The following is a 72,089-nucleotide window of genomic DNA, read 5'->3' as shown; positions in this document are numbered from 1 at the left end:
TATTTTTATCCCTACAGTTGGTCATGATTTGCAAACGTAATTTTGTTCCTTCCTTTGCATTATGAGGTTACCTGGGGAGTAGCTGTCTTCAGGATACTTGGTCTAGTGTGGCTTCACCGCCCAAACAGCAGAATGCCAGTGACTTGATGCCTCAAAGTGCTAAAGCAATTAACTGTTGTGTTGCCTTTTGCATCATGTTAAGGAAGTCTTTTGCTTCCTTTTATACTGCGGTATAAAAGTGTATGGAAAATTAAACACGGACAATTTCCGTATTCACTGGAATGCCCTCCCAGTACTGTTCTGTGGTTTCTGTTTTATTATTTTCACACACGTCTTCATATTCTATACTACTATTTCCAAATCCTCATGCTCCTACCCTGATAAGAGGTGTTTTTGTTGAGACTGGTCCCTGACAGGTAGGAAGATAGGTTTAATCCTTGCTGCACAGCAGGCTGAAGGCTACTGTGCTTTCTCAGTAGAATTCTACTATAGTTTTATTTTCATGTTTTAAATTTATTTCTCCTTGTGTTGAGGATAGTACATGTTTTGTGTCACTATGCCACAATCATCTTCTACCCTCAGAATGGAGTTAAAAGGCTGCTTATGAAATGGAGTCTCTCGGGGAAATGCACAGCCTAAACTACTCCACTAAAGCTTAATATAATATGGAGTAACTGAGTAGAATGAAGCCTCATCTGAACACTGTCCTATGAAGATTATTGTAAGATGATAACTATTTCTTGTTGTTAGATCTCAGCCTTTCCACAAATGCCTAGCTAACTCCTTATAGGTAACTTCTGCAATCTTCTGGGATGTAGGTTACACAATCAACCAATTAAATATGATTGCTGGAAATAATCTTCTACTTACATACATCAGTGCCCTATTATTATGTATCCCAGAAGTCATTATGCATTTCCACATTTTGTCAAATATTTTTGAAGTAATGTGTTGCAAACATAGTATAAGTGATGTTAATTTTTTTCATGGAGAAACATTGGCAATATCCCTGTGAGAAATATTGGAATGATCTGAATAATTTTATAGCAATAAAACTCCCATCTGGAGACGTGTTGCTAACATATTGTAAGGAATATGTCAGTATCCCATATGTTGGATGATATTAGAAAACACATGAAAAAGATGTTTCCCTACTTATTTTGAGAATTAAACATCAGGCATTCTGTGATGAGACAGCTTTGTGGGAGGAGAACCATAAACAGTGATTTCTCTTTGTGCTACAGGACCAGCTACAGATTTTGGTTTAAGGGAACTAAGCACATTACTCTGTGTTTGCTATTTCACCTTAACTATTGATTCTTTACATTGATATTTTCAAGTATTTCTGTATAATGTTTCAGCTTTATTTACTGTCTTCTCATGCAATTGTATTTATAGCTGTTTCGTACGTATACATAACTAATATATACATATTAGTTAACTTTAAATTTTTACAACTTAAATATATTTTAAATAAAACACTTTAGCCATTAAGTGTGGAGAATGTAGCACATTCCTTCCTAGGTCAATTGGATTTTTAATACCTTGACTTGAGGGTCTTTTGAGCATTGAATAATTATTTAGACTGAACAAGTCAAGTTCTTGTCACTGATATAGTTGCTTTAGATAATTTTAAACAGCATATTAAAATGTCTGCATATTTCAATGTCTTATATATGAATTATTAGTACATGACATAAAAATATACTCTGTTCTTGCTGTTTGATGCTTAAGAAAATTGCAAAAAATATTTTTAGCAATTCAACTGAAACTGCTACATTAATTGAATTTAATGAGAAGAGTCTCAATATTTCTAAGATCAGGAATGAAGATTGAAAATTTAAGGCCTCCAATAATACAAAGAGACAAAATTTGTGGTATGGATTTTTTTAAAAGATGAATATTATTTAATTGTTCAAAATACAGAAATATAATGACATTTGTTGATTTTTTATTTTGTTGAGGAAATAGGTTAAAAATAGTAATAGAAGTTACATTATTTACTTTTTTGGTTTGATGTCTATACTATTTCTGTAGGTAATTGAGTAAGCTGATCACTGATTTCCACAATGGTCAATAAGCATATGATGCAATAATAAAATTAGTATATTGTATAAAATAGTAAAAGTAATGGATGGTGGCAGAGTAAAAACATAGAATAGACTGGCTTTCAACATAGAAAATGGGTCTTCAAAGATATGATCAAAATTTAGACACTGTTACACACAGAGAAAGAGAGAACGAGAACACTAACTTGTCTCGTGGCTCATGTTCTTATTTCCTTGTTTTCTGTGTTGATTTGAGCAGATTTATTGTAGATAAACGGTCAGGGATGAGGAACAGAACATCAGTGACGTACTTCATCCTCCTGGGTCTGACAGACGATCCTGACCTTCAGGTTGTGATTTTCTTTTTTCTGTTTCTCACGTATGCGCTCAGCATTATTGGAAATTTAACCATCATCACACTCACGCTGCTGGATTCCCACCTGAAGACCCCCATGTATTTCTTCCTCAGGAATTTCTCCTTCTTGGAAATTTCGTTTACTTCTGCCTGTAACCCTAGGTTTTTGGTCAGCATCCTAACTGGAGACAAATCGATCTCCTATAATGCTTGTGCTGCCCAACTATTTTTCTTTATTTTCCTTGGTTCAACAGAGTTTTTCCTTCTGGCATCCATGTCCTATGATCGCTATGTGGCTATCTGCAAGCCCCTCCACTATACAACCATCATGAGTAACAAGATCTGTCATCAGCTCATCATCGGCTCCTGGCTGGCTGGTTTCTTGGTAATTTTTCCACCACTGGCCATGGGCTTGGAGCTAGATTTCTGTGACTCCAACATTATTGACCACTTCACATGTGACTCCGCCCCTTTGCTCCAAATCTCCTGCACAGACACAAGTACCCTAGAACTCATGAGCTTTATATTGGCTTTGATCACGCTTATGACTACGCTTATGCTGATAATTCTCTCTTACATCTATATCCTCAGAACTATTCTGAAGTTTCCCTCAACCCAACAAAGGAGAAAGGCCTTCTCAACCTGCTCCTCACACATAACTGTTGTCTCCATTTCTTATGGAAGCTTCATCTTCATGTATGTGAAAACATCTGCCAAGGCTGGAGTTACCTTGACAAAGGGGGTGGCGATGCTCAACACCTCTGTTGCCCCCATGCTGAATCCTTTTATCTACACTTTAAGGAACCAGCAGGTGAAACAAGCATTTAAGGATCTTGTGAGAAAGGTACTTGCCTCAAAAACACTTATCTGATATAGATGACAAATGAAACATGGGACAATTTCAACCATAAAACTAATGAACATATCTTCGTTTTAGTTCATCTCAGAAATGCTACCCTTAATGCATTTTCTATATTTAGCTTGCAGTTCACTTAATCAATTTATGAGCAAGAACATTATGGGATGGTTTCTAATGTTATATGATAATTATAAACGAAGTAATTTTGAATTATAGCTTATGTATTTCAAGTAATACATATATCAATACATCGTACATAATTTTGGAAAGATTAAGACAGGGAAACTTTGTTAATTCATGTATGTGTTAAGCAAATATATGCACAAATATTCTTGCATGTATGTTTATGTGACTATGTTTGTGTGTGTGTATATATATATGTATATATATGTATATATATTTTTACTTTGGTGGTGTTAGATAATATAATAAATATATTGTATTTTTTATAGTTGTTGTTATCATTTCTTAAATGAGACATAGAGGAAATTTAATGATATGATATGGGAATTATCTATTTATAAGCCGTTTATTGAAAGTATGAAGTTCTCAAAATAGAAAAAAAAGTGAAAATAAAAACAAAATAAAATGCTAAAAGGAAAATGGAGATATTTATTTTTGTACCAAACATAAAACTTAATTTGCAACTTAATGTTTCAAAATGGAGTTCTGTTTATGGTAATGATAGTGAATCATCAGAAAAATATGTATTTTTTCAGGTAATTGTACATTATTTTTATATTTGTTGTGTTTCTAATTATTATTTATAGTGCTTTAAAAACAAAAAATGAAGTACAGCTTTAAGAATAATTAAACTGATTATTATTCTCATAGGGAGGAAAGAGAGAAGTGAAGGTGACATGATTCTACTTCATTTAAATATATTTTAAAAACTTCCTGTTTTTCAAATTTTTACAATTACAGTTGTTACCCTAATAAATGGGCAATAAAATACTTTTATAAAATATATTTCTTAAAAGAGGGACCATCCTGTGTCTCTGGACTAATCCTCTCTAGAACTGATACATAAGAAAATCCACGTAAGTAGGACATATTCATACTTTTATATGATTTGTGGCATGGACATATCCTTGCAAGCAATTGCACAGTCAAGGCACTAAACTTCTGATACAAAGTTTCTTTCTCCATTTAGTTTTGTTATTAGTTTTTTAAAAAACTGGCTTATATGCTCAGAAATAAATCTACTCTCCTCACAAAATTAAATGTACAACATAATGAGGTCAACTATACGGGAAGTGTTCTACAATATATCTGTCTAAAAGTTATTCATCTGTCATGATTCAATATTTAAATAGCAGATTCACAACCCACCAACTCTCCATCCATACGCAGAGACCACCATTCTCTCTGGATTTGAATACTTTCATTATAACATATTTGGAGAAGTGCAGTGTCATTTCAGAGCTGGCCTACTTGATTTTGTATGGTGTCTTCCAAGTCCATCTATGCTGTGCCATATAATTTTAGGCGGAATAATATCCAATAATATCTAATATATGTGATACATTTTATTTATCCACAACCTCTCAAAGGACATTAATGTTTTTACACATCTTGAATCTTGTGAAGGATGATGTAATGTACACACAGTGTGTCTTGAGGGTTCTGGTATGAATTTTGAACACACATCCAACGATGTTATAATTACATCATTAATATCTCTATTTTTAAAATGGCTTTTGTGCACATTTATTACTACTTTATTCATGTGTATGTTTGAGTTGTGTGTGTGTGTGTGTGTGTGTGTGTATGTGTGTGTGTGTGTATGTGTGTTTGTGTGTGTCTTAGTGTTGGCACAGAATAGGTTTAGAAGTCTGAAGACAACTTGTAAGATTCAGTTCTCCCACCACGTGGGACAAGATTGTCAGGCTTGGTGTCAAATTCATTTACTTGCTCGGTTCACCTTCTCAACCTTAGTCAGCTTGATTTTAGGTTGTCTGGGGAACACTCAGGACATTCTTTGCAAAATCTGCAACATTTTAGTATTTCCAATGGCACATACACTTCACTTTCTCTTCTGATACTTGACAACTTTAGCTGTTTTGGGTGGGAAATGACAGTCACTCAAATCTCAGTGCTTTTTGCTTTTTCTTGATAAAGTCTTTTCTAGCTATGTGTCACAAACATTTGCTGCCTGTCTCAGACCTAAACGCTAGGATTACAGGTGTACTCCACTACCCTGAGTTCCACATTACTTGGGGAAAATAGGCATTCAAACCCTTGGTCAGGTTTTACAAATGTTGAGTTGAAAGGTACTCCTTATATATTTTTATGTTCACATCTCACTAAGAATATGATTTATAAAACTTTGTTTACATGCCACAAGCTGCCTTTATTTCTCCTGCTCACTTCTCTTTGCAGAAGCTTTTCTGATGTCTTCCTATTTATCTGCATTGCTTGATTGTTGATTCATTCTCTGTGAGCCCTTTTGAACTCAGGTTAGTTGATTCTGTGGGTTTTCTTGTGGTGTGGTGCCCTTGACCCCTATGTCTCCTACAATATTTCCTCTTCATCTTCTGCAGGATTCCTGGAGGTTCGCTTAAAGCTTGTCTGTGGGTCTTTCTTAACAGTAAATCGAAACATCTCGTACAGTGTGTGGCAACATCGTCTCATACAGAGTGTGGCAACATCTTATGGGGCAAAAAGTCATTTTTCTAGCTGCTTCTGGCTTTCTACTATTTTCTCACTTCTTTGATGAGCACGGATGAGACCATGTAGCTACAGTGTTCTTATCCAAGCACTTGGAGATTAGAGCACTTACTTTCCTGATCCGTGTTTCCTTGGTTATTCTAGTTTTCATTTGACTCAGCTGTTTGTGTCAGATCCTTAACTACTATAAGTAGCATGAAAATTATTTTATTTTGTTTGTTTTCTTCAAAGAGTTTCCATTCAATACAAAGATATTTGGCAACAAGGACATTGATGAATCCAATAATAACATTTAAACAATGCAAATCAGAAGAGTTAGATAATAAAAATTAGAAAAATAGTATGCTTGGAGGAATAATTAGAATGAGAGTTAAAGATCTGAATAAATAATTTACACAAAAGAAGAAGGCAGGTCCCAGTCCTCGGGGCGCCCGGGCGGGCTGCAGTTCCTTTGTTTCTGTGGCCTGCCTGCACCAAGGAGGGTAGGCGCTTTGTTTGCAAGCTGCCCAACCAGCACGGAGGCCTGATCTCTCGGCCCCAGGAGAACTTGCGTTGGGGAGAACCAGCATTGGGGAGAACCAGCGTTGGGACGAGCCAGGGTTGGGCACGGAGACCTGATCCCTTGGTGCCAGGAGAGCCAACATTGGGGAGGCCGCGTTGGGTAGGCAAGGAGACCTGATCTGGTAAAAGAAGATCCATAAGGGAGTATTTGGAAGAAGAGATGGGCAGACGCCAAGGCAAGAATTCGCCCAACAAACTGAAAAGCAACATGAAGCCACCAGAAACCAGCGACCTCACAACGGAAGGACATGAACACCTTAATCAAGAAGGAGAAAAGATTGACTTCATGAAAGTGATTGACGCCCTTAAACAGCATGTAAAAAACGCCCTTATAGAAATGGATGAGAAATATAACAGAAAGTTTGAAGAATTGAATAAATCAGTGAATGATACCCTAGAAAACCAAGGAAAAACAATCAAACAGATAATGGAAACAGTTCAAGACCTGAAAACTGAAATAGAGGCAAAGAAGAAAACACAAACAGAGGGCCGGCTGGACATGGAAAATCTAGGTAAACGAATAGAGACTACAGAAACAAGCATAACCAGCAGAATACAAGAGATAGAAGAAAGACTCTCAGATTCTGAAGATACCATAGAGAAAATAAACACTATGATCAAAGAAAACAGCAAGTCCAACAAACTCTCATCACAAAACATTCAGGAAATATGGGACACAATAAAAAGACCAAACCTAAGAATAATAGGAGTAGAAGAAGGAGAAGAAGTGCAGCTCAATGGTCCAGAAAATATATTTAATAAAATTATAGAAGAAAACTTTCCCAACCTAAAGAAAGATATACCTATGAAGGTGCAAGAAGCATACAGAACACCGAATAGGCTGGATCAAAAAAAAAACATCCCCTCGCCATATAATTATCAAAACACAAAGCATTCAGAATAAGGAAAAAGTATTAAGAGCGGCAAAGGAAAAAGGCCAAATTACTTACAAAGGTAAACCTATCAGACTTACACCTGACTTTTCCATGGAAACCATGAAAGCCAGAAGGTCCTGGATAGATGTACTGCAGAAACTGAGAGACCATGGATGCAAGCCCAGATTACTATACCCAGCCAAGCTTTCATTCACTATAAATGGAGAAAATAAAATTTTCCAGGATAAAAACAAATTCAAACAATATGCAGCCACAAATCCAGCCTTACAGAAAGTAATAGAAGGAAAATCACTAACCAAGGAGTCCAATAATGACCACAATAACTCAGGCATCTAGAGACCCTTCATCAACACAAACCAAAGAAGGGATACACACAAACTCTACGACTAAAAAAAAATGACCGGAGTTAACAACCACTGGTCATTAATATCACTTAATGTCAATGGTCTCAACTCACCTATAAAAAGGCACAGGCTAAGAGATTGGATAAGAAAACAGGATCCAACATTCTGCTGTTTACAAGAAACACACCTCAACCACAAAGACAGGCACCTACTCAGAGTAAAGGGTTGGGAAAAGGCCTATCAAGCAAATGGACCTAAGAAACAAGCAGGTGTGGCCATACTAATCTCTAACAAAGTTGACTTCAAACTTAAATCAATCAGAAGAGATGGAGAGGGGCATTTTATATTCATAACAGGAACAGTTCATCAGGATGAAGTCTCAATCCTGAACATCTATGCCCCTAATATAAAAGCGCCCACGTACATAAAAGAAACATTGCTAAAATTCAAGGCAGCCATGAAACCGCACACACTAATAGTAGGAGACTTCAACACTCCTCTCTCACCAATGGACAGGTCAATCAGACAGAAACCTAACAGAGAAATAAGACAATTAATGGAGGTAATGAAACAAATGGACTTAACAGACATCTATAGAACATTCCACCCAAATAGGAAAGAATACACCTTCTTCTCTGCAGCTCATGGAACCTTCTCGAAAATCGACCACATAGTAGGTAACAAAGCAAACATCCACAGTTACAAAAAGGTATTACTAACCACCTGTGTCTTATCAGATCACCATGGATTAAAGTTAGAATTCAACAACAAGGCTACCCCCGGAAAGCCCACAAAGTCATGGAAACTGAACAGCCAACTACTGAACCATACCTGGATTAAGGAAGAAATAAAGAAAGAAATTAAAGTCTTCCTGGAATTCAATGAAAATAAAGAAACAACATACTCAAACTTATGGGACACTATGAAATCAGTCCTAAGAGGAAAATTCATAGCACTAAGTGCCCACTTAAAGAAAACAGAGAAAGCTCACATTGGAGACTTAACAGCCCACCTGAAAACTCTAGAAAAAAAAGAAGCAGACTCACCTAGGAGGAGTAGGAGACTGGAAATAATCAAACTGAGGGCTGAAATCAATAAAATAGAAACACAGAGAACAATCCAAACAATCAATGAAACAAAAAGCTGGTTCCTGGAGAAAATCAACAAGATAGACAAACCCCTATCCAAACTAATCAAACGGCAGAGAGAGAATTTGCAAATTAATAAGATCAGAAATGAAAAGGGGGACATAACCACAGACACAGAGGAAATTCAGAGAATCATTAGATCTTACTACAAAAGCCTATATGCCACAAAACTGGAAAATGTAAAGGAAATGGATACTTTCTTAGATAAATATCATTTACCAAAGTTAAATCAGGACCAGGTGAACAATCTAAATAGACCTGTTAGTCGCGAAGAATTAGAAGAGGTTATCAAAAACCTCCCTACCAAAAAAAGCCCAGGGCCAGATGGTTTCAATGCGGAATTCTACCAGAACTTCCAAGAAGAACTAATACCTATACTCCTTAATGTATTTCACAATATAGAAACAGAAGGGTCATTACCAAATTCCTTTTATGAAGCTACAGTTACTCTGATACCAAAACCACACAAAGACTCAACCAGGAAAGAGAATTACAGGCCGATCTCACTCATGAATATCGATGCAAAAATCCTCAACAAAATACTGGCAAACCGAATCCAAGAACACATCCGAAAAATTATCCACTATGATCAAGTAGGCTTCATTCCTGAGATGCAGGGCTGGTTCAACATACGAAAATCTATCAATGTAATCCAGCATATAAATAAACTGAAAGAAAAAAACCATATGATCATTTCATTAGATGCTGAAAAAGCATTCGACAAAATTCAACATCCATTTATGTTAAAAGTCTTGGAGAGATTAGGGATACAAGGGTCATACCTAAATATAATAAAAGCTATATACAGCAAGCCGACAGCTAACATCAAATTAAACGGAGAGAAACTCAAAGCCATCCCGCTTAACTCAGGAACACGACAAGGCTGTCCACTTTCGCCATACCTCTTCAATATAGTGCTGGAAGTTCTAGCAATAGCAATAAGACAACATAATGGGATCAAGGGGATTCGAATTGGAAAGGAAGAAGTTAAACTTTCGTTATTCGCAGATGATATGATAGTGTACATAAGCGACCCCCAAAACTCCACCAAAGAACTTTTACAGCTGATAAACAGCTTTAGTAATGTGGCAGGATACAAGATCAACTCCAAAAAATCAGTCGCCCTCTTATACACAAAGGATATGGAAGCAGAGAGGGAAATCAGAGAAGCTTCTCCATTCACGATAGCCACAAACAGCATAAAATATCTTGGGGTAAATCTAACCAAGGAAGTGAAAGATCTATTTGACAAGAACTTTAAGGCATTGAAGAAAGAAATTGATGAGGATACCAAAAAATGGATGGACATCCCTTGCTCTTGGATTGGGAGGATCAACATAGTAAAAATGGCAATTCTACCAAAGGCAATTTATAGATTCAATGCAATCCCCATCAAGATCCCATCAAAATTCTTCACAGATCTGGAGAGGACAATAATCAACTTTATATGGAAAAACAAAAAACCCAGGATAGCCAAAACAATCCTATACAATAAAGGAACTTCTGGAGGCATTACCATCCCTGACTTCAAACTCTATTACAGAGCTACAGTAATGAAAACAGGGTGGTACTGGCATAAAAACAGAGAAGTCGACCAATGGAATAGTATAGAAGACCCGGATTTTACCCCACAAACCTATGAACACTTCATTTTCAATAAAGGAGCTAAAAGTATACAATGGAAGAAAGAAAGCATCTTCAACAAATGGTGCTGGCACAACTGGATGTCAACCTGTAGAAGAATGAAAATAGACCCATATCTATAACCGTGCACAAAACTCAAGTCCAAATGGATTAAAGACCTCATTATCAGCCAGAAAACACTGAACCTGATAGAAGAGAAAGTGGGAAATACCCTACAACAGATGGGCACAGGTGATCGCTTCTTAGGTATAACCCCAGAAGCACAGGCATTAAGGGCAACATTGAATAAATGGGACCTACTAAAACTGAGAAGCTTCTGTAAAGCAAAGGACACTGTCACTAAGACACAAAGGCAACCTACTGACTGGGAGAAGATCTTCACCAACCCCGCAACAGACAAAGGTCTGATCTCCAAAATATATAGAGAACTCAAGAAACTAGACTTTAAAATGCTAATTAACCCAATTAAAAAATGGGGCACTGAACTGAACAGAGAATTCTCAACAGAAGAACTTCAAATGGCCAAAAGATACTTAAGGTCGTGCTCAATTTCCTTAGCAATCAGGGAAATGCAAATCAAAACAACTTTGAGATACCATCTTACACCTGTCAGAATGGCTAAAGTCAAAAACACCAAGGATAGCCTTTGCTGGAGAGGCTGTGGAGGAAGGGGTACCCTCAACCATTGCTGGTGGGAATGAAATCTTGTGCAACCACTGTGGAAGTCAGTGTTTCGGTTTCTCAGGAAATTCGGAATCAACCTACCCCTGGACCCAGCAATACCACTCTTGGGAATTTACCCAAGAGATGCTCTATCACATGTCAAAAGCATTTGTTCAACTATGTTCATAGCAGTATTATTTGTAATAGCCAGAACCTGGAAACAACCTAGATGCCCTTCAATGGAAGAATGGATGAAGAAAGTATGGAATATATACACACTAGAGTACTACGCTGCGGTAAAAAACAATGACTTCTCGAATTTTCCATGCAAATGGATGGAAATAGAAAACACTATCCTGAGTGAGGTATCCCAGACCCAAAAAGAAGAACATGGGATGTACTCACTCATAATTGGTTTCTAGCCATAAATAGGGGTCACAGAATCTACAATTGGCGAACCTAAAGAAGCTAAGTAAGAAGGTGAACCCAAGGAAAAACATATCGTTATCCTCTTGGATAAGGGAAGTAGACAAAATTGCCGGGGAGAAAAGTGGGATCTTGGGGGTGGGGTGGGAAGGGGGTAAGGGGAGATGGGGAAAGAAAAGGTAGAAGGGAAGGAGGGGGGACTTGGGGAAATAGGAGGATCGGGATAAAGGAAGGTTGGATAGGGGAGCACGGAACCACAATTCTTAGTTAAGGGACCCACTTTAGGGTGGGCAGGAGAATTGACCCTAGAGGGGCTCCCAGGTGCCCAAGCTGAGGTCCCCAGTTAGTTCCTTGGGCAGCTGAGGATAGGGAACCTGAAATGACCCCATCCTAGTGCAATACTGACGAATATCTTGCATATCATCTTAGAACTTTCATCTGGCGATGGATGGAGATAGAGACAGAGACCCACACTGGAGCACTGGACTGAGCTCCCAAGGTCCCAATGAGGAGCAGAAGGAGGGAGAACATGAGCAAAGAAGTCGGGACCACGAGGGGTGCACCCACCCACTGAGACAGTGGAGCTGATCTACTGGGAGCTCACCAAGGCCAGCTGGACTGTGACTGAAAAAGCATGGGATAAAACTGAACTCTCTGATCATGACGAACAATGAGGGCTGATGAGAAGCCAAGGACAATGGCACGCAGTTTTGATCCTACGCAATCTGCTGGCTTGGTGGGAGCCTAGCCAGTTTGGATGTTCACCTTCCTAGATATGGACGGAGGGGGGAGGACCTAGGACTTACCACAGGGCAGGGAACCCTGACTGTTCTTTGGACTGGAGAGAAAGGGGGAGAGGAGTGGGGGGAAGGGGAGAGGGGTGGGAGGAGGGGGAGAAGAGTGGGAGGAGGGGGCGGGAAAGGGGAGTCTGAGAGGAGGTGGAAATTTGTTTTTTTTTCTTTATTCTTCTTTTATCAATAAAAAAAAAAAGGCAATAAAGACTACTGACTTTTGACCACCACTCCCAGCTACTGGGAAATGTGTTGATTTCCGTGCATGTCCCCAATTCTAAGAACATTTTCCTTAGATTGAAAGTTATTGGTAGCAATGATGGTAAACCTGAGTCTGCAAAAATGTTTCCAGAATGAACAAACAAGTAAGCAAGTTTTACGGCCAAACGGTCCATCTTCAAAAACAAGTTTCTTTATAACAGCAATTAATACTTGGATCCAAAATAAATAAAGACATAAATCACTAAGGTGAGTAAGATCCTCCAGGAATGTCTCCCACAGGCACACCAATTTGTACCTATCATCACACACCCAACTTCCTTCAGAAGAGATATGGAAGCCACACTGAGAATAAGTGTCTTGACTTACAACAACAATGAGATGCACTGAAAGCATCATTGAGCCAACTTGCTTTATCTAACTTACTGTTCCAGGTCTAAGCATCATGGGAAGAAATGTTCTTTATGGAAGAGAAGGGAGTAAGTCTAGGTCTCATATTTGAGACCCAGTAACAGTACTGACATGATGAAACCCAGCATCAGGGTGAATACAGGAATGCCACCAGGCCTGAATCCACAGACTCAGTCACCATTGCTGAATTCTTCCATTGTCCTTCCACCAACCTCAGACAGCAGAGAGAAAAGTAAGACACCACTTGCCAGGGAGCAAGAAATGAAAGTTCCTGAAGACTGTGCTTTGCCATTCAGAACCAGACTCTCTCATTGTCCTTCTCCAAAGAAAACCCAAAGGCTTTCATTCCTAGGTCAGAGTTCTCTAACTGGTTGAACCCTGAAGCTCACAGGGACAGATTTATTTGGACTTAGACCATCACGATCGCCATCCCTCATTGAACTAGAGCACTATTTCTCTTCTAGTGATTGCACAGGCTGTTGTGGTACAGTCCAGCATAGCATTAGCCTTGGCGGCCAGGAGACGATGCAGCATCTCCTCTAGTCTTGGACAGCACAGCAATTTTTATGTCGGTGAGGAAAACCTTACACTCTAGAGCTGCCCACACCACACTGAGACAAGGTGTGGCAAGCATCTATACCAGTCTGAATCGTGACCAGCTGTATCAGGAGCCTGAACATACACTGAGATTGTGGATCTTCGTGATTGTGAGATTCATTTGTAAACCAGGTTTGCATCAGTCTTCACTGCCAAAGGATTGCTTTCAGCAATGATACCAAACCTAAAAAAGACCCTGTGAGTCAATTATCTATTTATTAAATAACATTTTATTTTCTATGCAACTTTATCTAATACAAATAATAAAATACCAAATAATTGAACTACATGATTCAGTTAACAGGAAATACTACTTTTTGTTTAAAAGCGTCACTTCATAAACTAACCCATAAAATTATTTTTAAGGAATAGGCTTTCTTAGATCACTTTTAGCATGTAGAATACTTACAAAATTACAATCATCAAAGGCTTTTAAAGGATAAAATTGTTAAGTGAGATAAAGTCTATTTCTTCAAGTAACAGTCATTTAATTATTTGTGTTTACTGAATTAATATATGCTTATAAATCAAAACAATTTTGGATTTTACATTATTGGCATACAAAGACTTCCATAATGAATAAAAGAGAATGTAAAAAGGCACACGACAGATTAATTTCTAACCTTGGACAAGTTAAAATTGTACAAATAATTACTTTCTAGGTATTCATTGTTAAAATAAAAACTGAAATTTGTTTCTGCTTCAAGTTCCTTTTATGCTTTAGGTTAATCATTTAATTAAACGCTATTACCTTTGTGAAGCAGAAAATATTCTTCTAAGTACTGCTGCAAAGGCTTGTTTAACTTGCTTTTTCCTCAGAGTATAGATGAATGGGTTTAACAAAGGGGAAACTGAAGTGTTGAGTACAGCTATTCCTTTGCTCAAAGCAACTCTTTCATTTGCTGATGGCTTTATGTAGACAAATATGCAACTTCCATAAGTGAGGGAAACAACAAGCATGTGAGAAGAACAAGTAGAAAAAGCCTTTTTCTTTTGCTGAGCTGAAGGGAATTTGATAATCGTCTTGAAAATGTGAGCATAAGAAAGGATTACTACTGCTAACGTGACAAGGAGTGTCATGAGAGCTAAGACAAAGGAAGTTACTTCTAGAACATGTGTGTCTGAGCAAGAAAGTCGTAGGACAGGAGAAACATGGCAAAGGAAATGGTCAATGACATTTGATGCACAAAAATCCAAGTCAAGGCCAATAATCAATGGTGGGAAAATCACTAAGAATCCAGTTATCCAAGAACCCAGGACAAACTGATGGCAAACTTTGCTGCTCATGATGGATGTATAGTGCAAAGGCTTGCAGATGGCAATATAGCGGTCGTAGGACATGGTAGCCAAGAGGAAAAACTCTGTGGCCCCCAGGAATATGTAAAAGAACAATTGACATATACAATCATTGTAGGATATTGTCTTTTCCTTGGTTACAATGGTGATTAAGAATCTGGGAATGCAGGTAGTTGTGAACAAAACTTCCAATAAAGAAAAATTACGGAGGAAAAAATACATTGGTGTCTTGAGGTGGGGATCTAACAGTGTGAGGGCAATGATAGTTAAATTTCCTAGCATACTCAGCAAGTAATTTAGCAAAAGACACAAAAAAATTACAATCTGAAGCTGAGAATTATTTGTTAGTCCAAGAAGGGTAAACTCTATCTGTCTTGTATGGTTCTTCGTTTTTCTTTGTGATCTCACTCAAGTTCTAGAAAAAAAATATAAAATCCATGTGAGAAGGTATGTATCCAATAAACAATAAATTACAGGATCCATATTTCTAAACACAGCCCTTTCAAATGTAATATTCCTGTATATTGGAGATATGACAGTAACTACATGCCAACAATTCTCCTGTAAGTGTTTAAGGTAATAGAGACTTCAACTCACTATGGAAATTAATCTGAGCAACTTGTAAAAGCTTAATTTTTCTACTCTTTCAATATAAACTTTGAGTTAATTGTAACTAATTATGGATGATCTTTTAAATTAGTAAAAAGCTTTGTACTGGAAATCAATGACAATTTATATTAAGTATAAGATTACTTATCTTACCTATGTGTAATTATGACAATGTGACTAATCTAAATTTCTAGTTTAATTAGTAAGTTTTAAATTTCATGCTAAAGTGTAAGTCTTGTTACCTCTCACAGTGTTTCTATGAATTACAGATAAAATCCTAGAGGAATATAATCAAGATATTTAAGTTTAAATGACAAAGTATATAATAGTTCAATATAAATTGAAAGAGCTGATTAAATAATTATAACCCAATTTATCCAAAATTCAAGACATAAAATAATTGTTTTAAACATCAGAATTTTGTAATTTGCAATCAAAATCATAAAAATAAAACAGGACACAAAAATGCATTGCCTCTTCTTGTGAAGAGGTCCTTGGTTTGACAACTATTTTCACCATGTAACATTGTAAGACTGAAAAACAGATTGGTAATATCTCATTATGCTCTTTATATCCTGGTATCCTCAGCAACTACTTATCATCCAATAAGTGACTATTAACCAGAGAAGAGTTGCTATAAAAGGTATGTATTACTTGAATGAGATTACAACATTCAGTAGTATTTTGCATTTGCAACTCTATGTTCTTATTGTGTCCTACCGCCAATGGTGAAAAAGCAACAGCAAATGAATTTAGTCTGAATACTACCAAAGAAAAAAATAGAACACAAGAAGCATTATACTGTTAATATAACATGCTTATTAGAATTTTACAATTGAGGTCAGAGATCTCTTGGAATCTTTATTCTATCATTAATTGTTCTATAGTCTGGGAAAATTAACTTATCTCAGTTTTCATCTTATAAAGTATGTAAAGCAGTTTTAACTTCATCTACAAAGGTCAAATGAAATGAGCACAGAGAATTATAGCGTCTAGTTGCAATTAAAAAAAACACAGAACACTGATAGACACAGGTGTGGTGGCGGTTTTTAACAGCTGTAATTTAAAAGGGGACAGAAATGCCACATTTTTATTATTAAGTAAATGTCACACTTAACAGACAGGTAGCATTCAGAATGTAGAATGTTCTGAAAACATGCGGGTTTCAGGGAGTATGCTGAGAGCATTTTAAGATCCAATAAAAAGAAACTGAAATTATGTCTGTAGCATCTTTGTTTAAAAACACACTATCTTTTACAGATGCTCACCTTCCTAGATCAGGATGGAGGGGGGAAGACCTAGGACTTTCCACAGGGCAGGGAACCCTGACTGCTCTTCAGTCTGGAGAGGGAGGGGGAGAGGAGTGGTAGGAGAGGGAGGGAAATGGGAGGCTGGGAGGAGGCGGAATTTTTTTTTTCAAAAAAAAATAAAGAATTAAAAAAAAAATACAAGAGCCTTAGTCTCCTTTAACTGGTGACAGAAAGCAGAAGTAAAAGAACTCAGGTAGATTAGAGGGGAAAAAATGATATAGGTAACCCACTCCTGTGAAAAATGAATCAGTTCACTTCAATGATCCAACTAAGTCTCACCTTCCAACACTGATGCACTGAGGAACTAAGGTTTTGACACAGGCATATCAGAGGAGAAGCTCAAGCACTGCCAGATCCTTTGTGTTCGGGTTTCTGCCTGAGGGGAATGTTGAGCAGATTGATCTCATTTTTCATTTAGGTCAAGGAATGCATCATTCTCTGGAAGATCATGATAGAATCTTACATTTTAAAAGATTTTATTGTTGACCTCCCACTTGGTTTTCTCTCGACTACTATCTAGGAAGATGACTTGAGGAACACCTTACAGCTGTGTTCATTGACCCCTCTTGTATCCAAACAGGTGAGTGACAGGGAGGTTTTTGTATAATAAAAATTGTCAATCTGCAGATATTATGGAGAGCTGGATACATCATTCAAATAAATTTCCTGTTACACAACTGTGTAAAATCATTCGCCAAAGTATTGATAGTGACAGATGTTATTTATTTATTTATTTATTAAAAATTTCCACCTCCTTCCTTTTCCCTCCTACTCCTCCTAATCCCTCTCCCCCTCCCTCTCCAGTCCTAAGAACAGCCAGGGTTTCCTGCCCCGTGGGAAGTCCAAGGTCCTTGTGTGTATTTATTTTCCTTTTCTGAAACTTCAAGGGATGGAACCATAAAGCCTGTCTCATTTTAAGCCTTCCATTTTTTTTTGTTGATAGGATGATAATGCCATCTTTTTCTTTTTTTTTCTTCTTTTTTACTTAATTGTTTTTTATTGAGTTATATTATTGTAAGGACAGGAAAAAAATAAAACTTCAAAACATCAAGAGTTAGTTGAAAACGGGATCTCTAACTAGGACACTGAATTCAAGCATAAACCACAAAATGTTCCTGAAGCTGGGTCACCTGTTAACACCTAGCTCTGTGGTCTATCAGGGAACAGCAGAAGCAACCGCTTTGGGGAGGGGGGCATGCTAGAGATAATTCACACCTGCTGCTCTATGAGACCAACACCGTTGACCAAAAATAAACCCAGCCTGTGTGTTTTGCCTATATATGTCAGCCCCAGTTGGGAACACGGGCTCTCCCTACTGCGCTGCATCATGTGTGGTGGCTGAGTTCCCAGCCTGTCTTGGACTTTAAATGCTGAGTAAACCTTGCTTTCGCATTCTGGACTTGACTGGATTCCAGTGGTCCCTCTGAGGGTCTCATCTTTGGCACATTATGTTTTTCTGCTCCACTCTTTTCCTCCCTGTCCCTTTCTCTCTTCTCTCATAATCCCCATGCTTCCAATTTACTCAGGAGATCTTGTCTTTTTCTACTTCCCATGTAGATTATATCCATGTATGTCTCTCTTAGGGTCCTCATTGTTGTCTAGGTTCTCTGGGATTGTGAGTTGTAGGCTGATTTTTCTTTGTTTTATGTCTAAAACCCACTTATGAGTAAGTACATAGTATATTATATTTGTCTTTCTGAGTCTGGGTTACCTCCCTTAATAAGATGTTTTCTGGATCCATCCATTTGCCTGCAAATTTCAAGATGTCATTATTTTTTTCTGCTGTGTAGTGTTCCATTGTGTAAATGTACCACATTTTTCTTATCCATTCTTTGGTCAAAGTGCATTTAGGTTGTTTTCAAGTTCTGATTATGACAAATAATGCTGCTATGAAAAAAGTTGGGCACATGTCCTTGTGGTATGATTGAGCATCCTTTGGGTATATTCTGAAAAGTGGTATTGCTGGGTATTGAGGTAGGTTGTTTCCTGGTTTTCTGAGAAATCACCATACTGATTTCCAAAAGGGCTGTGCAAGTTTGCACTCTCACCAATGGAGGGATGATCCTTTTATCCCTTATCTTCTTCAGTATAAGTTGTCAGTGTTTTTGATCTTGGCCATTCTTGTAGGCATAAGATGGAGTCTCAGAGAAAACCTCCCATTTTTAAGTAAACATCTATTTAATACTCATCTATGCTTTTGTATCTTTTTTTATTTTGTTAGTAAACAGAAAAATTTAATTATTAGTATTTTAATCTTAAAGTAGTGTATTTGATTTGTTACATGAACAAAACATAACCATTACAGTTACAAGTTATCAGTACATAAAAGGAGAGAAACATTAGGAGATAGGTTTACAGTTTTATTTAGAGACATCATATGTTTTCATGTTAACCATTACATCAATAAAAACATCTCTTCTATGTAAACAAGTATCCACGATTCACTAATAATCACATTAAAATCAAAGTAAGATTAAAGATTGTATGTATGCTTTGTGTTATTCTTGAGTTAAGCTTTGACTTTGCCAATCAATAATCTGTATGAGCTAATTCAAATTACATACCTAAAATGAATTTTTAATCTTGTGTCTGAAAAGGCAACAGATATATAATTTCTCTTAAATGTTATTAAAATATATAATTCACCTCAAAAAAGCACTTTACATTAGCTATCACTATGTAGGGCTCATCTTTCAAGAATTTCATAAGGATCGTGTGTGTGTGTGTGTGTGTGTGTTGTTTGTGGGTGCAATTACAGAATTATTGTCAAGTATATGTGCATTAATGCCAGAGTTGCTAATCTTTGTGTTCTATCCCTCTCCACCTTATTTTACTGATGATTCTTATATATGGATCCATCACACGTGTTTACCATTCCACTTCTTGACGAACACATTTATTGAGTACATATTTAGACACTTAATGAACCAAATGTCTTCTAATTTGTGTACAGATGTTCATGTGTATATATACTTTCAAACATTTGCTAAATAATGAAGAGTGTGATGTTTATGTTATACAGAAAGACTCCATTTTGTCTGTAAGAAATTGCTAACCTACAGTCAATGACTACATTATTTTCATTTTCACAAATGTTATAGTTTGAATATAAATTATTTCTCATAGGCTTATGTATTAAAGCTGAGGGTACCCAAATGGTGATCCTTTGAGGGAGGTTTTGTAAGGTTCCTGATGCATGTAGTAGGGCACTGGATGAATGCCATTAGATCTTGAGTTTGTGTGTATGTGTGTGTGTGTGAACATGTGTGTCTAGGCACAGACTGGGTGAGACTGCGGACTCTTAATGACTTTCAAAGGTTGTTAGGAGACATTTTCAGTCTACAACCAGCTGTTGGAATAACACCTGATCTAATTGTTTATTTAGACAAAACCTTAGATGATGACGAAGACTTAAATAGTCCTAGAAAATTAACAGCAGATGCTAAAAAGAAATTGATTGTCGTTGAAGAAAAATTACAGGAGGCAAATATGGATAGGGTGAATCCAAATCTTAATTGCATTCTAGTCATATTGCCTTCCAGAATTTTCCCCACAGGAATTTTAATGAAATGGAAAGATATTATCTTAGAATAGATCCCCCTCCCTCTCCAGACTGAAGAGCAGTCAGGGTTCCCTGCCCTGTGGAAAGTCCTAGGTCCTCCCGCCTCCATCCTGATCTAGGAAGGTGAGCATCCAAACCGGCTAGGCTCCCACAAAGCCAGAACATGAAGTAGGATAAAGACCCAGTGCCATTGTCCTTGGCTTCTCAGCAGCCCTCCATTGTCCGCCATATTCAGAGAGTCCGGTTTTATCCCATGCTTTTTCAGTCACAGTACAGCTGGCCTTGGTGAGCTCCCAATAGATCAGCCCCACTGTCCCGTGGGTGGGTGCACCCCTCTTGGTCCTGACTTCCTTGCTTATCTTCTCCCTCCTTCTGCTCCTCATTGGGACATTGGGAGCTCAGTCCAGTGCTCCAGTGTGGGTCTCTGTCTCTATCTCCATCCATCGCCAGATGAAGGTTCTATGGTGATATGCAAGATATTCAACAGTATGGCTATAGGATAGGGTCATTTCAGGTTCCCTATCTTCAGCTGCCCCAGGAACTAACTGGGGACATCGCCCTGGGCACCTGGGAGGCCCTCTAGGTCCAAGTCTCTTGCCAACCCTAAGATGGCTCCCTTAATTAAGATATGTGCTTCCCTGCTCCCCTATCCAACCTTCCTTTATCCCTATCATCCCGTTTCCCCAAGTTCCCCCCATCCTCCCCTTCTCACTTTCTCTCCCCGTCTCCCCTTACCCCCCTCCCACTCCACCCCCAAGATCCCAAATTTTGCCCGGCAATCGTGTCTACTTCCCATAACCAGGAGGATAGCTATATGTTTTTTGGGAGGTTCACCTTCTTATTTAGCTTCTTTAGGATATCACATTATAGACTCACTGACCTTTATTTATGGCTAGAACCCAATGAGTGAGTACATCCCATGTTCATCTTTTTGGGTCTGGGTTACCTCACTCAGGAGAGTGTTTTCTATTTCCATCCATTTGCATGCAAAATTCAAGAAGTCATTGTTTTTTACCGCTGAGTAGTACTCTAATATGTATATATTCTACACTTTCTTCATCCATTCTTCCATTGAAGGGCATCTAGGTTGTTTCCAGGTTCTGGCTATTACAAATAATGCTGCTATGAACAGAGTTGAACAAATGCCCTTGTCATATGATCAGGCATCTCTTGGGTATATTCCCAAGAGTGGCATTGCTGGATCCAGGGGTAGGTTGATCCCAAATTTCCTGAGAAACCGCCAAACTGATTTCCAAAGTGGTTGCACAAGATTGCATTCCCACCAGCAATGGATGAGGGTACCCCTTCCTCCACAGCCTCTCCAGTAAAGGCTATCATTGGTGTTTTTGATTTTAGCCATTCTGACAGGTGTAAGATGATGTCTCAAAGTTGTTTTGATTTGCATTTTCCTGATCGCTAAGGAGGTTGAGCATGACCTTAAGTGTCTTTTGGCCATTTGAACTTCTTCTGTTGAGAATTCTCTGTTCCACATTTTTTAATTGGGTTAATTAGCATTTTAAAGTCTAGTTTCTTGAGTTCTCTATATATTTTGGAGATCAGACCTTTGTCTGTTGCGGGGTTGGTGAAGATCTTCTCCCAGTCAGTAGGTTGCCTTTTTGTCTTGGTGACAGTGTCCTTTGCTTTACAGAAGCTTCTCAGTTTCAGGAGGTCCCATTTATTCAATGTTGCCCTTAATGTCTGTGCTGCTGGGGTTATACCTAGGAAGTGATCTCCTGTGCCCATATGTTGTAGGGTACTTCCCACTTTCTCTTCTATCAGGTTCAGTGTTTTCAGATTGATATTGAGGTCTTTGATCCATTTGGACTTGAGTTTTGTGCATGGTGATAGATATGGGTCTATTTTCATTCTTCTACCGGTTGACATCCAGTTGTGCCAGCACCATTTGTTAAAGATGCTTTCTTTCTTCCATTGTATACTTTTAGCTCCTTTATTGAAAATGAGATGTTCATAGGTTTGTGGGTTAAAATCCGGGTCTTCTATGCGATTCCATTGGTCGACTTCTCTGTTTTTATACCAATACCACACTGTTTTCATTACTATAGCTCTGTAATAGAGTTTGAAGTCAGGGATGGTGATGCCTCCAGAAGTTCCTTTATTGTATAAGATTGTTTTGGCTATCCTGGGTTTTTTTGTTTTTCCATATAAAGTTGATTATTGTTCTCTCAAAATCTGTGAAGAATTTTGATGGGACCTTGATGGGGATTGCATTGAATCTATAAATTGCCTTTGGTAGAATTGCCATTTTTACTATGTTGATCCTCCCAATCCAAGAGCAAGGGAGATCCTTCCATTTTTCTGGTATCCTCTTCAATTTCTTTCCTCAATGGACTAAGGCTCTTGTTATGCAACCCCTAGATTTAGGTGGGGGCTCTCAACCTTCAGAAACACCAGATAAAACAAAAACATTTGTCTTATAGATTACTAGGGTCACCAACCTAACCACATAAACTTCAACCTACAGTCTGTCCTGCCTATGGAATGTGATAGGGTAAGGGTGGCCTAGAGAGTGAGGGAGTAGCCAGCCAATCGCTGACCTAGCCTAAATTCCAGGACAGGAGAGTAAAACCTTCCCTGACACTGCCTGAAGCACAAGGACCTGTTGGAACTAATTGATTCCTGGCTTTCAGCTGTTCTTCCCTGTCTAGAGCCTTCTAATTGAAGTTTCTAGAAGCTCTGCCTATCTTAGAGGATCAGAGGATGGGATTTTCACCTGTTGGCCATTGACTGCAATATATTTAAGCCATCATGGTGCTATTAAAGGGGGGCTTTTTGGTACCAGTGTTGGAAGGTCTGTGTGTCGGTCTGTCTCTGCTTGTGTATTCTCAACCTCCAGCCCCTTGCCCAAAGCTTGGGAACTGGGTTCTAGCGAATAGAGTGCAGACGGGGGCTGTGGTGCATGGCATGGACCCACAGGCTGGATGACCCAGAGATCTATGGTAGAACCTAACAGGACTGGGGGGATGTCAATCTAATGGTGCCTAAGAATATTCTCTAATACTCAGATTGGTGCCTAACCCAGTTGTCAACCAAGAGGCTCCATCCAGCCATTAATGAAAACATTAGGGCGAGCTCTGGCCTTTCTGGAGAAGAGGGGGAGAAAGGATAGCAGGAGACAGAGGGGTCAGAACACCTTAGAAACCCCACAGAATCAACCAACCTGAGCTCAGAGAGACTCACAGAGACTAAAGCAATAACCAGGGAGCCTGCATGGCGCTGACCTAGGCACTCTGCATATATGTTATAGTTCCGTGGCTTGGTCCTTTTGTGGGACTCCTAACAGTGGGAGTAAAGGCTGTTTCTGACTCTTTTACTGGCTTTTAGGCTTTTGATGGCTTTTACACCTCATGCTGGGTCATCGTGCCCAACCTTAATACATGGGGAGATGCTTACTTAGTCTTACTGCAACTTGATATGCTACATTTTATTGATATCCAGGAGAGACCTGTCCTTTCCTGAACACAAATGGAGGAGGAGTGGATTGGAGATTGAGAACATTGGGGGTTGGAGGAGAAACAAAGAGGAGAGGAGGGAGTAAAAACTGTGGCCTGGATGTACAATAAATAAATGAAATAAATCACTCGATCTTGGATAAAGCTACCTAAGGGAGCCCAACTTTACTGAAGTTTCATAATGAAAATCCTTTCTGTTTGGTTCTTTTCTTAAATGCCTGAGGAATTATTAGAGTAATGTGCATTGGGATCTCTAGAGACATAGTTTATAGCAGTCTTTGAAAGAATAACTTTTTAAACACATTGGTGGTGGTGGGGTCTGGGGAACACATTTGGATAGCATAAAAAGTGTAATAACCTTGGGAAATGTTGATGTGAATCTCAAAATCTCATGAGAATTTCCATCCTCTGTTGACATTTTCATTGAGGCAATAAGATCAGGAAAACCCCCAAATAATATGATTCATTTTGTAGCTATGTGGGCAATAAGTAGGAAATGATTTAAAACATAAGTAACTACAATGAGATAAGGGGACCCTACACTCCAGTCATTCTGAAATAAATGAGATAATGAAATCATTTATAAGAGGACCTTCACAGTGAGAAAAAGAAGCCATGAATTCTGGTTTAGAGTCAGATGCATCCAGAGAGCACAATAGAGCCTTTGTTCAGATCAGCATTATGATAGGACAGTTAAATATGAACACTCAGATCTCTTTGTCCAAGTACAACTGTGCCTGTATTCTTTTAAGGTATTGTTCTAATATTTCAAGTAAATGTCTGTATTTTAAAGACTTTTTGACAAACTAATATTGGATTCAAATAAATGAAAGTAATTGATTTTGGCTAAATTTAAATATAACAATGACTGCTATGTCTATTGTAATTTATTTTGTTTCTTTTTTGAGCTTCAGCATATTTTTATTCATCTTTTTATATTTTTACTTAAGGAAAAGAAGAAGTAGACCATGGAATAACTTGACAATTGAAAATTGAAAATTCCTTTTATTTTAATATTAATTTGACACTCAAAATTGTTAATACAATTAATATGAAGTTTCATTCATGGGTTCAATTTCTAGTGTAAACTTTGTTTTGGGTGTGGAGGATTAATTGATACATGTAATTGTTGAAGTTAGACAAAAGTATGATCTTAAGTGTCGAATTTCTAACGTTTGTGTCGTAGCTGCAGGGATTCTTTTCATTGCTGCCATGAGATGATTTGTGTAAATTTGGGAACATTGTAAGAGATAACATCATAGTTATCTGAATGTGAAAGAAATATCCTACAAAAACAACATTTCCTTTCTCTCGTTTTTATTGGCATCGTAGGTACACAACAACAGCAGAATCTGCCCCTTATTCCAAAGGATGATGTGAGTGAGCCCCCACCCTGCCCCTCCTCAGGCTCCTTCCTATTCTTGGAGTTTCTACTTAAGCTTACACCTATCACAAAATCTACATTAATTTTTTGAAACAACTCGATATTATTAGAAAGTAGCTTAGTTTGTTCTTGAATATGTATCTTTAGTATTTATATTAATATTAAAATATTTTATTAGTTAATATTAATGCATACTTTGTGAATGATCATTTTGATAGCTTAAGACAGAAAGTATTGTCAGATAATGTCCTGAGGATCATGAAAATTTAACTTGTTTAAATGTTTGATGGTGAAGATTCCCTAGTTTTCTCTAGAGATATCATTATTTTTAATTCCTATCTTCAGTATGCTAGCTGTGCACAAACCAAGCAATTTTGTTTCTTTGGGGGCAGAGTTAAATTTTATTTTTTAAAATAAAATATAAAATAACTAACACACTGGAAATGGACAAAACAAACAAAGAAAAGAGCTTAAGATGAGACACAAGAAACAGAGACCCACTTGTAGGAATACTCAAGAATCCCATCAAAACATCAAAGTGGAAGCCATAATGTGTATGCAGACCCATGCAGGCCATGTTCTAGCTACTTTGGTCTCTGAGTTCATATGAGATTTGCTCATGTTGATTTAGAAGACCTTGTTCTCCTGATGTCCTCCATCCCCTCTGGCTCTTACAATCTTTCTGTCTCCTCTTCTTTGAGGTTCTGTTAGCTCGGTCAAGGGCAATTTAATAGAGATATCAAATTTAGGGCTGAGTGTCCCAAGGTATCTCATTGCATAATGTCTGGCTGTGAGTCTCTCTGTTTGTTCCCATCTACAGCATGAAGAATCTTCCCTGATGATGGTTGAACAAGGTAATAATTTGCTTCCCTGGCATTTGCCACAATTTTGTTACTTAATACCCTTTCAAAATACACGTAGTAATATTGCTAATAACACACTCTCTCCCTGTGATCCACCAGACTCAGAACCTTCAACTGAAGGACTGAGTGCAACACCAAGCATGTTCTCAGTTCCTGCATCTCTTTACCTAAAGCATAGCCAGGGATTTTATATCTTATTTTAGGGAATTACATGCTTCCTAAAACTTGCGTTAAGGTACTCATGATATACTGTTGAAACTCAGCTCCTGCTTTTCAGACCACACAGATCCCAAAGACTGAGGTTTTCAATCTTTGAAAGGCAAATATAGCATCTACTCACTCTTAAGTGTATACTAGCTTAAAGTAAAAGATAACTTTGCTACCACTCACAGACACAGAGAGACCAGGTAATAAGGAAGGTTCATGGAGGGATGCTTGGACCTCCCTGGAAAGAGGAATAAAAGAGACTTTAATGAATTGAATGAGGATAGGTGGATATGGGAACATGAGTGATAAGGTGGAGTGGGGACACCTGGAAAGGGGTGGCATTTCAGGGACATGTAAAAGTCTAATGCAAGGGAACCTCCCAGGAAGCCACTAGAATGACCCCAGCCAAGACTTCTGGCAATAGCATTTAATAGCTTTAATTTGCCATCTGTTATAACCAGATTGGTGCCTAGCTCAACTGTCACCAAAGTGTCATCCAGCCACTGATGGAAAAAGATGCAGATCCACAGCCAAACCGTAGGCTGTGTTCAGGGAATCCTGTAGAAGAGAGGGAGAAAGAATGGTAGGAGACAGAGGGGTCAAGGCCACCTAAGAAAATTCACACACTCAACTGATACGAGCTGATAGGGGGTCACAGGGACTGAACCAATAACCAGGGAGCTCACATGGGATTAACATTCTAACCTAGGCACCCTGCATGTCTGTTACAGCTCTGTGGCTTGACCATCCTTGGGGATTCCTACCAGTGGCACCCGGGGCAGTCTCTGACTCTTTTCCTGGCTTCTGGGACCCTACTCCTCATACTTGGTCTCCTTGTACAACCTTAATATATGGGGAAGTGCTTAGTCTTACTGCAACTTGTTATGGTACATGTTATTGATATCCAGGGGAGACCTGTCCTTTCCTGAACAGTCAAGGATGAGGAGTGTACTGGGTGTTGGGAACAGAGACAGTTGCAGAAGAGACTGAGAATTAAGGGGGAAGGGAAGCTGTGGCCTGAATGTAACACAAATACTTTTTTCACAAAAGTTCTAATAATTGGTGGAGAAAATTTTCATGCAGAACAGTTCCTATCACCTAACAATTTAGATTCACTAGCCTTTTTCTTTTTCAAGCCCATGATCCATCTCTAAAGATCTTTATCTCACTAGATTTCCAGATAGCTATGTCTTGATACCCCTACCTCTAAAACCATATTTCTATGTTTGCATTTTTGGTGTTTGGCTATACTAATATTAATTTATTTTACTGTGTTGTCAATATTATCACCCCAGAAAACAACCACTATAGTTTGCTATTAATATTGGTTTTACAAGACTGTTCCCACTGACTTGATATTGGAGTAGAAAGTACACAGAATATAGGATAACAACAAAAATTAAAGCAATTGAGATATTAATAAGACTGGAAAGGAAAGCATTGCCTAGACTTCTTTTAAACTTATGATATAAGAACACAGTTATGAAAGCAGTGATAGAGTTGAAATCCTTAAACTTGATTATTCGAGTTAGTTGATGATAGTCTTATATGAGATACTGAAGAAGGCATGTGAATGTGCTTGTTCCTGTGTTTGCATGCATGTGGGGGGACTGGGACAGGGAGAGTGAGGGGAGATAAAAATACACACTGCTGTGCTTCAGGGAAATTTGGATTTGTATGCAAACCTTTTAAAATTTTGCTCAAGCCAACCTCTTTAATTGAGAGAAAGGTAATACCATATCAATTTTAAGAGATATAAGAAAGTAAGAAAAGAACACTTTCAGTTTCTTTAATTTCTCCTTATGCATTCATATAAAAGAGATGAATGATTAGCACCATTATATAAGTTACTCACAAGTAGAATTATAAGTTAATATCTTTGTTTTCTGTCCAGATGCCATGAAGCTGTAAGCTACTGTTTTCCTGGCACAGCTCTCTTTAGATCGTTGATGAGTACTGTGTTGCTGTCTGAACCTTTGTCTTCTCAACGACTAGGGTACTTCAGAATTACTTATCACTAGCATGCTTCTGTAGTGATAACCTCCCTCCACCCACCTCTCTCTTGTCCATTTAGAGCAGATAACAGCCAGAGGACCACAATGAAGAACCACACAAAGGTGACAGATTTCATCCTAGCAGGTTTGACTGATGACCCGCTGTGGAAAGTTGTCTTATTCATCTTCCTGCTTCTTACCTATCTGCTCAGCATCACTGGCAATCTGACCATCATCACACTCACCCTGGTGGATGCTCACCTGAAGACCCCCATGTATTTTTTCCTTCGGAACTTTTCCTTCCTAGAGATTTCCTACACGACTACATGCATCCCCAAATTGCTTGCTATTATGGCAACTGGGGACAAAACCATTTCTTATGGTGATTGTTTAACTCAATTGTTTTTTGCTATCCTATTTGGAGCATCCGAATTTTTCTTGCTGGCAGCCATGTCCTATGACCGCTACGTGGCCATCTGCAAGCCCCTGCACTACATGACCATCATGAGCAATAAAGTCTGTATGCAGTTGGTCCTCAGTTGTTGGATTACTGGCTTCCTTATCATCTTTCCACCACTCCTGTTAGGCTTGAATCTTGACTACTGTGCTTCTAACATTGTTGATCATTTCTACTGTGACACCACTCCACTCTTGCAGATTTCCTGCACAGACACACAGCTCTTGGAGATGATGGCCTTTGTCTCGGCTTTGGTGACACTCTTACTCACATTGTTACTGGTCATAATTTCCTATATCTACATTGCCATAACAATTCTAAAAATCCCTTCAACCAGCCAGAGGAAGAAGGCTTTCTCTACATGTTCTTCTCACATGATTGTGATATCCCTCTCGTATGGCAGCTGCATCTTCGTGTATGTTAAACCATCAGTCAAGCAGAGAGTATCTATTTCCAAGGGAATTGCTGTGCTCAACACCTCAGTGGCTCCACTTCTGAATCCTTTTATCTACACCTTGAGGAATCAGCAAGTGAAAAGGGCATTCGTTAATACGATACACAGGATTGCATCTTTCTCAAAGAAATGATTATGCAGTCGTTGCCTGGGGGACCAGTCCCCAGCAGCACAGGGCTGAAATACATGTACAGAGCTGGCACATATTATGATTTTTTTTTAATTTGAGGGGTTAAGTGAAAAGGACCCTTCCACACTCTCTTAATCCTTCTTCCTTTATTCTTCTTATGTGTTCTGATTCTGTGTTCTGTATTCTCTTTTCTTATCTCTATCCTGAAATGAGTTTTCTCTCTCTCTTGGTGTTTTCTTTCTTGCTCTCTTGATGTTTTCCTTTCAACTCTCTCATTGTTGATGTTTTCTTTTTAACTCTTTCTAACTCTTTCTTTATTCTTTTTCTTATAGCTTATATACCCCAGCTAAATCTTTCAGGCAATATAAAAACAACAATGTGGTTATAGTCTATCTTTCAAGTGAATGATTACAATCAATACAAGTAAAAACGTCCTGTTTTCCATATACCTTAACATGATTAAACATTTTATGTATTATCGGGTGAAAAATAAATAATCCCACAAGCCCACATGCATTTGTACCCAAGCAACTTGTTACAGATGACCAGTAAGCAAGGTATTCTTTTACTGGTAGACTGAATCTTTGCAGTTACAAAGCAAGACAAATCACTTTATTACTTATCTTGAAAGATAATCTTATAAGGAATGTTAAAGGAATCACAAATTTAAACTTTTGTATAGAAAAGCAATCAGTAAGCTCTATTTTAAATCTTTAGGGTGCACACCCAGCCATCAATATTCTTTTTTTTTATATCAGGGTATTGAGGGAAGAAATGGGTATAAGGAATTAATCATCATCCTTGATCACAATCAAGTCTTCACAAGGAAAGTATGTCAGTTAGTAATAATTGTGCTGCTTTGTTTTTTGATTCTTTACCTCAAAGCTATTGTCAAAATATTTCAATCAGCCAGGCAGTGGTGGCGCACACCTTTAATCCCAGCACTCGGGAGGCAGAGGCAGGCGGATCTCTGTGAGTTCTAGGCCAGCCTGGTCTCCAAGAGCTAGTGCCAGGACAGGCTCCAAAGCTATAGGGAAACCCTGTCTCCAAAAACTAAAAACTAAAAAAAAAAATCAATCTAACCTGAGGTTATCCAGGAGAAAAATCCCTGCAAGACAAATGAACTTGAGTTCCCACCTGCTGCTGCTCTGACACAGCCACCAACACTATTCTATTTCATTATATGGAGGAAAATGAATGCAGTTTACTTGTTTTTTTTTTTTTTGGTTTTTCGAGACAGGATTTCTCTGTGGCTTTGGAGCCTGTCCTGGAACTAGCTCTTGTAGACCAGGCTGGCCTCGAACTCACAGAGATCCACCTGCCTCTGCCTCCTGAGTGCTGGGATTAAAAATCTGTGCCACCATCACCTGGCCTCACCAATTTTTAATATCATGTTTTATTTCGAAAACCCAAGAGAACATTATACCAGTTTTTATCCATCACCTTTGATGCTCAGGGAATAGACAAAAGGATTCAGATTATCTAAAACTTTCCATGGAAAATATTTATTTTCTTCATGTTTGGAGTTGCATTTATCTTTTACAAGTGGAGTTTTTTGTTTTAAGAGGAAATATGTTCATTAAACTTGTTTATCTTGAAACAGCAACGAAATGCAATATATTGTTTGTGTTCTGAAACCTTCTAAAGTCTCTTTGTTTGATGTAAGGTATTCTTTAAGTTAGCTGGAAAGTATCGTTGAATGATTACTGAATACAAACAATGCTTAGGCAGCTATTGGTTTGTCAAGGGTGCAGCTTATATTTCTGGAAGGCACAATCTCACAGCAGACTCCCTATTCCTCTTGTTCTTAAAATCTTTTTTGCCTTCTCTTGTGTAACAAATCTTGAGCCTCTGGTACATTAGTTCTGCTATAGATGTAACCACTGGAGCTGGGCTCCAGAGCTCCCCACTTTCACCCACTATAATGGTCTTTCCTTATTGAAAAGATAAATTTCCTTAATAAAGGATGAGATTACACTTACCTGTGGTTATAAAGACAGATATTTAGAAGTCTTCCCAACATGACTCCCTGAACATGACCTGGATAAGAGAAACGCTCAGGTCTAAAGGGGGAAAGTTCAGGAAGCTTCAACACTAAACAAAGAACTACAGGCAACTAAGAAATGCTGAGATCTGTAGAAATAGTCTTCCACAAAAAGGAATACCAATTGGTTAGCAAATCCCAAGCGACCAACACCAAAAAAGATACATTTGGGGTATACACACACACACACACACACACACACACACACACACACATATATATATGCATATATATATTGAAATGAGAAGGTTATATTTATTCCTTTATAGGAATATATGTATGTTTATATGATATGTGTGTATCTATATGTATCTGTACACATGTATATGAATATATAAAGAACTAGAGGTCATAGCTTTGAAAGAGAGCAAGGGAGGTATATGGGAAGATACGGAAAGAGGAAATGATTATATAGTTTTTTTAAAAAAAAATAAATGTAAAAACAAAAAATGCTTATTGCTCACTTTTGGGAGGCCAGCCCCCAGAAGTCAACACCAGGGTATGTAAGAAAATCCACGAATGCCGTGGGGGCTAGACTTTTCTATCTGAGGGGTAAATAAGGAGACACACTGCTTCTGCTGGTAATGTAAGCAAAAAGGAATAAGCACTCACTTTCCTGATGGTAACATTCTCCTTTACTTTATCTTAGTGTCTTTCTCGACGGTCTCTCTTCATGTAGAAACATTTCTGTCCCTCCAAGATACGTATTTTGATATTCAATTTCACATGACTACGCATCTTCCCTTTGCACACGTTTCTCCTCCACATCTCTAGTCTTACACAGCTTCATTTTCCTTGCCTCCACAGTTACAAACCTCCACACAACCACAGCTCTGCATCTCATTTACATAGCCTCTCAGCACTTGGGACAGTTCCTACATGCAGCTCCTCTATGTAGCAGCGGCTCCTACACAAACAGCTTTCCCTCACACACACAAACTCACACACACATACTTCTCCATCACTCATTCATTCTCAAATCACCTCACTCATTCATGCTCTCATATTCTCTCACGCTTCTCCTTCTATTCACATTTCTCTCTCCCACATCAGCCTTCTCTCAACACGGCTGTTTCTGTCTGCTGCTTCTCCCTTGTCATAGCCAAACTCTGGACAAGTATAGGTTGTTTTTCAGGGCACTGCCCAAACTCTAAACATAAGTTAAGCCACATTCTTGGGCTAGGAATGTCACAAAGATCCATGCACGTAGCTCTACGTTGGTGAGGGTACTCAGATAGAAAATGACATTGGAAATCAAGACTTAACAATAACAATGAGTTAGCAGGACCTTGAATCTGAGAAGGGACTACATGCAGACTAAAGTTGTTTCAAGTTTTGGCATTGAATCAACAAAACTGCATCTGGAGAATGACCTTATATATTATTTCTAGGTCCAACCAGCCTGCTTTGAATCTGCTGAGGTCTTGGCTAAAAGCCTGTTTTAGTAGCTGGGAAATCTCCTATGTCAATCTGGATTATGAAGAATATCCTAGTATTTCTGTTAATCAATATTACACAACTTAAGCATAATCATCCTCTAGATCATCCACAGCTATATGTGTGCCCAATAGATAGAATATATACATGCAATAACACACAAGCGGTCGGAATATAAGCGAAGCTGTTATTAGGGAAGAAATGAAGTTCTTAGGGGAGAAATGAAGGGACTCATGAGAGAAATTACAGACAGGAGCAACTAGGGTCCACAGTCAGTGGCCCAACGGCTATGCTAGATGGGGCTCCCCACCTGGGAATTATGTATCTGATGGGTCTACCTGCTGAACACTAATTGTCACCTGATGTATACTCTCAGAGTAGCTCTCTACAAATGTTAAGTCAATGCATTTATTAGTCCTATATATTATAATCAAAATAGAATTATAACATTCATGCCTTTCCTTTTCTTCCCTCCAAACCCTCCCACCTCTCTTCCCACTCTCAAGTTCATAGTCTCTTTTTATTTTATTATTACTGTTACATAACTAGATATATGATATGTGAACAAGGACGTAACAACAACCCTCTGAAATTATTTATCTATTGTGCATATCATCCTATGTGTATGGTACATTCACAGAATGGCACATATACACATCCATGTATGTTGATAAACACTCCTCCAGTGAAACCAAGGCATTTTAAGAATTAATTCTCCTTTTTAACCAAGAATTTAAGTTGTAGGTAAAATGCTTTTGAAGACTTGAAATTCAATTCTGTATCCTAATCAGAATGTTTTAAAGTTAAGAATAAAAAGCAATATTTTCAAAGCTATTTCATTTTATTAACTCTTTTAGAAATATATTTGGCTTCTGGATGTTTTTCTATATGTTCTTTTTAAATCTGTGACTCTTTTACGCAGTAAAACATTTTCAACTTGAAAAAACACGAAATATTTATATATTTTTATATTTATATATAATTTGTAGCAATCAAAGCACCAACATCTTAAAAATAACACCAAATCTCTCAAGAGAATGTTTCATTGTCATATATTAGCAATGATCCATTTAGTTAACATACATTCTTCCTGCTAAACAGCTTTGTTAGCTATTACAGAGTTATTCAACTGAAATAGGTTTTGACAGCTAAGCCTTTACTGTGCCCCTAGACACACAGTTCAAATACCACTTATCTTAAGAGTGTTGTCTTTCCAAACCTTCTATATTACTTTACCCTCAAGCCTTTACATTTCTCCACCCTGCCACCATCCCAGAATAGCCATTCTGAATTTACAGGTTATCTCACAAAATTAATAATTTTGAATGTGTTTTTTTTAGCAAAAATGAATTCTAGTAGATAATTCCCATTCTAATTATGTAAAACACATCTGTTTTGTTCACTCATCATATTGATCTTCCAGAACTAAGGTATCTAGGTTTGAAGGAGTTATGCTCTGTTATATAAATACAATGTCATAATAGTGATGATTTTGCTAGAGATATATCACTTTGTTAGAATGCCGACACTTAACTGCAATCCCTGCACTTGAGATGCTAAGGCACATTTACCTCACAAGGCTGAGGTGAATCTGGGCTCTATAGGAAGATCCTATCTGTAAATAAAAATATTCATTTCTTTTAGAATTAAAAGGTAAGATAAGATTTTTCTTGGTATAAAATTTTATCTGTAAACATCTCAATGGAAATCTAGCTTCAATATTTTTGCTATATAAAATAATAACTCTACAATATCTTAAATTTTATATTCTATTTATTTCTGGCATGTGTGTGTGTGTGTGTGTGTGTGTGTGTGTGTGTGTGTGTGTGTTCAACAGGGTCCAACAATGAAGACCAGAGTATGACGTATGGCAATTGGTTTTCTCCTTCTACTATAAGATTCTTAAGGGTCAAACTCTGTTTGTCAGGCTTGGCAGCAAGTACCTGAATTCACTGAGACATCTATTGCCTGCAAAACAATCATTTTAAACTTATCTCCTGTTAACATTAACCCACGCTTAGGGTTCATTAGGAAGTGTATATCAATTCAAGGAAATAAGAAATCTGAAGTCTTTTTAAAAACTATCTGTTTCATTTTATATTTTGTATCGATGTATATGCTTGTATATGGACATTTATTTGCAAATAATTTAATACCTTTAACATTTTAATAAGTCAAATAATAATTCTATTATATTTCAAATTTCTGTGACATTATTGCATATTTTATTTATTTATGGAGGAGGTTTCCACTCAGTCAGATGTATAGAGACCAGTGTCTAAGATCATGATGTCTGTCCTTGATGACTTGACCTAAATTTTGAGATATAATCTCTTATTGAATCTGTTTTTGCTTGTCCATCTGGCCAGCGAGTTAGATCACAGAAATAGCATCTTTAGGGTGCAGACACACTGTATTCAGATCTTACATGGGTTTGGGGACTCCAAACTCATGTTCTGAGGCTTAAACAGCAAGCACTTTACCCAATGTACCAACCCCCATCCCCAAAGTGATTATTTTTAATATAATGAACATTATGGTACTTTATATCATTATATTTGTAAAAATGAAATTTTTGGAGGGAAATTGTGCTATGATAGTCCTTGATGGTCTAGTAATCACTATATCACCTAGATCCACCTCATAGTTTTGGCAACCCTCCTGCCTCAACATCTTAAGCAGAGTTTTTGCTTTCGAGATAAGGTCTCACGATGTAAAAAATCTGAATTGAACTTGTCATCTTCCCAACTCATCTCTCATTTAAGTCACAACCTCCATCTAAACTTGTTTTAATTCAATGATAAATATGAAAAGCTTACTGGTGTTTTTAAGTTGCTTTCCATGTTTTTAAATGATTCTTTCTTTTCCTTGGAGACGACGTCTCCTTAGATTTCCTTGAGAGAGCCCTTGGTACTGTTTAAATAATTGGAGATTGGCATTAGCTAGCTTCCAACAGATAATTGCAGCAATAACAATTTTATGAAGTTGCCTGAGATTGGATTAGGTGGACATATATGCAGAATCACAGGATTACTCTGGTATTTTAAAAATTGTTATAAAATTTCTTGTTATCTAAGGCATGAGCTGAGATGCTCAGAGATGTGACTGCAAATAAATATCACTTTGATTGAAAAATTCACATCTTAATAGGCTGCTTTTAATTAACCTGAAAGATTCCTTTGTATGAATTTTCCTGTTCGCAAAATTAAATATAATTTTTACTGAGTATATTTGCCTATAAGTGTGGTTGGTTGTTCATATCCTCAAGAAAAGATGATGGATGCTAACAAGTTCTTTAATGGTAAGTGAAATAGTAAACTTAGTTTCCTTTAATACATTTAAGAATATTTTACTTGTAACAAAGAAATAAAAAGACAACATGAAACTTGGAGGGAGAACGTGATACTGAAAGGAGACAAGGGCAGTGATGAACAAATATGTTCAATACACATTGTAAATGCATGAATATTCAAAGAATAAAACATACTGTTTAAAATTTTAAAGAATAATTATATACAAAATGAAACTTACACAAAATAGAAGTGATCCAGTCATAAACTTTTTTTCTTTTTCATTTCATAAAACACTAATAATTTCTCACCTATGTTACAGCTCATGTTTTAAGTCTGTTTTGTGGACTTGTATCTGAATTTCTAGTTTTGATTTTAACCCAGACACCGCACTAGAGAACTGCAGAGAAAATTGTGGTGCTCCTGTTGGCTAATTAAAGAAAATCTTGACAGTGTTAGAAGTCATTTAAACATGAAAGGTTAGAAGTTATTTTTTCCAAGAATATCAAATATACATGTCTTAATTACATTGCTAAAATAGGAGGGGAAAGTCCTTTGGAAATGTTGGTTGTGATCAATGTATTTTGAGCAAGCATAACTTACTGATAATTTCTAACTGCCAAATTCAGTTGTTGAAAAACAAATACCTGCTTTTAGATTTGAAAATAACTGGATGCCCACATTTGATTACAGAAAAGCCAAATGCGTTTTACAGAGAAAGAATATTCGCAAAGAGAAAAATATCAAGTTAAGGAATAAGATAATGAACAAAATCATTCTTTAAAACTCTATTTTGGATGTATGTTCCCTGTAATTTCTATAAGTCACAAGCAGGCTTCCTGGTCTCTCACTCTTGTAATTTATTTGACCCTATTCTGAGAATTTCCCTGAGCCTTGGTGTAAGAGTTATTATGTAAGTCGGGCAGTGGTGATGCACATCTTTAATCCCAGAAAGTTGTCCATTTCCTTTATGTTTTCCAATTTTGTGGTGTACAGGTTTTCAACATATGACCTGATGATTCTCTGTATTTCCTCCATATATGTTGCTATGTTCCCCTTTTCATTTCTGATTTTATTAATTTGGATATTCTCTCTCTATCTTTTGGTTAGTTTGGATAAAGGTTTGTCCTTTTTGTTGATTTTTTTCTATTAACCAACTCTCTGTCTCATTGATTCTTGTATTGTCTTTTTTTTCCTATTTTGTTGATTTCAGCTCTCAATTTGATTATTTTCTGCTATCTAGTTCTCTCAGGTGAGTTTGCTTCTTTTTGTTATAAAGTTTTCAAATGTTCTGTTAATTCACATGTGTAGAATTTTTCCAGTTTCTTTATGTAGGCATTTAATGCTATGAACTTTCCTCTAAATTCTGCTTTCATTATGTCCCATAAATTTGAGTATTTTGAGTGGTCATTTTCATTGAATTTTAGCAAGTCTTTAATTTCTCCCTTTACTTCTTCCTTGACCCATTGATGATTCAAGTGAGCATTGTTTTATTTCCATGAGTTTGTGAGTTTTCTGGAATTATTATAGATGTTGATTTCTAGTTTTAAACCAGGGTGATCGAATAAGGTACAAATGTTTATTCCAAAATTTTTTTTTTGTATTTGTTGAGGTTTGCTTTGTTACCGAGTATGTGGTCAATTTTGAAAAGGTTTCAAGAGGTGCTGAGAAGAAGGTATATTCTTTTCTGTTTGTATGGAATATTCTATAGATGTGTGTTAAGTCTATTTGAGGAATAACTTCTGTTACTTCCCTTATTTCCCTGTTAATTTTTTGTCTTACTGACTTTTGTCTTCCTGAATTTGGTGGGAGGAGAGTGTCTCCCACTATTAGTGTGTGTGGTTTAATGTATGACTTAAGCTTTGGAAGTGGTTCTTTTACATATGAGGGTGACCTTGTATTTGGGGCATAGATGTTCAGTATTGAGTTTCCTCTTGATTGATTTTTCCTGTGACTAATATGTAATGTCCTTCTTTGTTCCTTTTGACTAATTTTAGCTTGTAATCTGTTTTGTTAGATATTAGGATAGCTATACCCACTTGTTTCTTAGGTCCATTTGATTGGAATATTTTTTCCCAACCCTTTACTCTGAGGCAACATCTGTCTTTGAGGTTGAGGTGTTTTTCTTGTATGCAGCAGAAGGATGGATTCTGTTTTATTATCCAATCGGTTAGCCTGTGATTTTTTATAGGTGAGTTGAGCCCATTTATATTAAGGGATGTTAATGACCAGTGATTGCAATCTCCTGTTAATTTAATTGTCATTGCTGGTGATCTTAAGTTGTGCATTTTTTTCCTTTGGGATTTGCTGATATGAGACCATCAATTGTCTCTGTTTATGTTGGTGTAGCTAACTTCCTTGTGTTGGAGTTTTCCTTCTAGTATTTTGTGTATGGCTGGGTTTGTGGCTACATATTGGTTAAATCTAGTTTTGTCATGGAATATCATGGTTTGTTTTTCTGTGGTGATTGAAAGTTTTGCTGGGTATAGTTGTCTGGGCTGGCATCCATGGTCTCTTAATGCCTGCATAATGCTTAAACACGACCTTCTGGCTTTTATTGTTTCTAATGAGAAGTCAGGTGTTATTGTGATAGGTCTAACTTTAAATGTTATTTGCCCTTTTTTCTTTGCAGTTCTTAATACTCTTTCTTTACTTTGTATGTTTGTTGTTGGGGTTTCTGTCCTACTGGGTTCCTGCAGTTGTTAAATCCCACAGAAATCACACAGAGTTCTACATTAGTATAAACTGATTGGCCCAGTATCTCAGGCTTCTTATTAACTCTTATAACTTATATTAGCCCATTATTCTAATGTATGTTAGCCACATGGCTCAGTACCTTTTTCAGCGGGGTTGTCACATCTTGCTTCTTCTGTGGTGGGCTCAAAAAACTACAGAAAAGAGATTCCTTCTTCCCAGAATACTTCTGTTCTCATTGACCCAGTTCTACTTCTTGTCTGGTTGTCCTGCCTATACTTCCTGCCTGATTACTGACCAATCAGCATTTATTTAAAACATAATTGAGAGAATATAGACAATTGTCCCACACCATATGTTTAGTGTTTTGATTATTATGTAGTGAGGGGGTCTTGTTTTCTGGATCCAGTCTATTTGGTGTTCTGTAACTTGTATCTTCATAGGCATATCTTTCTTTAGGTTGGGAAAGTTTTCTTCTATGATTTTGTTAAATAAACTTTCTGTGTTTTTGAGTTGATCTTCTCCTTCTGCTATCCCTATTATTCTTAGATTTGGGCTTTTTATGGTGTCCCATGTTTCTGGATATTTTGGGTTAAGCTTTACTTAGATTTAATATTTTCTTTAACTGATGAGTCTATTTCCTTATTGTATCTTCAGCACTTGATATTCTTTCTTCCATCTCTTGTATTCTGCTGTTTATGCTTGTGTTTGTGGCTCCTGATCATTTTCTCATGATTTCTATTTCTATAATTCCCTCATCTTATGTTTTCTTTATTGTCTCTATTTCAGTTTTCAAGTCCTGAATGGTTTCTTTCATATGTTTGATTGCTTTTTCTTGGTTTTCTTTAAGGGATTTGTTGGTGTCTTCCAGTTTTGTTTTGTTTTTTTTTTGTTTTTGTTTTTGTCTTTTCCACCATTTCTTTGAGAGAAGTTCTCATTTCTCTTTCAGAGTTTCAAACATTCTCCTAAAGTTATTTTTTAGATCAATTTCTTCTGCTTCATCTATATTTAGTTGTTCAGGTCTTGGTTTGTAGGGTCTTTAGGTTTTACTGGTGTTGTGTTGCTCTTTGTGGTGTAGCATGTGATCTTACCTCTTCTCCTCATCTTTTCCTCTAATAGATGTGGTTGGGTCTGTCTGAGATTCTGTTGAATAAACTTTGAGGTGCCAGTGAATCCAAAGCTCAGATAGCTGTTCCTCATGGTACAGTCAGTGCCACAGTTCTGGTCACCCTGCTGGTTATGCCATGTTCCTGGAGATAGCTCAGCACTCCTGTGCTTTGCTGTGCTCCCTTGGAGTTTGCTGTCTCAAGCCTATTTTGGCCAAGGTTACCGAATTTGACCTGTTTCTGTAAATCCTGGTCTGGATCCCCTCCTGCAGAATTCCCTGACTTGCAGTTGGTCCTGTAAAGGTCTCTTGTTCCAGTCTACTGCCTTAGAGTTCATAGACTTGGGTGCACCCAAAACTGCAGAGGACCTGGCTCAGGCTTACTCCCTCGGAGGGCACAGACTCACACTCAGATCTGCAGAGGTTTCAGGTTCTTGCCTATTTCTTTTGAAGTCCCAGAACAATTCCTGGACCCACAGATGTCCTGGCTCAGGCCTACTCCCTCTGAGGTCCCAGACTCATGCCTGGGCTCGCATAGATCTCTGGTTCCTTCCTACTCCCTTGGAGGTCCAAGATTCATGCCCAGACTGGCAGAGGTCTTGCTTGGCTCAGGCCTAGTTCCTCGGGGGTCCTAGACTCATGCCCAGACCCTCAGGAGTCCTGGCTTAGGTCTACTCCCTTGAAGGTCCCAGATTCACGTCCAGACCAGTAGCAGTCTCTGGCTCTGGCTCACTCGCTCAGCGGTTACTCCCCAGAAGGCCTGGGTTGGGTTGTGATTACCCGCATCAGGCAGCTGAGTTGCCTATGGTACCAGGGGAAACGATCCCATCTCTCCAGTTCCTCAATTCTTGTGTAATTTAAAAAGGGACTGCGTAGGGGCTCGACCTCAGTCTGAAATGGCAATCCTGCCTCCAAGAATCTCAGAATGAGACTGTCAAAATTATGTATTCTTAAAGAGCTCTTTATATTATGATTAATGAGTCTTTGAGTCCAATTTATTGAAGTTAGAAAGTACATTTTAAACAACTCTTAATTTTCACTGTGTTTACTTTATTCCTAATTTTGTCGTTTACTCCTTCAAAAAAAATTTTTATTATTACTACTTATGGTAGAGAAGGTGTGTGTCTGACAAGGAGTGCAAGCGAGGGAGCACAAATACCATGACCCATATGTGCACGGTCAGAGAAAGACTTTGGAGATTCAATTTTTTACATCTACCTCTGGTTCCCTGGCTCAACTCGGGGTCAGCAGATTGTGGCAGCAGCATTTTATACTCTTCCTCAAACCATCACACTGGACCCAGTAATTTTTAATTCAAACTAGCAACTTAAGTTTTTAATAAATATACATATGTCATCGAAACACAATACAAAAACAGATAGTTAAAGCATTCCTGAATAAAGAAAGAACTGCGAGAGGTCTCACCATTCTTGATTTCAAGTTGTACTACACAGCTATAGTAATAAAATCAGGCTGGTATTGGCACAAAAACAGAAACAAATATCAATGAAATCAATTTTAAGATACAGACAAAAGTAAACATACCTATAGACAGCTGTTGATTTTTTTTCCATTTAATAAAGAAGCCAGAAATACATACTGGGAAAATTACAGCACCTTCAACAAATGGTGCTGGACAAACTGAATTTCTTCATGTAGAAGAATGCAAATAATTTTATGTATAGCATCCTTCACAAAGCTCAGCTCCAAATGGATCAAAGACCTCAAAATTAAATCAGATAACCTTGAACTCATTGGCGCAGGAAAAGACTCTCTAAACAGAACACTGCTAGAACAGGCACTAAACTCAACAACTGATATATGGAATCTCATGAAACTGAAAAGCTTCAGTATATGTAACGACAATGTTATTTGTAGGCCAACTTACAGAATGAAAAAAGATTTTTACAAACTATACATCTGATAGAAGGATATATCCAAATACATTAAGAACTCTGAAAATACATGTCTTGAAAACAACACAACATTTAAAATGGGGTACAGATATAACAAGAGATTTCTGAAAAAGGGTTCAAATTCCTGAGAAATACAAGAAGAAATGTTCAACATCCTTAGGCATCAGGAAAATGTAAAACAAAACATCTTATATCCTTCAGAATACTCAAGACCAATGAAATAAATGACAGTTCATGCTGGCAAGAATATGGAGTAAGGGGAACACTCATCCATTGCTGGTGGAGTGTAAACTTGTACAGTCACTATGAAAATCAGTGTGGCATTTTCTCATAAAGCTGAGCATAGATCTACACCAAGAGTCAGCTATACCACTCCTGGGAAATTCACCCTCCTACAGAGAAACTTGATCAACCATAGCCACTCCTACTTTAGTAATAATGCGAGAAATAATCTAGATTCCCCTCACAGATGAATAAATAAAGAAATGTGGTATATTTACACAGTGGAATAACACCCAGCTCTTAAAAATTAAATTTACAGGTAAATGGATAGAAATAGAAAAATTATCCTGAGTCAGGTAACCCAGAGAGACAAATATGGTATGTATTTGCTTCTGTGTGGATATTAGCTCTTAAGTCATTGAAAACTAGACTACAATCTTTAGAACCACAGAAGTTAAGTATAGAGTAAGGGATGAGAAGGTACACAGATAGCTTTTACTAGAAAAGGGAAATAAAATAGGTTGTTGTGGATGGATTGGGAAGGGTTAAACAGAATGGACAAGTGGAGAGGGGTTGGAAAGAAGGAGAAGAGGAAGGGAATAAAATGAAATGCAGCTAAAATTAAGGGTCATTTGAGAGTAGTATGAAAACTTAATACAGTAAAAGTTTCCTAAAATATATACATATATGAAGGCAAAGTAAATGATATCACCAAATAATGAGGGAGACAGAGCCCCAGTTGGCCATTTCTTGTTACCAAAGGAAGCTTCAAGACCCAGGACTGTATACATCTAATTGAGATGTTGGCCCATGGGAACCCCTTAACAACCCAGGCTGTTGCCAAACTACAGATTATTCTCCAAAAACTGATGGCAAGATCCCACTGGTGAAGACAACACCTACACACCTCATTGAATGTGGGGAAGTTGAGCTGGAGCCTACATAAAGCCTTCACCCATGTGTGCTAAGCTATGCTAAAGGAAGGAGCTTTGCATACCACTAAAGGAAAAACATGAACAACAACTCAGCCACAGTCCTTTATTTACAATGGTGTCCTGCCTGTAAGCTGTGCTGATGCAATGGTGGCACAAACTGGTGGGTGTAACCAGCCAGTATCTGATTTGTCTTAAAGTTGACTTTGAAAGATAGAACCCTTATGCAACACTACTGTTTGAACAGGAACCTGAGACTAGATAGCCCAGGGACCATTGGTAAAGTCGAGTACTATTGTTCCACTCAAAGAATGTTAACAATAAAATGATTCCTAATAACATTCCACTATACTCATAGGCCAGTGCCTTGCTTAGACATCATCAAAGAAAATTTTCTTGCAGCAGATGGGAACAAATATTGTCAAACACAGTGAGATATTATTAGGAGAATATCAGAATAGTTTTAGTACACGTACACATATTGAATCCTTATGATTTTAGTTTTTTAAATATAGACCTTCACAGTCTCTTAATTTTAAGATAACCTTTTTAAAACAATATTTTTCTCAACATTATCAGAAGTTTGACTTTTTCATTGTTTTTCTCAAGTAATACATGCTTTAAAAGTATTAGCAATTAAATTTCATTGAATTATTTATTATTATTACTATTATTGCATTGGCTAAAGAATATATTGCTATTGTTTTAAATCAAATTCAGCAGACATGGTTATATGCTCGAGTAACTACTGAGTCTATAGGATTTCAACGCTGACTTGCATAAATTTAATAACACAAAAAATCACTTAATTTGTTAATATCATGTCTAAATTTAAAAATTGAAATTAGTTCCATGAACATTAAACTACATGTTACTGATAAATGAACTCTAACACTGTTCTAGTAGTATCTGTAAAAGATAGTGTGTTTTTAAACAAAGATGCTACAGACATAATTTCAGTTTCTTTTTATTGGATCTTAAAATGCTCTTAGCATACTCCCTGAAACCCGCATGTTTTCAGAACATTCTACATTCTGAATGCTACCTGTCTGTTAAGTGTGACATTGACTTAATAATAAAAATGTGGCATTTCTGTCCCCTTTTAAATTACAGCTGTTAAGAACCGCCACCACACCTGTGTCTATCGGTGTTTTGTGTTTTTTTTAATTGCAACTAGACGCTATAATTACCTGTGCTCATTTCATTTGACCTTTGTAGATGAAGTTAAAACTGCTTTACATACTTTATAAGATGAAAACTGAGATAAGTTAATTTTCCCAGACTATAGAACAATTATTGATAGAATAATGATTCCAAGAGATCTCTGACCTCAATTGTAAAATTCTAATAAGCATGTTATATTACCAGTATAATGCTTCTTGTGTTCTATTTTTTTCTTTGGTAGTATTCAGACTAAATTCATTTGCTGTTGCTTTTTCACCATTGGCGGTAGGACACAATAAGAACATAGAGTTGCAAATGCAAAATACTACCTGAATGTTGTAATCTCATTCAAGTAGTACATACCTTTTATACCCACTCTTCTCTGGTTAATAGTCACTTATTGGATGATAAGTAGTTGCTGAGGATACCAGGATATAAAGAGCATAATGAGATATTACCAATCTGTTTTTCAGTCTTACAATGTTACATGGTGAAAATAGTTGTCAAACCAAGGACCTCTTCACAAGAAGAGGCAATGCATTTTTGTGTCCTGTTTTATTTTTATGATTTTGATTGCAAATTACAAAATTCTGATGTTTAAAACAATTATTTTATGTCTTGAATTTTGGATAAATTGGGTTATAATTATTTAATCAGCTCTTTCAATTTATATTGAACTATTATATACTTTGTCATTTAAACTTAAATATCTTGATTATATTCCTCTATGATTTTGTCTGTAATTCATAGAAACGCTGTGAGAGGTAACAAGACTTACACTTTAGCATGAAATTTAAAACTTACTAATTAAACTAGAAATTTAGATTAGTCACATTGTCATAATTACACATAGGTAAGATAAGTAATCTTATACTTAATATAAATTGTCATTGATTTCCAGTACAAAGCTTTTTACTAATTTAAAAGATCATCCATAATTAGTTACAATTAACTCAAAGTTTATGTTGAAAGAGTAGAAAAATTAAGCTTTTACAAGTTGCTCAGATTAATTTCCATAGTGAGTTGAAGTCTCTATTACCTTAAACACTTACAGGAGAATTGTTGGCATGTAGTTACTGTCATATCTCCAATATATAGGAATATTACATTTGAAAGGCTGTGTTTAGAAATATGGATTCTGTAATTTATTGTTTATTGGATACATACCTTCTCACATGGATTTTATATTTTTTTTCTAGAACTTGAGTGAGATCACAAAGAAAAATGAAGAACCATACAAGACAGATAGAGTTTACCCTTCTTGGACTAACAAATAATTCTCAGCTTCAGATTGTAATTTTTTTGTGTCTTTTGCTAAATTACTTGCTGAGTATGCTAGGAAATTTAACTATCATTGCCCTCACACTGTTAGATCCCCACCTCAAGACACCAATGTATTTTTTCCTCCGTAATTTTTCTTTATTGGAAGTTTTGTTCACAACTACCTGCATTCCCAGATTCTTAATCACCATTGTAACCAAGGAAAAGACAATATCCTACAATGATTGTATATGTCAATTGTTCTTTTACATATTCCTGGGGGCCACAGAGTTTTTCCTCTTGGCTACCATGTCCTACGACCGCTATATTGCCATCTGCAAGCCTTTGCACTATACATCCATCATGAGCAGCAAAGTTTGCCATCAGTTTGTCCTGGGTTCTTGGATAACTGGATTCTTAGTGATTTTCCCACCATTGATTATTGGCCTTGAATTGGATTTTTGTGCATCAAATGTCATTGACCATTTCCTTTGCGATGTTTCTCCTGTCCTACAACTTTCTTGCTCAGACACACATGTTCTAGAAGTAACTTCCTTCATCTTAGCTCTCATGACACTCCTTGTCACGTTAGCAGTAGTAATCCTTTCTTATGCTCACATTGTCAAGACGATTATCAAATTCCCTTCAGCTCAGCAAAAGAAAAAGGCTTTTTCTACTTGTTCTTCTCACATGCTTGTTGTTTCCCTCACTTATGGAAGTTGCATATTTATCTACATAAAGCCATCAGCAAATGAAAGAGTTGCTTTGAGCAAAGGAATAGCTGTACTCAACACTTCAGTTTCCCCTTTGTTAAACCCATTCATCTATACTCTGAGGAATAAGCAAGTTAAACAAGCCTTTGCAGCAGTACTTAGAAGAATATTTTCTGCTTCACAAAGGTAATAGTGTTTAATTAAATGATTAACCTAAAGCATAAAAGGAACTTGAAGCAGAAGTTTCAGTTTTTATTTTAACAATGAATACCTAGAAAGTAATTATTTGTACAATTTTAACTTGTCCAAGGTTAGAAATTAATCCGTCGTGTGCCTTTTTACTTTCTCTTTTATTCATTATGAGAGTCTTTTTATGCTAATAATATAAAATCCAAAATTGTTTTGATTTATAAGCATATATTAATTCAGTAAACACAAATAATTAAATGACTGTTACTTGAAGAAATAGACTTTATCTCCTTAACAATTTTAACCTTTAAAAGCTTTTGATGATTGTAATTTTGTAATTATTCTACATGCTAAAAGTGATCTAAGAAAGCCTATTCCTTAAAAATAATTTTATGGGTTAGTTTATGAAGTGACGCTTTTAAACAAAAAGTACTATTTCCTGTTAACTGAATCATGTAGTTCAATTATTTGGTATTTATTATTTGTATTAGATAAAGTTGCATAGAAAATAAAATATTATTTAATAAATAGATAATTGACTCACAGGGTCTTTTTTAGGTTTGGTATCATTGCTGAAAGCAATCCTTTGGCAGTGAAGACTGATGCTAACCTGGTTTACAAATGAATCTCACAATCACGAAAATCAACAATCTCAGTGTATGTCCAGGCTCCTGATACAGCTGGTCACGATTCAGACTGGTATAGATGCTTGCCACACCTTGTCTCAGTGTGTTGTGGGCAGCTCTAGAGTGTAAGGTTTTCCTCACCGACATAAAAATTGCTGTGCTGTCCACGGCTAGAGGAGATGCTGCATAGTCTCCTGGCCGCCAAGGCTAATGCTATGCTGGACTGTACCACAACAGCCTGTGCAATCACTAGAAGAGAAATAGTGCTCTAGTTCAATGAGGGATGGCGATCGTGATGGTCTAAGTCCAAATAAATCTGTCCCTGTGAGCTTCAGGGTTCAACCCGTTAGAGAACTCTGACCTAGGAATGAAAGAAAGCCTTTGGGTTTTCTTTGGAGAAGGACAATGAGAGAGTCTGGTTCTGAATGGCAAAGCACAGTCTTCAGGAACTTTCATTTCTTGCTCCCTGGAAAGTGGTGTCTTACTTTTCTCTCTGCTGTCTGAGGTTGGTGGAAGGACAATGGAAGAATTCAGCAATGGTGACTGAGTCTGTGGATTCAGGCCTGGTGGCATTCCTGTATTCACCCTGATGCTGGGTTTCATCATGTCAGTACTGTTACTGGGTCTCAAATATGAGACCTAGACTTACTCCCTTCTCTTCCATAAAGAACATTTCTTCCCATGATGCTTAGACCTGGAACAGTAAGTTAGATAAAGCAAGTTGGCTCAATGATGCTTTCAATGCATCTCATTGTTGTTGTAAGTCAAGACACTTATTCTCAGTGTGGCTTCCATATCTCTTCTGAAGGAAGTTGGGTGTGTGATGATATGTGCAAATTGGTGTACCTGTGGGGACGTTCCTGGAGGATCTTACTCACCTTAGTGATTTATGTCTTTATTTATTTTGGATCCAAGTATTAATTGCTGTTATAAAGAAACTTGTTTTTGAAGATGGACCGTTTGGCCGTAAAACTTGCTTACTTATTTGTTCATTCTGGAAACATTTTTGCAGACTCAAGTTTACCATCATTGCTACCAATAACTTTCAATCTAAGGAAAATGTTCTTAGAATTGGGGAAATGAACAGAAATCAACACATTTCCCAGTAGTTGGGAGTGGTGGTCAAAAGTCAATAGTCTTTATTGCCTTCTTCTTTTGTGTAAATTATTTATTCAGATCTTTAACTCTCATTCTAATTATTCCTCCAAGCATACTATTTTTCTAATTTTTATTATCTAACTTTTCTGATTTGCATTGTTTAAATGTTATTATTGGATTCATCAATGTCCTTGTTGCCAAATATCTTTGTATTGAATGGAAACTCTTTGAAGAAAACAAACAAAATAAAATAATTTTCATGCCCTCCCCCCTCCGTCCATATCTAGGAAGGTGAACATCCAAACTGGCTAGGCTCCCACAAAGCCAGCACATTGCGTAGGATCAAAACCCCGTGCCATTGTCCTTGGCTTCTCATCAGCCCTCACTGTTCGCCATGTTCAGAGAGTCCAGTTTTAACCCATGCTTTTTCAGTCACAGTCCAGCTGGCCTTGGTGAGCTCCCAGTAGATCAGCTCCACTGTCTCAGTGGGTGGGTGCACCCCTCGTGGTCCCGACTTCTTTGCTCATGTTCTCCCTTCTCCTGCTCCTCATTGGGACCTTGGGAGCTCAGTCCAGTGCTCCAGTGTGGGTCTCTGTCTCTATCTCCATCCATCACCAGATGAAGGTTCTATGATGATATGCAAGATATTCATCAGTATTGCTATAGGCTAGGGTCATTTCAGGTTCTCTATCCTCAGCTGCCCAAGGAACTAACTGGGGACCTCGGCTTGGGCTCCTGGGAGCCACTCTAGGTTCAAGTCTCTTGCCAACCACAGGGCAGGGAACCCTGACTGCTCTTTGGACTGGAGAGGGAGGGGAAGAGGAGTGGGAGGAGGGGGAAAAGGGTGGGAGGAGGCGGAGAAGGGTGGGAGGAGGGGGAGGTAAATGGGAGGCTGGGAGAAGGTGGAAACTTGTTTTTTTTCTTCCTTTTCTCAATAAAAAATAATAATTTTCATGCTACTTATAGTAGTTAAGGATCTGACACAAACAGCTGAGTCAAATGAAAACTAGAATAACCAAGGAAACACGGATCAGGAAAGTAAGTGCTCTAATCTCCAAGTGCTTGGATAAGAACACTGTAGCTACATGGTCTCATCCGTGCTCATCAAAGAAGTGAGAAAATAGGAGAAAGCCAGAAGCAGCTAGAAAAATGACTTTTTGCCCCATAAGATGTTGCCACACTCTGTATGAGACGATGTTGCCACACACTGTATGAGATGTTTCGATTTACTGTTAAGAAAGACCCACAGACAAGCTTTAAGCGAACCTCCAGGAATCCTGCAGAAGATGAAGAGGAAATATTGAGGGAGACATAGGGGTCAAGGGCACCACTCCACAAGAAAACCCACAGAATCAACTAACCTGAGTTCAAAAGGGCTCACAGAGAATGAATCAACAATCAAGCAATGCAGATAAATAGGGAGACATCAGAAAAGCTTCTGCAAAGAGAAGTGAGCAGGAGAAATAAAGGCAGCTTGTGGCATGTAAACAAATTTTTATAAATCATATTCTTAGTGAGATGTGAACATAAAAATATATAAGGAGTACCTTTCAACTCAACATTTGTAAAACCTGACCAAGGGTTTGAATGCCTATTTTCCCCAAGTAATGTGGAACTAAGGGTAGTGGAGTACACCTGTAATCCTAGCGTTTAGGTCTGAGACAGGAAGCAAATGCTTGTGACACATAGCTAGAAAAGACTTTATCGAGAAAAAGCAAAAAGCACTGAGATTTGGGTGACTGTCATTTCCCACCCAAAATAGCTAAAGTTGTCAAGTATCAGAAGAGAAAGTGAAGTGTATGTGCCATTGGAAATACTAAAATGTTGCAGATTTTGCAAAGAATGTCCTGAGTGTTCCCCAGACAACCTAAAATCAAGCTAACTAAGGTTGAGAAGGTGAACCGAGCAAGTAAATGAATATGACACCAAGCCTGACAATCTTGTCCCACGTGGTGGAAGGGAGAACTGAATCTTACAAGTTGTCCTCAGATTTCTAAACCTGTTCTGTGCCAACACTAAGACACACACACACACGCACACACACACACACACACACACACACAATTCAAACATACACATGAATAAAGTAGTAATAAATGTGCACAAAAGCCATTTTAAAAATAGAGCTATTAATGATGTAATTATAACATCGTTGGATGTGTATTCAAAATTCATACCAGAACCCTCAAGACACACTGTGTGTACATTACATCATGCTTCACAAGATTCAAGATGTGTAAAAACATTAATGTCCTTTGAGAGTTTGTGGATAAATAAAATGTATCACATATATTAGATATTATTGGATATTATTCTGCATAAAACTATAGGGAAATATTTCCATATGGCACAGCATAGATGGACTTGGAAGACACCATACATAATCAAGTAGGCCAGCTCTGAAATGACACTGTACTTCTCCAAATATGCTATAATGAAAGTATTCAAATCCAGAGAGAATGGTGGTCTCTGTGTATGGATGGAGAGTTGGTGGATTGTGAATCTGCTATTTAAATATTGAATCATGACAGATGAATAACTTTTAGACAGATATATTGTAGAACACTTCCCGTATAGTTGACCTCATTATGTTGTACGTTTAATTTTGTGAGGAGAGTAGATTTATTTCTGAGCATATAAGCCAGTTTTTTAAAAAACTAATAACAAAACTAAATGGAGAAAAGAAACTTTGTATCGGAAGTTTAGTGCCTTGACTGTGCAATTGCTTGCAAAGATATGTCCATGCCACAAATCATATAAAAGTATGAATATGTCCTACCTACGTGGATTTTCTTATGTATCAGTTCCAGAGAGGATTAGTCCAGAGACACAGGGTGGTCCCTCTTTTAAGAAATATATTTTATAAAAATATTTTATTGCCCATTTATTAGGGTAACAACTGTAATTGTAAAAATTTGAAAAACAGGAAGTTTTAAAAATATATTTAAATGAAGTAGAATCACGTCACCTTCACTTCTCTCTTTCCTCCCTATGAGAATAATAATCAGTTTAATTATTCTTAAAGCTTTACTTCATTTTTTGTTTTTAAAGCACTATAAATAATAATTAGAAACACAACAAATATAAAAATAATGTACAATTACCTGAAAAAATACATGTTTTTCTGATGATTCACTATCATTACCATAAACAGAACTCCATTTTGAAACATTAAGTTGCAAATTAAGTTTTATGTTTGGTACAAAAATAAATATCTCCATTTTCCTTTTAGCATTTTATTTTGTTTTTATTTTCACTTTTTTTCTATTTTGAGAACTTCATACTTTCAATAAACGGATTATAAATAGATAATTCCCATATCATATCATTAAATTTCCTCTATGTCTCATTTAAGAAATGATAGCAACAACTATAAAATTACAACGTATTTATTATATTATCTAACACCACCAAAGTAAAAATATATATACATATATATATATATACACACACACAAACATAGTCACATAAACATACATGCAAGAATATTTGTGCATATATTTGCTTAACACATACATGAATTAACAAAGTTTCCCTGTCTTAATCTTTCCAAAATTATGTATGATGTATTGATATATGTATTACTTGAAATACATAAACTATAATTCAAAATTACTTCGTTTATAATTATCATATACCATTAGAAACCATCCCATAATGTTCTTGCTCATAAATTGATTAAGTGAACTGTAAGCTGAATATAGAAAATGCATTAAGGGTAGCATTTCTGAGATGAACTAAAACAAAGATATGCTCATTAGTTTTATGGTTGAAATTGTCCCATGTTTCATTTGTCATCTATATCAGATAAGTGTTTTTGAGGCAAGTACCTTTCTCACAAGATCCTTAAATGCTTGTTTCACCTGCTGGTTCCTTAAAGTGTAGATAAAAGGATTCAGCATGGGGGCAACAGAGGTGTTGAGCATCGCCACCCCCTTTGTCAAGGTAACTCCAGCCTTGGCAGATGTTTTCACATACATGAAGATGCAGCTTCCATAAGAAATGGAGACAACAGTTATGTGTGAGGAGCAGGTTGAGAAGGCCTTTCTCCTTTGTTGGGTTGAGGGAAACTTCAGAATAGTTCTGAGGATATAGATGTAAGAGAGAATTATCAGCATAAGCGTAGTCATAAGCGTGATCAAAGCCAATATAAAGCTCATGAGTTCTAGGGTACTTGTGTCTGTGCAGGAGATTTGGAGCAAAGGGGCGGAGTCACATGTGAAGTGGTCAATAATGTTGGAGTCACAGAAATCTAGCTCCAAGCCCATGGCCAGTGGTGGAAAAATTACCAAGAAACCAGCCAGCCAGGAGCCGATGATGAGCTGATGACAGATCTTGTTACTCATGATGGTTGTATAGTGGAGGGGCTTGCAGATAGCCACATAGCGATCATAGGACATGGATGCCAGAAGGAAAAACTCTGTTGAACCAAGGAAAATAAAGAAAAATAGTTGGGCAGCACAAGCATTATAGGAGATCGATTTGTCTCCAGTTAGGATGCTGACCAAAAACCTAGGGTTACAGGCAGAAGTAAACGAAATTTCCAAGAAGGAGAAATTCCTGAGGAAGAAATACATGGGGGTCTTCAGGTGGGAATCCAGCAGCGTGAGTGTGATGATGGTTAAATTTCCAATAATGCTGAGCGCATACGTGAGAAACAGAAAAAAGAAAATCACAACCTGAAGGTCAGGATCGTCTGTCAGACCCAGGAGGATGAAGTACGTCACTGATGTTCTGTTCCTCATCCCTGACCATTTATCTACAATAAATCTGTTCAAATCAACACAGAAAACAAGAAAATAAGAACATGAGCCATGAGACAAGCATAGTGTTCTCTTTCTCTCTTTCTCTATGTGTAACAGTGTCTAAATTTTGATCATATCTTTGAAGACCCATTTTCTATGTTTAAAGCCAGTCTATTCTATGTTTTTACTCTGCCACCATCCATTACTTTTACTATTTTATACAATATACTAATTTTATTATTGCATCATATGCTTATTGACCATTGTGGAAATCAGTGATCAGCTTACTCAATTACCCACAGAAATAGTATAGACATCAAACCAAACAAGTAAATAATGTAACTTTTATTAATATTTTTAACCTATTTCCTCAACAAAATAAAAAATCAACAAATGTCATTATATTTCTGTATTTTGAACAATTAAATAATATTCATCTTTTTAAAAAAATCCATACCACAAATTTTGTCTGTTTGTATTATTGGAGGCCTTAAATTTTCAATCTTCATTCCTGATCTTAGAAATATTGAGACTCTTCTCATTAAATTCAATTAATGTAGCAGTTTCAGTTGAATTGCTAAAAATATTTTTTGCAATTTTCTTAAGCATCAAACAGCAAGAACAGAATATATTTTTATGTCATGTACTAATAATTCATATATAAGACATTGAAATATGCAGACATTTTAATATGCTGTTTAAAATTATCTAAAGCAACTATATCAGTGACAAGAACTTGACTTGTTCAGTCTAAATAATTATTCAATGCTCAAAAGACCCACAAGTCAAGGTATTAAAAATCCAATTGACCTAGGAAGGAATGTGCTACATTCTCCACACTTAATGGCTAAAGTGTTTTATTTAAAATATATTTAAGTTGTAAAAATTTAAAGTTAACTAATATGCATATATTAGTTATGTATATGTACAAAACAGCTATAAATACAATTGCATGAGAAGACAGTAAATAAAGCTGAAACATTGTACATAAATACTTGAAAATATCAACTTAAAGAATCAATAGTTAAGGTGAAACAGCAAACCCAGAGTAATGTGCTTAGTTCCCTTAAACCAAAATCTGTAGATGGTCCTGTAGCACAAAGAGAAATCACTGTTTATGGTTCTCCTCCCACAAAGCTGTCTCATCACAGAATGCCTGATGTTTAATTCTCAAAATAGGCAGGGAAGCATCTTTTTCATGTGTTTTCTAATATCATCCAACATATGGGATACTGACATATTCCTTACAATATCTTAGCAACACATCTCCAGATGGGAGTTTTATTGCTATAAAATTATTCAGATCATTCCAATATTTCTCACAGGGATATTGTCAATGTTTCTCCATGAAAAAAATTAACATCACTTATACTATGTTTGCAACACATTACTTCAAAAATATTCGACAAAATGTGGAAATGCATAATGACTTCTGGGATACATAATAATAGGGCACTGATGTATGTAAGTAGAAGATTATTTCCAGCAATCATATTTAATTGGTTGATTGTGTAACCTACATCCCAGAAGATTGCAGAAGTTACCTGCAAGGAGTTAGCTAGGCATTTGTGGAAAGGCTGAGATCTAACAACAAGAAATAGTTATCATCTTACAATAATCTTCATAGGACAGTGTTCAGATGAGGCTTCCTTCTACTCAGTTACTCCATATTATATTAAGCTTTAGTGGAGTAGTTTAGGCTGTGCCTTTCCCCGAGAGACTCCATTTCATAAGCAGCCTTTTAACTCCATTCTGAGGGTGGAGGATGATTGTGGCATAGTGACACAAAACATGTACTATCCTCAACACAAGGAGAAATAAATTTAAAGCATAAAAGTAAAACTATAGAAGAATTCTACTGAGAAAGCACAGTAGCCTTCAGCCTGCTGTGCAGCAAGGATTAAACCTATCTTCCTACCTGTCAGGGACCAGTCTCAACAAAAACACCTCTTATCAGGGTAGGAGCATGAGGATTTGGAAATAGTAGTATAGAATATGAAGACGTGTGTGAAAATAATAAAACAGAAACCACAGAACAGTACCGGGAGGGCATTCCAATGAATACGGAAATTGTCCGTGTTTAATTTTCCATACACTTTTATACCGCAGTATAAAAGGAAGCAAAAGACTTCCTTAACATGATGCAAAAGGCAACGCAACAGTTAATTGCTTTAGCACTTTGAGGCATCAAGTCACTGGCATTCTGCTGTTTGGGCGGTGAAGCCACACTAGACCAAGTATCCTGAAGACAGCTACTCCCCAGGTAACCTCATAATGCAAAGGAAGGAACAAAATTATGTTTGCAAATCATGACCAACTGTAGGGATAAAAATACGTTCACACTTTTGGCCCTCCACGCCTACCCTCATCAACCCAGGGGCAGGATCACAGGCAGGACCACCAGGCATTCATTGTTCAATGTATCTTTCCACAGTTTGCCATAGTAACTTTTACATATGTATTAACTGGAAGTGAGGGTGTTCTATTTTTAATTGAGGTTTTGTGTTAAGTAATATATTTTGAGATCCTTTAAGTATTTTTCTGATCTGACATTTTAAAAGGAGAGTATGATACATTCTATCACCAAGTCGCTCCCCACCAATCAAATATCAAATATCATTGTGTTTCTTATCTCGAACTACTTTCCTTTTTTTACTATTAAGTCAAGATAATAGAGTGTGTTTTAGATAAGCACCTCTGTGTATTTTATGGAGACTGCCGAATATTGCTATGTGAATCATTTTTGCAACCATTTACATATAAGTGAATGTATTATGTATCTAATGTTTAAAATCAAACATTAAAACCCTATAAATAACCTGAGAAGTACTAAGAAGTCTATTTGAACGTTTTATTTCATAGTTAAAACACATACTCAGATTATCAGTTACAATATGATTATTTGTTCATTGACCATTTGCTCTGCCCGAAAAATCATTTTCTATACTTTTGTATATTACTATCATTGATATGGTCCTATCTCATAAACACGAAATTTTATTATGCAGTTTTTGTATTTTCTCTTAGTGTGTATAAGTGTGAGTGTGCTGCTCTGTGCATACTCTCGGAATTTGGAGGAACAAGCACAAACTCTAGGAGTCAGCTCTCTCCTCCACCATCAGACTTCTGAGAACTGAACTCAAATCATCAAGCTTAATGGAAAGTTTCTTTATACGCCGAGTCATCACTGCCCTATTATGTTGTAGTAAAGGCATTTTTGTGTGTGTGCTCAGTGCCTCTCTCTGAACCCAGAGCTCACTGACTTAACTCAGGTATGATTACTGGTCAGTGGGTCCCAGCGATTTTGAAAATTTGAAAGGCAAATGATGCATGTTTGAACTGTTCTTTTAGGTACCAGCAGCTGGACTCTTGGGTATTTACTCCTTTGTTAAATGAATTTCTATGAACCTTGGGTTAGCTATCAGTGACTTCTTTTAACTACTTCTTCCTGATCTCTCATTCATTTGATGCTGAAATTGTATGTAAAAACATAATTGGCACTAGATTATTCCTGGCAACTTTGCTGGTGAGCTTTATTTCAAGAGGCAATCTCCAGACTTGATGTACCATCCCCTTATAATCTCTTTATTCACCATGGATACATAGATAAGACCAGAGTACGTTCCTAGCACCCATGACATGCAACTCACAGCTGCCTGTGACTCCAGTTCTGATGCCTCTGAACACCCCAGGCACTTGCATACATGTGCATACACTCACACACAGACACATAATAAAACAGATCTTTAAAAGGTGTCCCATTTGCCTAGAAAATCAGTGATTCAAAGCTATTTTTCCTAATGTACATTCTGACTACCTCATTCTATAGAAAAGATATTTGTAATGTAGAAACTGAGCCATTTTATTTTATGTTTTCTTTTTGACTTTGGGACTATCAGATGATACATATTTTCCATATAATTTACTTTTCCCCAACTCAGACCATCCCTCTTCCTACCCACCCAATTCCATCTTCTTTTTCTCTCTTAAAAACAAAACAAAACCACACACAGTAAGCAGAAAAACAGAGTACAAATTCTGTTGGCAACAAATGCCCAGAAGAGTAGGTGCCATGCTATTGAAGAAAATTGATTTCCCGTCTATGTGGTGATGTGAAAGAAAATAGTCCACAAAGGGACTTCAAGTCTTCGGGGATGTGGTAGTCTGAAAAAAAGTGACCCCCCCCAAAGGAAGTGGCACTATTAGGTGGTGGCTGTGTTGGAAGATGTGTGGCCATGTTGAAGAAGAGTGTCCCTAGGGGGTGACTTTGAAGTCTCCTTTGTTTAAGCTATACTCAGTGTGGTAGAAATTTCACTTCCTGTTGCCTGTGGATCAAGATGTAGAATTCTCAGCTCCTTCTCCAGCACCATGTCTGCCTACACGGCGCCATGTCCCACCGTGATAATAATGGACTATACCTCTGAAACTGTACGCCAATTAAAATGTTTTTCTTTATAAGGTGTCCATGGTCATAAAGTCTCTTCATATAGAAACCCTAACAAAGACACTATTCCAGCAGCTACTAATTGTGAATAAAATTTTTACCTAGGTATGACGCTTTGTACCACTTACCCTACTCAAGGCTAAGACTGTGTCTGGCTTGAGTTTATGGAAATGGGTGTTATGCATGCTGCCATAGCCTCTGTGCTTCTGCCCTGCTAGATCTGTAAAATGTTCTTTCCTTGAAAAACCTTCATAAAATCTATTAAAATAACAGTTTTTAAAGCTTTGTAATTATGTTGCTGTGAAAGTTTTTAGGATCACTCAATTCCAAAAATTGTTTGAATGTGCCTTATAGATCTTACTGTTGCATTTTTGTTCTTTTAGATTTATTTATTTTTATTTTACTTATGAGTGTTTTATCTGCCCTAATTCTGTGAATGCAGTTCTCATATGGGACAGAAGAGGACATTGGATACTCTAGAACTAGAGATACAGAAGGTTTTTAGTCCCTACCACCACCACCGCGGGTGCTGGGAATCAAATGTGAGTCCTCTGGAAGACAACCATGGCTCTCCTGACCACTGAGCCATTTCTCTAGCCCCTTTTTGATGAGGGACAATTATGTATTCTGTCAATTACATTTTAAATAAATGCTTATTGGCCAGTAGCCAGGCAGGAAGTATAGGCAGGGGTGGGACAACCAGACAGGAGATAGAGGCAAGGCAATGAGAACAGGGGTATTTTGGGAAGAAGGAAGCGTCCTCCACAGTCCTGTCCAGACACTGAAGAGTCAGGATATGACCTGCCCTGATGAAAAGCTACTGAGCTATGTAGCTAATATATACTAGAATAATGAGTTAATATAAGTTACAAGAGTTAATAAGAATCCTGAGCTAATGGGCCAATCAGTTTCTAACTTATGTAGACCTCTGTGTGATTTTCTTTGGGGCTTACCTGCTGTGGGAACTAGGCAGGACAGAAACCCAACAGGCAGGCCTCATGTTACACCTTCTAAAGATAATAGCAAAACCCATTTTACAGGTATATATCACAGTCTCTGAGTGATTGACATGTTTGAAACAGATGACTATGGTGTTATAACAGTGCAACACAGGCCTTAAAAAACTACTGTTTCTGCCTGAATTTCTAAATTGAGACCAGATCCCTCCCAGGAAAAAAGTCTCAGGACTCTGATAACTAATTTCACAAGTAATCTTTGTTACTATGACCTTTCTTATAAGAAAGGAATGAGTCAAACCATAGTGGAACACACCTTAATACCAGCACTTGGGAAGCAGAGGCAGGCAGATCTCAGTGAGTTTAAAGCCAGCCTGGTCTACAGAGTTAATTTCAAGACAAGCTTCAAAACTACAGAGAAATCCTGTCTCAGAAAATTGAATAAAATAACAAAGAAAGAGAGAGAGAGAGAGAGAGAGAGAGAGAGAGAGAGAGAGAGAGAGAGCAAAGAAAAAAAAAGGAGAGAAAACTAAAACCCTTTTCTCTCTCTCCCTAATTCTGACCTGGACTAACTGTTTTCTCTAATGGGTGTTAGAGAAATCCAGTGAGTGTTTGGGTAGATTGAAGGACATGAGCCTGAGATTCTGGATGTGGGTCCAGGAGACTTAGGAGAAAGGGCCTGAACTATCCTAATGGCTGTAATATTGAAAACTCCAGGCAACTGTGATGGACACAGCCCATGTCATTATAAGAGCCGCATCTGCTTCATGGATGTACATCAGTGGTAAAGGAAAGAACTTTGAGACTCATTTGAAAGATATACTATGAATATTTTTTTGAGATTCAAATATATTTGGAAAATTCTTGAGAAATTCTTGCCAATTTGGGTTTTTTGTTGCTGTTTTTTTTTTCACTCCAACTTCGGAAGAAGTTTGAGAGAGAGGTGGGCAGGATGTACCAACACTGTTGTCACCCACAGGACTCTGTTCCCCAAAAGACCCACTCAGTCACCCACCCCATCTACCCCATCTTCCTGCCCTTGGCAGACTTTCCTCACAACATCAGTAGCCCCTGTAGGCTCAAACACCACCTACACCACTTGGAAGAACAGATGTGTAAACACTAGTGTAAAAATACATCAAAAACATAAAGGGCAGTATGTCACAACCATAATCAAGTGGTCCTGAAAAACAAGCAATACCTGAACATCCCAAAGCACATAAAGCAAAAGAAAATGAACTTAAAAACAACTTTATGAATATGATAGAGGCTCCTAAAGATGAAATGGAAAGTTCCTTTAAAGAAATTGAGGAAAAGACAAACAAAAAAAAAATAAAAGAAATCAATAAGTCCCTTAAAGAAAACCAAGAATGCCAAGGGGAAAAAAAAGGTGAAAGAAACAGCTCAAGACCTGAAAATTGAAAGAGATGCAATAAAGAAAGCACAAACCAAGGGAATTCAGCAAATGGAAAATCTGGTTAAGCAAACAGAAACTACAGGTGCAAGCATTTCCAGCAGAATACAAGAGATTGAAGAGAGAATCTCAGGTGTTGAAGGTACAATAAAGGAAATAGATTCATCAGTCAAAGAAAATGTTATATCTAAAACATACTTAACATAAAGCATCCAGGAAATTCATAACAGCATGAAAAGATCAAACCTAAGAATAGCAAGGATAGAAGAAGAAGAGTTCCAGCTAAAAGGCACAGAGAATATAGTCAACAAAATCAGAGAAGAAAATTTTCCCAACCTAAAGAAGGACATGCCTCTAAAAGTATAAGAAGGTTACAAAACACCAAATAGACTGGATGAGAGAAAAAAAGACCCCTTGCCATATAATAATTAAACAACTAAATATACAGAATAAAGAAAGAATATTAATGCTGCGCCAGCACAGCAACTGTCATTCTTCTGAGCGAGGGACGTCGGGATTAACACGCAACAAAACTTCAGGTTCTGCAGACAAGCCTTTATTCCACTTTCTAACACAGTATATATAGCCCTCAGCAGGGGAGGCTGAGCCAGCAAAAGCAGGGATCTCATCACTGTAACTCAATGGCTTAGGGGTAAACATCCTTAGAAACATTGCTGAAAAGAACAGATTGTTCCTGTTTTTGTTCCTGTTTTCAACCAACCGCAAGAGTGCTAAACAGATCAAGTGGGGGTACAAAGGCCTGTCTTCTAGGGACCCAACAATCCCCCCTTTTTTAAAAAAGTATGAGAGCCCCTGTCTTAGGACTCCCCTGATAAAAACTCTTACCCATATACAGGAGGTCTTAATCCCTGTGTTAGGCGAGCTCTCTATACCAGGACAGTTCCCATCATAAGGATCCCTCATGACTTCTGCAGCATCTGCAGCCAGACTTGGGGCACTTCTTGATTACCAGAAGACAGCCTGAGCAACACTTGTCGAGTGACAGTGTGCTGTATGTGGGATTGCCGCATAAAGCGGCAGAGAATCCAAAACCAGATAACCCCAATAGCAATATCAGTCCAAGTGAGCATTCCAGACAATTGCTGGACCCAGCCCCCAAGCTGGTCCATGACATTCTACTGACTGGATCCAGACACAGCAGGGATCCATGTACTATTTTTTTTTTTTTTTGGATTTTTCAGGACAGGGTTTCTCCGTAGCTTTTGGTTCCTGTCCTGGAACTAGCTCTTGTAGATCAGGCTGGCCTTGAACTCACAGAGATCCGTCTGCCTCTGCCTCCCGAGTGCTGGGATTAAAGGCGTGTGCCACCAACGCCCGGCTCCATACACTATTAATACTAACAATATGATGAGCTGTCTGCAGGGTGAAATTCAAAAAGGAGGAATTCTAAGGGCCTGCAGATTTTTTTCCCAGCCCCTGTTCTGTTCTCCATCCCAGTTGCTGCATAATTTGGGACGCTGGTGGTGGTGGTGTGGGCTGAGTGGTCAAGACAGCTCCCATCTCACTCAGGAATCTCTTCCCCAGAGATTAACAGGAAGTCCTGGGAGGACATATGGCTGAAAGTAACCCTCATGGCTTTCGTTGTCCTGCCATTTTAATATTTTTGCATTCTTCTTGGGACTTTCTTGACCTATTCCTTGTAGGGTGGTAGTACTGCTTTCTAATGGCCACTTCTTAGGCCGGAATTCTAAGGACAGGACGGAGACATCAGCCCCAGAGTCTAAAATCCCATTAAATGACTTCCCATCAATGGTCAACTCCAATCGTGGGCTTTCTTTCATATGAGCTACCCAAAAGGCTGCAGTGCCAGATGACACAAATCCCTTAGCACCCTGACTGGACCTGGCCACGGGGTTGGAGGTGTTAACTTAGGATACCAAGACTAATTGGGCAATATGATCCCCTTGAGGAATTACTGTAACTCCTTGAGTAACTGGTGTCATAATTTTTATTTCTCCTTGATAATCTGCATCAACAACCTCAGGAAGAATTTGAATTTCCCTCAAGATGGTACTGCTTCTTCCCAAGATAAGCCCCAAGGTCCCTCTAGGGAGCAGCCCGAAAACGTTAGTGGGTAAAGCTTGAACCCCTATTTGTGCTGTCAAGACTGCTCAGGTGGAGGTACTGAGGTCCAGTCCTGCATTTCCTGCAGGCAAGGTCTGCAACGTAAAAGGATTTCCCCGTTGAACAAACTGGATACTGCCACTGCAGGTGTGGGACCCACTGACTCCTGGTGTCATTGCTTCATATACTAAGGTTCTGGGGCCCTGGAGCGGGGCCCTCCACCAGTTTCCCTGTTGTTGGCCTTGGACGGGCAGAGGCCTTTCATCTATATCTGTCTTAGATCTGCAATCATTTGCACAATGGACCCCCTTTTTACATTGTGGGAATTTTCCTGGTCTGGCAGTAGTTCCCCTAGTGAGTTGGGGACATTCCTTTTTAAAATGTCCAGGGGCACCACAGTTAAAGTAGATTTTATCCCCAGTTGTCCGGGATCCTCACCCAGACTTGATGGCAGCTGTAATCACCTGGCCCTAAATGAAGTGCCTGTCGATATCCCTGCAGATCCAGATGTATTCATTAAGCTTTTTGCTTTATGTGGCCGCAAGGCTTTCTTACAGTATTTATTTGCATTCTCAAATGCCAACTGCTTAACTATGGGCACAGCTGTGGTCACATCACCAAACAACCTCCCTGCCAACTACAATATCCTAACCACATAGTCCTGTTATGGTTCTGAAGTAGGTTGACCACACTTTAGTAGATGACTTATGAATATATGGGCATCACAAATTAGACACCTTGGATTATTATAAAAAGGAGTAACAAAGTTACAGTTAAGGAGGGATAGATATGATGGGGGAGAAATCAGGAGGAGTGGAAGTGAACACAATCAAAATACAATATAATCATGTATAAAGATCAAAGAATTAATAAAATATATTAACAAGAAATTGACTGAGAAATGCTATAATAAAATCCCATATTTTTAATCCTTTAAAAAGTGGAAAGTTCATCAACATGTTCATTCATCAATGCCCTCCCCTCATGGTTCAAGGATCTAGGTGGAAGAGAAAACAATGTCTTCTAGATGCACCAGGACTGACAGAGGCTGTGGCAGCACAGACAGTCCCTGTACAGGCTCAAGCCAGATCAGGACCTAGCAGTAAGAGGGGAGAGTAGACTTGGGTTCCTTCCAGAACCAAGAAGCTATCTGCATCTCACATCCACTTACAAGATAGACTTAGTTTTCTCCAATGGAGTCCTACAATGTATTTTAAGTACACCTCAGGCATGCCCCATGCACAGGAGTTACTGTATAAAACAAGAACAAACTCAGTATTATTTCTGTAAACTTTTTGTCTCATTTTGCGCTGTGCATTTTTTCTTATTGGTAAGAAAGAAAAAGAAAGAACATAAAATTGGAGGTTGGGAGATTTGGGGAGATATTGGAGAAATATGATCAAAATACATTATATGATAAAAATTTAGTTAAAACATTTAAAAATATGTTATATGAATATTTTCAATAAAAAAGAAAGATGGTCTTCATAAAACAGCAAACAACCCAAAACCCATCCCACTATGCTTTTTAAAGGCATAGGATTCATTTCCCATAGGATTCATACATCGCTGTCCTCACTCAACAGGCCAGGGAATGATGTTTTCTCTTGCCGGTCACAGGGCTCTTCAGCCACTGAGCTGCCAGCTGTCATCACATCCTAAAATCTTCTGCAGATGCTGCTCTGAGCGTCATTTCTGCCCTATGGTCTACTCTCCTCTTCTGGCACACCTAATCATATGTATATCATAACTTCCCTTAGCTCCACACAGAACAGAACAAACACTATTTCATTTTTGGTTTCTTCAGTTCAGTATTCTTATATATCTAAAAATTATTTTGTGTCACATCAATCATCATGGACTTGTTATCTCATCAACTCTTTCAATCATTTCATATTTCCATACTGCTTCAAAGCCAATAAAACATATACTACATAAAAAGTGAGTATTTTCTTTATTTTCAGGGTAGAATTAAATTTTAGAGATTGCCTAAAGTGTTACTTCCTCATCAGAAATTTTTTTTTTACAATGCTGTAGTTTTCTCCATCAGTTAGTGATGTCAGCATCTGTGAAACGCTCTCTGGCATCAACTGTAACAAACTTAATCTTCCATCAGTTTCGACTCATTTAAATAATAGATTTCTTAATAAAAATATTTTCTGTTCTGATTTTCTGCAATTTGTTCTTACATGTAACTTCAGAGTGAATTTTCTGCAGAGTCTAGATTATATGGTAACTGAATTTCAGATTGTTTTCTTGAGAGATTTTATCTACTTATTTATATTCTGTTAGTTTCTGAACATTTAGTTAGGCCTTGTTTTCTAGACAGGGTGTTAGTAGATAGATATCAATGAGCTGCTGTTCATTTGTTTTGTTTTGATTTTTTCCTTTTTTTTTGAGTCTGTAAGAATAAAATCAGATGAACTCCTACAGAAGACATATTTTTTGTCAGGTTATGCTAACATTGTCACAGGCAGATATAATAGCTATCCCCTTCTCACACATTATAAAATGATATTTACGGAGCCCTCCATGCTCAGATGTTTTAAGAAGTTTAACACATTTTGAAGAAAATTGAAATTTTACTATAGGTCTTAGACTCCATTTAATATCAGCATTACAAGATTCCCTGTAGGAATCTTTATTAACTTGGTTATTTTGTTTATAGACTTAATGATGAAAATAGTCAATTAGTGTACTTTCTGCAAAAATCCCCAAGGTTTTATATCAGGTCTGAGTGAAAACATAATTCTTTATTAAAGAACATGACAGCTTCCAGTGGTATGGAAACAAAGTTACACTTATTGAAGATGGGATGAGGCAGTGGCTATAATTCCTCAGTCACAACAAAACAGGAGCACACTACTGTTTGGGAAGACATTAATTATTCCCCTTGTAGGGGAGAGGAAACAATGGATTAAAGAAAGAATGTATCATAATGAATTCTGATTAAAGAGTGAGAAATATAATTACTTTTAAAATGAGCTGAATTTTATTCTGAACATGTTCTCCATTGAAACTGATAAGTATGGGTTAGCAAAAATACTCATTTTGGAAGAATTATTCATATTGGATGTTTACACAACAATAAAATTCCACAGTGTACCTATAAACAAAACCTCTGTTGAACTCAAGGAAAGTAAGTATTTTTGGTGTTTGTCATTCTGTATCTGAAGAGGTTGTATTATGGATAGTTCTGTCTTCCACATAGATTATTCCATCTAAATCCATCACTAGAGAAATTCAGAGCACATCCTTGTAACTCACGGTTAAGCTTTCTCTATATGAAAACTGGTCACTCTTGTTTATTAGAAAAGCTTTGTGCATAGAAACTCACAGTGACTTTTATTCAAATTTTAAAAATTAGGTCATATAATAGCTAACGTTGGAGGAAGTACTGGATGCAAATTACTTCTTAAACAAAGCACTCAAGTTGAACTGGGAAACAATTGAGGAGAAATGTTTTAAATTTAATATCAAATGCTTATTTTTTTAATTGAAGTAAGTTTAAATCTAAAATTTATAAAATTGTTTTTCTAACCGAACTAGGTCTATTTAGTAGTACCAAAGAACTCTGAAATTCACGGATACCACTAACAAATAATTATTTTGAATTATTTATTTCAAGTTTAATTTTCATTAATTTTGCCCCTTAATATATATATTCTGGATGTGGTGATGCATGCCTGAAAGTCCAGCACTCAGGAGGCAGAGGAACCTCTGTAAGTATTAGATCACCTTGGATTATACAGGGTAACTTTAACTAACTCCTGAACTAAAACTTAAGATACTAAACATTCTCACGTCAAACATATGCCAAAATTATCAAAGAGAACATCCATGTGGACTTTAGAAAATCCAGATGATACCAATGTTCAACTCCACTGACAAGTACCCAAAGTAACCAAACATTTATCTCACTTTCTATGTTTCCTAAATACTTTTATAATTAGACTTTTGGATTTTTTCTGATAATATTTTACTTGGTCTAATTCTAAGGGATAAAATAATATTAATCCTGTTTTCTGTGTAGTCACAATTAAAGATGTATGTTTTTGTTTGTTTGTTTGTTGTGTTTTTTTTAAGACCACCTTGTATAGTGAGTTCTTGGCTAGCTTGGGATACATGCCCAGTCTCAAAGCTCAAATTTCTCCCCTCAAGGCTCATGCAGAAAAGGAGACTGAAGGAGTCTAAGAGTCAGATGGGATGGATGTTCCCAATAAATCAGTTTTCTTCCCAGATATATAGTACTGACTAACTCAATGAGACTGTGGGCAACAAGCACAAGACTTTCACTGGATCAGGGAGGGGGAAAGACCAGCTCTGACAGGAAAGGTGAACAAGTGATCTCATTCCTGAAACCATTTGCAGCTGATACCAACTGACAAAGTGAAAGTCAGTTCTCTATAATAGAGTCTCTTGGATATATCAACCACACTCCAGCACAGGCCTCATGCCCAAGAGTAGTTGGTAAATAAGAAACAAACTTTATGGCTTTTTGGAGAGCTTTTTGTTTCATTTTGTTTTGATTTGTTACATTTTTTATCTCGTTTGTTTTGTTTGTTTGTTTTGATTTTATTTTTCTGTGAAGTTTTTTTTTTTTAGAGAGAGAGACAGAAAAAGAGCATAAAGTTGGGTGGATAGAGAGGATTTGGGGGAACTAGGGGAGGAGAAACATGATCAAAATATATTATAATAATAACATACAAAAATGCTTTGCTTGAGAAAACAAAGAAGGATGTTTCAATAAAATGTCTTTTACTCAAACTTGTCTAAAATATTACTTGGGAATCTGTAGGAGTGGGAGTTTTATTTTCAAAATCTGGGGGGAGAGAAGAAATGTGTAGATACCACAAAAAATAATATAGGATTTTTTCCAACTACAAAAAATAGCTGAAAAGAATCAGAAAGGAGTGTCTTGAAAGTGGGACTGGGTAAGTTGTTATGCTTGTAGTTCTAACCAATGAATAAATGTGGAGACATAGAAGACAGGAAACTGCTTCTCATTGCCTTGCTGGATTCTTCGTATCACCTTTAAATCTTTTCAGATGAGATCAATTCACATTTATTACTTTTCTCCAGGCTGGAAGCATTTAGAAGACACTTAGACATGAAAAATCACACACTTGTGACAACATTCATCCTTCTAGGATTGACAGACGACCCAGAGTGGCAAATTGTAGCCTTCCTTTTCCTATTGATAATGTATCTGCTCAGCATCGCTGGAAATCTTATCATCATCCTTCTGACCTTGCTGGATTCCCACCTCAAAACACCCATGTATTTCTTCCTTCAGAAGTTTTCCTTTTTAGAAATCTCACTGACATCTACCTGCATCCCTAGATACCTGGTCAGCATAGTCACCACGGATAAAACTATTTCCATCAAGGCTTGCCTCACACAATTATTTGCTGCCTTTTTCTTCGGAATAGCACAGTTTTTCTTGCTGGCTGTCATGTCCTATGACCGCTATGTGGCCATTTGTAAACCCCTTCATTATACAACCATCATGAGCACCAGAGTCTGTTCTTTGCTGTTTGGCACTTGCTGTTTAATTGCTTTGTTGGCGATCTGCCCTGGAGTCATCGTAAGTCTGGATTTAGAATTCTGTGATACTCTTATTGAACACTTTTTCTGTGACTACTCTCCCATCTTGAAACTTTCTTGCAGTGATACAAGGTTCATGCAACTGATCAATTTCATTTTTGCTATCATTATTCTCCTTTTTACCTTGGCACTAGTAATGTTCTCTTATGGGAAAATCATAAGTACAATTCTGAGGTTCCCCTCTGCCCAGCAGAAGAAGAAGGCCTTCTCTACCTGTTCCTCCCACATGATTGTTGTCTCCATCTCTTATGGCAGCTGCATTTTTATGTATATCAAACCTTCTGCGGAAGAGAGAGTAGCTTTAAACAAGGGGGTTGCCATACTCACTATTTCACTTGCCCCAGTACTAAATCCTTTCATATATACCTTAAGAAACAAACAAGTCAAAGAAGCCCTGAAGGATGTCATTAAAAAATTTACCTCAGCTACTTCAAAACAGTAACTTTGGCTTGACCTAAGTGGCCAGTAAGATGACTGAAAATTATAGGCCATATCAGCTGTTTTGACATATCTCTCTGGCTTTTGTATTGTGGTAGTTACTGATGGTTACTTTTTCTAGATTTTTATGTTTTTATTGGTGATATCTGCATTCATGTTTTTTACTATATGTTCCTGGAATCACTTCATTCTTTTAATTTAATGCTATGAATCATTTGATTGATTACCAAAATATTCCACTATGAATTCTTTATGTAAACATCATGTGTATATGATTTTCTAGCAAATATATACTTAAACAATATATTATTTAAGAACTGTTTTAATAATAACTTATTGTAATCTATAAATCTCTAGGAACACTTTCTTCTGCTGCAGTTTATTAAAATATATTGTATTTTTGGCAACAAATTCCTATTTTTTATTCTATGTGCCTTTTAGTCATATATCTTGAACCCATACATTTCTCCATCCCTTTCTATCTACCCTCTGTTCCTACCTGCCCCCCCAAAAGTAAAACAAGTCTTAACTTTGGGTCTGGGCCTGTGTAACTGTAGGGTTGACCTGCCCGCCAGGTTACTCCTTTCCTCACCACTAGGGTGAGCTCTCCAGCATTACCCTGACTAATTCACCTCTTACCACAGTGAGCCAGGGGTGGGGGTGAGTTCTCCTGCTTTCTGGCCCTCAGGGTTGCCTTCCATGCTTACAGCATTAGGGCCAGCTCTCTTGTGTTGCCCAGATGACTTACAAGAGCCACTCTCCCAGGTGCTACAGCTTGTAAGGGGTAGGGACAGCAGCCTTCTGGTTTTGTTTTTTGTTTGCTTGTTTTTTGCTTTTTTTAAAATTTATTTTGAGGCAGACAGGGTTTCTCTGTTTAGCCTTGTCTGTCCTAGGACTCACTGCCTCCCAAGTGCTGGGTTTAAAGTCCTACTCCTAGAACCCCAGAGCCAGCTCCTCCACCTGTCTCAGGTTTTGATGGGGGGTAGGGAGAAGGGTATCTCTCCTCATCCCATGCTACCACATGTCTGGTGAGCAATGGAAACAGCTCTCCTTTGCTCATAACACCAGAGCTGCGTCACCCTCAAGTCGGACTACCAGGTAGCTCTGTTCTGCTGCCTAGGCGAGAGGCAGGAACCATTTCCTGAGTGTTGCAGCTGGTAAGGGTGAGGGTCAACCCTTCTGTCTATCGTAGACCGTCTGAGTTGTCTCTGCTTTTCTTAATAGTGACTGAGAGTAATTTTACATCTGTATTCGTTCTTTCTTTTTTATAGACCATCTACAACATTTTCACTGTTTATTTTCCGTTTATCTCAAGAAAATATTTAAAAATCTATATTGGCAAAGCAGTCTATTATTTACAGTCATCCTTACTGCATTTCCTTGTGACATCTTTCATGTCTCTCCTTTGAAAAACTTCCAGCTTTCTGAAATAAAGAAACCAAAAAAAACATAAAAGCATCAACATGCCCATGCCCAACATCAGTTCCCAGCCCTTTGTAGTGTCTGTTCTGTCAGATTCCAATCAATCACCAGCACTATTTTGCTGTGGGAGCACATTCTGCCCCTTCAGCCAGTAGCCTTTAAGATACTCTAAGATTGCTTCCAGCTCCCACTTCTGGCTGCTAGACTCTGTTCCTGTTCACGCAGAGGACTGTTGTCTAGGAAAGTGATCTGTAAGTTTTCCCTTAAATAAATAACCCTTTTATTATTCATAATTCTGAACTGGCGTGGGATTATTTTGTGACTTCCATCATCATCTGGTACCCAACTGTTTGGTTTTAGAAGTTCTCAGCTCTGCTGCACGCCCCCTAGCTCAGAGCATGCCCGGCTTGGCATGAGTCCTCCCTCAGTCCACTTCAGCCATGGCCTATGCGTGGAGTCAGCAGTTCATATAGAATTCTCGCACAGCCGCAGTTCTTTATAATTTCTCTTTACATGCCTCGGAGTGGCTTCAAGTCTCCACATACCCTACCATTTGCTTCCTGCCAGTGCGCACCGTGGAAATTCAGGCGAGACACAGGCTTCTCCGGTCTGAGTCAGCTGTTCTGAGGCTTTCTAACAATTTGTTTGCATTTGCCTATTCCACTGCTCTAGAGACATCCGCAGAGCACACAGTCTGTGGTTTATCTTTTAGATTCAGACCAGCCACGTGACTGCAAGTGTGGCATTAGGCCCAGCTGGGTTTGTTTTGTAGGGAAAATCCTCACTGTCTACGACCTTGTCTGAGGCACCCCAGGAAGTACAGGACTGGACCTCTGTACCTCTGCCTGGGCAGTAATGACCCCACAAATGTGAGCTCTGAGAAGAGGCCACCTCAACCATAACAGTCTATACTTTTTAATGGAGTCCAAATTACCTAGCTTACTACGGCATCTTAATTAACATTTGATGGGTGAATAGTATTTGGGTGACATTAAGGAGTAGTATACCAAACTGAGAAACAATGTGTAGGAAAAAAGCCTGGAGTTGAAGAAAATAACTTAAATATTTTAAAACTAAAGTTAATATACATAAATATCACATACACTGTAAGGAAGAGGAGGGGGTGAAATGAATATCTTCCAGACATGAAATTTAACATCTGATTTCCATTCCACAACAATTGCTTTGATAGGAAGGAAGCCAGCTTCAAGGTAGCAAGCTTGTTCTTAACATGTGAGATACGGGGAAGCGGTGGAAAGAAAGAGTAGCTCGTACTAACAGAATCAACTAGAGTTTTAGTTGATATATTTGGTCTTGGTTTTTGGGTGTGTGAAAAATGATGGGGAAGGAACCTCCTGGTCTGAACAATTGATTGGGAAGAGCCACTCTCTCAAGGACTCATAGGTTTGAAAGAAATTCTGATGTTCTTTTTGGAGCTTCATTGTAGGTCAATTATTTCTGTGTATCCCAATCATATGTATCTTTTCCAATCTAGAACATGCATTTATTTCTCTTGATAGTCTTGCCTTTAGCTCAGCAATTAATGGTCAGCTGAGAAGGAAATAACAAGTCTTTCTCCTTAGTACCCGTGTGACCATTGGCTTTCAGAATCTTTTTGACACAGCAGTTATAGCTGCTGGTCAATCAAGGCCTGGGTTTTTGTGCCAGCCATTACTGAAGAAGTTGTTCAGCTTATCTCTGCTCTGCGTTGTCACCAAAGGCCAGATTACCATCAGATGTAATGATGCTCTGGAACTGTTAGCTGAATGATCCCCTTGTTAGAATTCTAATAGCAGCTCAGTATTGCAGACTGAAATGTTATCTCATTCCTTCCTAGGCAACATCACCTCTTCTTGTGTGATTTTGACTTCCCTTCTCTTCACACTAAAACACAAAACACCAAGCACTCATGTTAGCGTGGAAAATCAATTATCCAAACAGATCATTATTCTTCTGATTATGATTCAGAGCTAATGTGGGCACCCTGCTCAAATGTCAATCCCTTATTTGGTGTTTTTTACCCCAGAAACCATGGATAACTAACAAAGATACTCTGAAGTTAATCTACATAGTGCAAACCGATGAATACAGTGCTATTCACTTATGAAGTGAATGAGGCAATGAAGATTTTAAAAAAAATCCTCAGTTCACATTCTTCTCTCCATAAACCTGAGGATCAGTAATGTTTGCTTTCACTTTGGAGTTCTAAACAAGCACTTTTTTGTTCCAGTAGAAGCATCTCTGCAGTGAAGGTGATGAGATCCAACAGAAAAGAAAACTATCTATGATAGGGGTTTTGTATTTACTCACTAACCAAAATTAGTTAGATAACACTTTTCCAGTTATCTATGTGAATGGTTGTGATAACTTATTACTCTTTATAAATGTATGCACAGCATATTTCCATAAACAATCTCATGGAAAATTTGGTAATTAATCTTTCCAAAACCCAGCTATACCACTCTTAGGCATATACCTAAAGGATACTCAATCATACCACAGGGACATGTGCTCAACTGTGTTCAGAGCAGCATTATTCATAATAGCCAGAACATGAAGCAACCTAGATGCCCCTCAACTGAAGAATGGATAAAGAAAATGTGATACATATATACAAAGGAACATTATCTAGCTGTTCAGCTGGTGTGTTCACATGGAATGTCTGATGATATTGGAGGCTGGGATACTGGGATGAGTTGGGATAGGAAGTTTGGAGGAGAAGATCTTTGCGATCTGTTGGGGATGGGGTCAGAGAGGAAAGGGAGACCTCGGCAGTTTTCCTACTACTGAGCTGAGAAGATTGGATCTCAGGAGTAGTGAGGGGTGTGGGTTTACTTTCAGTCAACTTGTTGCCTTAGGATGGGTGGCTGTTAGGTTGGCAGGGATACCAGCTGGAGTAGGGTCTAGGGAAAGTAACAAG

The 72,089-nt window shown here is 37.6% G+C and overlaps 7 protein-coding genes across 8 annotated transcripts in view; 4 read left to right on the top strand and 3 right to left on the bottom strand.

The window, feature by feature from the left end:
* The first annotated feature begins 2,332 nt into the window (after positions 1 to 2,332).
* Positions 2,333 to 3,274, top strand: LOC142838564 (olfactory receptor 6C76-like). The gene has a single exon (XM_075954034.1). The coding sequence runs from the start codon at positions 2,333 to 2,335 to the stop codon at positions 3,272 to 3,274; it is 942 nt and encodes a 313-aa protein (XP_075810149.1).
* Positions 3,275 to 14,379: 11,105 nt separating this feature from the next.
* Positions 14,380 to 18,283, bottom strand: LOC142839030 (olfactory receptor 6C70-like). Its single transcript, XM_075954883.1, has 2 exons — positions 18,228 to 18,283; positions 14,380 to 15,331 (listed from the first exon to the last, which is right to left on the bottom strand). The coding sequence occupies exons 1-2, from the start codon at positions 18,281 to 18,283 to the stop codon at positions 14,380 to 14,382; spliced, it is 1,008 nt and encodes a 335-aa protein (XP_075810998.1).
* Positions 18,284 to 20,064: 1,781 nt separating this feature from the next.
* On the top strand, positions 20,065 to 29,371 carry LOC142838572 (olfactory receptor 6C74-like). 2 transcript variants are annotated; one of them, XM_075954061.1, is made up of 2 exons: positions 20,065 to 20,081; positions 28,426 to 29,371. In XM_075954061.1, exons 1-2 carry the CDS (start codon positions 20,065 to 20,067, stop codon positions 29,369 to 29,371), a joined length of 963 nt encoding a protein of 320 aa, XP_075810176.1. The 2 variants fall into 2 exon arrangements, with proteins under 2 accessions (XP_075810176.1, XP_075810178.1); XM_075954063.1 differs by lacking the exon at positions 20,065 to 20,081 and having other exon boundaries at positions 28,424 to 29,371.
* Positions 29,372 to 44,035: 14,664 nt separating this feature from the next.
* Positions 44,036 to 52,803, bottom strand: LOC142838563 (olfactory receptor 6C76). The gene is made up of 2 exons (XM_075954033.1): positions 51,889 to 52,803; positions 44,036 to 44,053 (listed from the first exon to the last, which is right to left on the bottom strand). Exons 1-2 carry the CDS (start codon positions 52,801 to 52,803, stop codon positions 44,036 to 44,038), a joined length of 933 nt encoding a protein of 310 aa, XP_075810148.1.
* On the top strand, positions 45,385 to 46,335 carry LOC142838609 (olfactory receptor 6C70-like). The gene has a single exon (XM_075954132.1). The coding sequence runs from the start codon at positions 45,397 to 45,399 to the stop codon at positions 46,333 to 46,335; it is 939 nt and encodes a 312-aa protein (XP_075810247.1). The 5' UTR covers positions 45,385 to 45,396.
* A 14,009-nt stretch (positions 52,804 to 66,812) lies between the features above and the next one.
* On the top strand, positions 66,813 to 67,751 carry LOC142839029 (olfactory receptor 6C75-like). The gene has a single exon (XM_075954882.1). It carries the CDS (start codon positions 66,813 to 66,815, stop codon positions 67,749 to 67,751), a length of 939 nt encoding a protein of 312 aa, XP_075810997.1.
* Positions 67,752 to 69,098: 1,347 nt separating this feature from the next.
* Positions 69,099 to 72,089, bottom strand: part of LOC142838619 (olfactory receptor 6C6-like) — a 5,685-nt gene continuing 2,694 nt past the window's right edge. The window contains exon 2 of the mRNA XM_075954151.1: positions 69,099 to 69,142. Coding sequence (XP_075810266.1) covers positions 69,099 to 69,142 — 44 coding nt within the window. The remainder of the gene's footprint in view (positions 69,143 to 72,089) is intronic.

The sequence above is a fragment of the Microtus pennsylvanicus genome, chromosome 20 (genome assembly GCF_037038515.1).
Source record: "Microtus pennsylvanicus isolate mMicPen1 chromosome 20, mMicPen1.hap1, whole genome shotgun sequence".
Classification (NCBI taxonomy): domain Eukaryota; kingdom Metazoa; phylum Chordata; class Mammalia; order Rodentia; family Cricetidae; genus Microtus; species Microtus pennsylvanicus.
The sequence above is the reverse complement of the archived record's forward strand: the minus strand, read 5'-3'. Positions and strand labels throughout refer to the sequence as shown.

Coding starts and splice junctions, on each gene's coding strand:
- LOC142838564 (XM_075954034.1), top strand. CDS start 2,333: ATGAGGAACAGAACATCAGTGACGTACTTCATCCTCCTGGGTCTGACA.
- LOC142838609 (XM_075954132.1), top strand. CDS start 45,397: ATGAAGAACCATACAAGACAGATAGAGTTTACCCTTCTTGGACTAACA.
- LOC142838563 (XM_075954033.1), bottom strand. CDS start 52,803: ATGAGGAACAGAACATCAGTGACGTACTTCATCCTCCTGGGTCTGACA.
- LOC142839030 (XM_075954883.1), bottom strand. CDS start 18,283: ATGAGACCCTCAGAGGGACCACTGGAATCCAGTCAAGTCCAGAATGCG. Junction 15,332..18,227: donor GTCCAGAATGCGAAAGCAAG/GTTTACTCAGCA, acceptor AACTTGAGTGAG/ATCACAAAGAAAAACGAAGA.
- LOC142839029 (XM_075954882.1), top strand. CDS start 66,813: ATGAAAAATCACACACTTGTGACAACATTCATCCTTCTAGGATTGACA.